Source organism: Ceratotherium simum, chromosome 7 (assembly GCF_057802395.1).
Source record: "Ceratotherium simum simum isolate JZ-2026a chromosome 7, ASM5780239v1, whole genome shotgun sequence".
Lineage (NCBI taxonomy): Eukaryota > Metazoa > Chordata > Mammalia > Perissodactyla > Rhinocerotidae > Ceratotherium > Ceratotherium simum.
In genome coordinates, this window is record NC_141906.1 from 8891264 (window position 1) to 8963352 (window position 72089).

A 72089-nucleotide genomic window follows, 5' to 3' on the forward strand; every position below is an offset into this window, starting at 1 on the left:
AAGACTCTCTCTGAGTCTCAATTTTTTTTATTTGAAAAAATGAGAATAACGACCCTTCTCCATTCCACTCCAAAGCATTGGTGCGAAGATGAAATCAGGGAGAATGTCTGGAAGCATTTTGAAAATCTGTAACATGTGACAGAATATTCCTCATTACCAGTGGTCTAATATGTTTACGTCCACATACTTCCCTTTTCCTGGGAGCCTCTGAGAGGGCTGCTATCTCCACCCAAATGGAGGAATTTGAAATCCCCGCATTTGCTTGGCACCTTATAAAGATTTACAAAGCTTGCAAATCAAATCATCACACTTAATTTTTATCACAATTCAGTGAACTATGCATTGTTAGGCCTGTTTGCCGATGAGGACATTGAGCTCAGAGCAGTGAAGTGGTTTGCTTAGAAGTGGTTAGAGGTGTGATGTGAAGCCAAGGCCAGCACTTGTCTCATTGCATTTGGCAACCCCTAGTGAAGGGGAGGTTTGGGGTCACCCAGACCTTTCTATGTTTTTTAAAATAAATCCTTAATACAGGCAACCATAATGTCCATCATTATTGATGAAGTGCGATTTCGACCTTGAAAATCTTCTGGTGATACATCAAGTTTTCATTTATGTTTGTAAACACATCACAAAGAACCATGCTCTGTGAAGAAAAAATAAAAAAATACAATGTAACAAAAGCACAAAAAAATGATGGGGCTATGGTCAAAGGTTAAGGGGAATCTACCATTAAGACGAGTCTACTGTTCCCTGGGTTGAGTGCATCGATTACCTTGAGGAAAGAGATTAGCTTGGGGATACCTCCGGAATAAATATGCCCCTAGATATGAGACAGAAAACAAAGCGAAAATTGAGACACTTTGGCCTCTCCCTGTGTATAACCTTGAGTTTCAGACAGGATTTTGAAACAGAAGGAAGAGAAAGAAAGAAGTATTATTCATAAATATTGCGCATGGTTCTTTCTGTCTAGAGTGGTGGAAGCCAAGGATAAGCAGACCACTCTGCCTCGGAATCATTATGCAAGGTGCAGAAAGCACGAATCACGTGTTTGTTCCTATGTATTGATTATCCACATCTTGCTCTAGAGTTTGAGTTGTGAGTTCGTGGGTATGGAAGGAGTGAATATGCCAAGCTTTTGTCTTGACATCTGGAAAGACACCACGACCCCCAGGGCACACCATCTCCCCTCCATGTCTTCCTTGGCACTCTTGTAGAGAAACTGCTTCCCGTCTCTCCCCACACCTGTGCAACATTCTGCAAGAGAGATCTGAGCATCTCAGGCCCCACTTCAAACTCCTTCAACTACAAGATGACATCTGAACACCTTAATCTTACATCCAAGGCACTGCATAACCAGGTTAATCGTCCTATCCCCCTCCTATCTGCTCCTAAGCACGCTTGATAATCCAACCACACTTTCTCCTCCAAACATACCATGGTAGATACACCTCTATGACCTGCTAATGGTGTGGCCTCTGCCTCTGTGCCTTTTCTCCACTTATAAGGTAGACAAACATCTACTCCACTTTCAAAGTACAGTTCTCTGTCTTCTCTGTATCTTTCTCTGACTTCCCTTCTGACAAGAAGAATTAATTTAATGGATAGGATAATATCATTCTGCCTAACTCTACAATTTTCTGTGCATATTGAATATGACCATGCATTCATTAAGTATTTGTTGAGTTCCTAATATACTTTAGGCCTTGGATATAGTATAGAGAACAAAAGATATGCCTCATGGCATTTACGGTTTAGTGGGAGGAATGTGTTAAAGTTCTAAAAAAACAAAGAAATCTCTAATTGCAAATTGTGATAAATTATATGCAAAAGTGTTCAGGAGACTTTAAGTGATATATTTACATAAGGAATGATTGTGAATATCTGTTGATGTGCAGGATTTGCTGCCCAAATGAGAGATTCTATATACACGAAGTCCTCCTTTATTTGCTCTGATAACATTCTATATCTATTTCTATTTATATCCTTCTTCTCCTCTAAACCATGAGCTTCTCAAAAGCAGAGACCATACTTAATTCATTTTTGTATCCCATAGTGCAGTAATACTTAACTTAACAGATACTGCATGAAGTAATGATGGGCAAATAGCTCTTGAAAAAATGTTTTAGTATGATAGATTTGAGCTTAGCTGATTGGCACTTCTATATACTAAATCCCACTTGTTCTCTATGTGTACTTATTAACTCTTGGTAGTGCTAACACTAAAATACTTACCGAGTTCTTTCCTCCCTGGGGGTCTCTGAACATACCACTTCCTCTTTCTGAAACTCTCTTCCCGTCATGCTCTGCCAGGCTAACACATACTCACCTTGAGGTCTCATGTGATGCGTCAAATCCTTGAGAAAATTTTCTTCAGCCCTTAGACTAGGTCATGTTCCCCGTCTGAACTTCTCAAAGCACCTATCCTTCTCTTTCATAGCGTCTATCACAATTGTAATTGACTTTTCTGTTCATTTGTTTACTGTCTGTCACCCGCACTGCATCAAGAGTTCTATGAAGGCAGGATCCATTTAGTCCTTTTCTCCACTGTATTCCTAGTACCTGCCACATAATACATTCTCAATAAATATTTATTACTTGACAAACTGCCTCACTTACTGAAAGAAAGAATGGTTCTTTATCTCAAAAGCACTGTTGTGAATCCCAAGATGTAGCCTCCAGGTTCCCCTCTGCCCTGATTCGTTGGGTAGACTGTGGCCAGTCACTTCACTTTTCTAGCTGCAGCTTCCCCATCGATAAAATGAAGGGGGCTGAACATGCATTTTCATCCTTTCCAGTGCCAGGGCTCTAAAAGATGTTAAACTAGTGAAAGTTGAATGTGACCTGTTATCAGAGCTTCGACTCGTGTTTTTCACACAAGTATTCCAACCCACTGTAGGGTGTTAATTTGGTAAACAGTTTTAGGGAATTCCGAAATCCAGAGGTCTTCCAGAAGAGTCAAGAAGAAAGGAGCATCATGGAAAGAAGGCCATCAGGATGAACGAAGCCTCCAGTAGTGTCCATCCTGTCAACTATCAAGATGGGTAGCTAACTAAAAAAAAAAAAAGGCAATAGGAACGTAGGCAGAAAGTAAACATTTAGTCCTATATTTAATGTGATTCTGAGAATAATTATAGTACTTCTTCAAGGTGACGAGGAACTCAGGAATTTGTCAGTGAGAATAAAGTCAGAAAATTTCAGAGCTTCAGAGCTGGGAGGATCTTTAGAAACCATCGAGGCTAACCATTTCCTTTATTTTCCAGATGGGGAAGCTACAGCTCAGAGGGCTGACATGACTTGCATTGGATTATATAAAGGGGCAGTGGCAGGTTTAGGGTTTGAACCCAAACAATACTGCTTTTTTCTGCTGTCTTGTTGCAACTGGAATTGAGACAGTTAACATGCCTTTAGACTAATGGTGACACACTAATGTTCACTCTGCATTCACGGAGATAGACGTGTACCTCCATACCCCCTTTTTTTTAATCTCGAGAAGCAGTTCAATAGACTCTGATGAGATCTGTCAGAAAGATGGCTTTCATCTGTGACATTTATTCTCATGCACACTTTTGTTGGCTTTGTGCAGAAGAACTTCATTTGGATTCATAAACCTGTTCATAAATGTGTATAATTCTACCTTTGCCTTGACTTTATAAAATAAAAACATTCTCCCAAAGCTGTTGCATTAAATTCTATGGCTTCAGAAAACTGTCAAATGCTCTTGAAGATCATAAGAATATCTTCATTGGCAGCCCAGAGATTAACAAAAAAAAAAAAAACTGGAGAGGAGTAAGACTCGTGTTCTCTGGGGAGAATATCTTATCTGCTTTGCTTGGTTTTGTATTTTACAATACTGAAAGTACCATGAAAAATATAATAAAAAGCTATCTATGAATTCCCAGAATAAACAAATATTGATATTTTCTCATATTTGCTTCAGATCTTCTTTCAAATCAAAAAAAGACAAATTTGGAATTTCTTTTATGCTTTTCCCAAGTCCATTCTCTTCCCTCCTCTCCAGGTGCACCACCATGAAAACTTTTGTGTGTATGCTTCCAATCCATGTCTTTACCTTCTGACTACACAGTATATAGTTTCTTATATTTTTATAAATATATGTATTATATTTTACGTAGATAGCATCCTATAGTCCCTTTTGTTCTGCACTGGTTTTGTGTCACATAAAATTTACAAAATTTAAGTGGAAAAATAATTTAGGTAACCAACCTGAGTAATTTAGTTACTGTAAAAATATAAATGTCTCAAGATAGTTTCCAAAATGGCCCATTTGATGAATCTGACATTGAAGTTATACTTGAAGAGTTAATGCTTTACACATACTTAGCATTATGGGGACAGAGGAGAGGGAGGTAACATCTGTGAAACACTAATGTGCAGGATATCATGCTAAACACTTTACATGTTATTTGATTTAATCACAAAACTAGCTACAAATTAAGTGTTGTGGTGATATATCATAGATGAAAAAACTGAGCCTCAGAGAAATTAAGTAACTTCCCAAAGTCACACAGCGATTTAGAGGCTGCGGACTGTAGTGTTGAAGAGCACAGTGTCTGAGGCCAGACGCCTTGTGTTTGCCTTCTAACCTGACTCCATTAACTGGATGACCTTGGAAAAGTTACTTAACTTCTCTGGGCCTAAGTTCCCTCATTTATAAAATGAAGTTAACTATAGTATCTACCACAGAGGGTTATAGTGAAGATTAAATGAGTTAATATATATATAAAACCCTGAGAACAGTGCCTGGCATTTCCTAAGCTCTATATAAATGATTCCTGTCATTACTATTATTGGATCCCTCATTCACTTTCTCCTCTAAAATAAAATCAAAGGTAAATAACACCTAAACAAACAAATAGAGAAAAACAGACTCTATATGAAAATGAGGTAGGAGGAGAAATACAGAAATTGAGCCAAAAAGTGTGTCTCTAACGTTCTTGAGAACGCGACAGGGTGCGCCCGGGTCCTTTCACGTCTAGTTGTTGACTGTGCGTTAACGCATCGGGAAAAGCACCCCTCACATTCTCAGAAATGCAGGGATCTATCGACTGCATATCGAGCCAAGTAATAAAACATGTCTTCAAACGTGGTTTAACAAAACTGGAGAGGTTTCTTCATTTTGCTTGCTCTTGGTGACAGTGGACCGTTTCATTCAGTAAAAGCTGCAGAATTTGGAGCAGGGACAGGGTAATACATCCAGATTAGGCAGCTTTTAGGGGTCTGGCTACATTCAGGGCAAAGCTCGGAGAAGCTTGAGCCTTTTAAGGGACTGAATAGTGTATAGTAACCTTCACAAAGTATTTTTGACGGTTGCTGAATGAAAATTCAGGTTTGAGGTCTTGCATGAGGATGGAGAGAAAAAAAAGCAACCCTGCTAATTATATCACTACGGTAAGAATTAAATCTCAAGAGCTACTATTTGTGGTTAAAACGGAGGGAGGCAGTATGTAGATGAAGCAAAAAAATGGAAGGAGAAAATGTATAGGTCATTAGAAACCCAGAGCAGAAACACAAAGAGAAATACGGAGGAGAACTGGAGAACGCGCTCAAGCGGTTCGGCCCGCCCATCTCCCCTGCGCAGAGATGTAGGCGCTGGAGAGAGTTGACGCTGATCTCCCCCCACGGCCTGGACACCCTGCAGCGGGGGGACCTCTGAGGCTGAGCAAACCTTCCTCATCTGAAACTAAAAAAAAAAAAATTGACATGGGAACACCTTGAACACTGCCGAACTTGCAACTTTGGGCATTTTGGGGATTAAGAAAAATCCTTTCTTGGGGAGATTAGTGAGGACCCTGTGTCCAAGAGCCTCTTCTCTCCGTCACATCTGTGTGGCCCAACTGGGCATGCTGCAGACGCCTCTGGGAGGGGACTGGACTTGAGGGTCCAGGAGAGCAGGGACTGGGTCTGTTTTCTCACCACTGTATCCCCAGTGACTCCCATAGTGTCGGGGCTTCATAAACACTTACTGAGTGAATAAGTGAATTAATAAAGGAACCCCAGAAAAGCCAATTGCCGGTAGTACTCTCTGTAGACAAACACAGGAATAATAAACTACAGATAGTAACTTAAATATCCATCATAGTTATAGAGGTTAAAGGTGTGTTCATGTGACTTCGCATTTCCCAAAAACATGCACGCAAGCAGAAAGATAAAGGGAAAAGGGTGAGAAGATGAAGTGTTCGTAAATAAGATATTGGATAAATAAACAGTTTAAATATAGCTCATGTTATGTAATAGAATATCAGACTGTAGGATTCTATTATTCAAATAGGAAAATACACGTGCTATACTGTTAAATGGAAAAAGTGGTCTGCAACAGCAATCAAGTATGACTTCAAATTTGCAAATTACAAGGTATAGGATGTGAGTTTTCTGTGTGGTTTTCATAAAAAAGATTCTAGATGTGTTAACCGTGCTTGTCTCTGGATAGCAAGATTGTTGATTACCTTTATTTTCACTGTTTTTAATACCAGTCTTTACCTAATGAAGCTCCCCTCCTTTCCCTCATACTACATTTATAATCATAGGAGTAGTAAAGCCATTTAAAAGTAAAAATAAATTACTCTCTTGCTGTGGCCAGAGAGTCTGTGTTCTTGTTGTAACTCTGCCTGGGGAATCTGTAGGAAGTTAATTACACCCTCTTAGACCTGGTCCCCTTACTTGAAAACTAGAAATACTAGTATTGATATGTGGCCTTTCAACTTTACAAGGCAGATGTGTGGACAAAATGCGGTAATGCATGGAAAAGCATTTTGCAAATTGCAAAATACTAGATACGTATAACAATCCAGATGGGGGTGGGCACTGGCATGAGGAAGGAAGTGAGGAAAAAGGGAGGATGAAGAGGGGAAGGGGAAGATGCATAATTGAGATAAGAGAAAATGAGTGTGGCCAGTGGTAATATTTGGAGACATCCTTGGAACAGTTTTCTTACAGGAACTGTAAACTTTTCTGTTATGGAATTGGGGACATTATATGGTGTTAGATTCAAGACATTTTCATTGCTGCCATCAAGTTATGCAAAGATGGCATGTGAGCTTCCTCAAGGACTGGGCTGGATCTCTGGCCATTGTTTCTCTATGCAGAGGACTGCCGGACGAGAAAAGATATTCTCTCACCTCCCTCCCCCCGCCCCAGACACACTCTGAGGTTATGTGAGTGGTGGGTATGGAGTAATGGTTGAAGAAATAAATATTCTTTAATTAATTCCTTAAATAAAAACCTGGTTAAAAAGAAAATAAAAACAAAAGTACAGCTAATCATAACAACTTCTTTCCAAATCCATAATATCCTCTGTGTCCTCTTGATCAAGCCAGCTTCCCTTATTGATCTTCAGGGTCCTCATTTGTTCAATAAGGGGTGTCAACTAAATCATTGCAGAAGTCCCTTTGAGCAGTCAAGTTATATGAGTCTCAGAGTCCAGTGCTGTAGAGTTGTGGTCTCTCCCTTCTACACATCTCTGTGAAGTAGGGAATCTGAGCTACGTGATCACCTTTCCAGTGACACAGACATTCAATTGGCTGCCTTGATAAATCTTGCTCACTGCTCGCTGGTTTGGCTACCACATTATACTATAATGTCATTCTCTATTTTACCTTGGGAAAATTATTTAACTTTTCTGAGCCTCAGTTTCTTCATTTGCAATCTGAGACTAAAAAGACTACCTACTCTGGAGGGTCATTGTGGAGTGACATGAGAAATGATTAGGGCAGTGCTCAGCATAAGGTAGGTGTGTGCAATCAAAATTAGATAGTATCATTGACCTGACAAGCTTTGAGTTTTTTCCTAAATTTTTCTTTAAGCTTAGCAGAAGTTGTGAGAATACTGTCACTGAAAGATAGAGTTTGACTGAGAGATCTACTTCTTGATATAAAACTCTCTCTATGAAACCACATCCCGCACAATCTAAAGAACGCCATTTTCTTCCATTACATCTCAGGTGTCTAAAAAGGCTGTTATCCTTGAGCCTAGATTTGGCATCTTTGGAGCACACACACGCTAAATTCACGTGAAAGCCACAAACTAAATGAAATAAACCCAAATTAATGTATTGTTTTTTTGCAAAAGGATAAATAGAGCATTTTATTAACACTTTTTTTTGCAGCAACAAAATGATAGTCCACATCTTTTCATTCAACACAGCAAAAGCTATGATCACATTACATCACTCTGAGACACAAAGCAAAAGATACTTTTATTTCCTTAAGGTCAGGAATGGTCTGCATTTTTAAAACAAACTTTATGTTTGTATTTGCAGTAGCAGGGCCTCCAGTCACTAGCACGATACAATGAAGAGATCAAATATCCAGAAGAGACAATGAAATACACCAATAATATTTTGAGTTGAATTGGGAAACGCATTATTATCATTTTAGAACATTATAAAGAGGTCTGATGTTTACTTTTTTAAAAGAAAAAAAATCATTCCAACCACTCAAACAGCTACCACAAGCAAAAAGATGTTAATATACAGACAGGAGATTTTATGCATTGCACTTATTGCTTGGTACACAAATGTTGCAATTCCTTTTGAGTTATATTAAGAAATGACAAGCAAAATGCCTTTGCCCTATCTAAAATTCTATGACTCTAGGAAAGTAGAAATTGCAATCCCCTAACCCAACATTAGGTGTATGCTATTTTTGGTTTCTTGTGAAGACTGTTTATTGTGTTTCTGTGTATGGATATGTATAAGATATACAGATATATATAGATATAATTTTAATATCATTTAGTGTCCTCTATATTTAAGACAAATATCTTTTAAATGGGACTTTAAATAATAAAATTGTCTACTTACAATATCTCTATTAAGTTTATCTTTTCATATTATATATAGCTCTGTGGCACAAGTTTCATATAGTATTTAATTATTAAGGAAGAAGGATCACTAAATCATTTTCTATTTCTTTTGTTGTTAATATTGCATTTTAAGGGCTATATCTCCACAGTAAATTTCTTATTAGATTCTTTACAGTGTGTGCATCTTTTTTTGTCTAATGCAAGTTACAACCAGTACAAAGTTGTAATAAAAAATACATTGAAGTCTATTTCTTTTTTATATTTTTTGCAAAAAAGTTATGTGATATGCTACATGAAAAGTCAGATTTTATTGAAATGTGAAGTGTTTTATACTGTTAGGTACATGAATGGAAGAACGTGAAGCATACCCCTCCCTTTACAAGTTGTCTTTCACATATATAAGTGTTTGTGTCCAAGCATTTCATATAAAACACAGCAAGATATTCCTTTTGAGAACCAACAAAATATTCCACATTATGTAATAACAATAATTATTTAGTACACCTTGCTAGTTGCTAGCCTACAATATTCTTCTCCAATTGAGAGATATCCCAACTCCATGGTTTACACTCAATAAATGTTGCCAACAACTAATGCAGCCAACATGTTTTTTTAACAGGACTTCTGCATGATATCTTGCAATACAGTGTAACAAATATATAAGTGCATTTTGCATGATCAAGTAGCTTTGGCTTCCTAACCTTTGTAGGATGGGATGTGCCAACTGTTTTAGTTGTGCTTTGTTAAATGGTGATGAGTTTGAGTTCAGATGAATCCAATGAGTAACTACTCGCTTCTACAATTTTGACCAGTCAACCATTAAATCACAAACGCAAGAATGGATGACCTGAATGGAAATGATGGGATTTCACAACTTCTACAGATTGCACTTGATGGTAACTTCGTGAGCTTGTTTTGATTTCATTTTTACAGCAAGACTTGCTTGGTTGATATGTTTACATCACATTTTTTTAAATTTTTGTGCAATCACAATTAATTTAATCACAAACACTAAAAATAAATCCAGCAATTAGCTTTGTTATGAATAATCATCTCGGTCCTTATAGGTGTATGAGTCTTGTACTTCTTCTTGTACAAATTCCTCTTTCTTTTCCCAACCATTGGGCCAACCTCCATTGGCCTGTGTTGTGGCACCATAAGACTTGGTGGTGCCATAATTTATATAATTTTGAGTAATGTCCCCTGTTTCCTCATCGAGCTCATCTTCGTGGATAAATCCACATTTTTCTTCACTTGTCTCCTCAGGGTCTGCCCAGGGTTGCTTCTCTCCTGAGGCAAATATTGCATAAAATATAACTCCACCGTAGTGGACTAGGGCAGCGATCAGGAAGACATACTGCCACTCTTCACGTGACTGCAGTGACAAAAAGTGGCATTGTGAGAATAAACTCCCCATGTTTGAAAAGCCTAACATCTTCTCTGAATGCCCCACCATCGAGCTTTTCATAAAGCATTATCTTCAGGGGAAACCCCTGTTCTGATTATACAAAGCAAACACTGTGGTAGATACTTTCTCCAGTACTATGACTTTCATTATTTAAAAATTTTTAAATTTTAAGTCCTGAACCAAGACTCCAAATATATCTATGGTATGCTAATTTTTAAAATATTCATAATCTCACATTCAATTTCCAATGATTTACTTATTTTTTTCTCACACTTCTTTTATTTATTTCTTTTTGGTAAATCATAATTTTTATGGACAAACAGCTAATAATAATATTCTTCCATCATTAACCACAGAGAAGTCTGACCTGAAGTTTATAAATCGGGCTCAGAAGACTTCTGCTTGCCTATTCCAGTAAGCTGGGAGCAAAAGGGTTTGTTGTTCTTTTGCCACACCAGGGATATCAGGAATATTAAAAGGTGTTGGAAAGAATATCGCTTATTGTTTGGAGAAGAGGGCTCCCTCAGAGTTCTTAGAGACGTTCTTCTGAGCCTCAATTATCTCCCCTACTCAGAGATATGGTGACTGGACCACAAAGAGAACGCCAAAGAGAACATACTAATGCTTTTCCCAACCATGAGAGAAAATCTTCTACAACTGATCATCTCTTTTGCTCCATCTTACCTTATTTTTTGTCATTGCACCAACAATGATAGGGCAAACCATTCCTGACAACGTGCCAACACCATTTGAAATGCCCATTAAGATACTGGCATATCTTGGAGCAATATCCAAGTGGTTAACGTTGAAACCTGAAATACACGCGTAAGCTTTGACTCAGAGAATCCTAAACCTCTTAGAAGTAGGTGACTGTAGAATCTCCTCTCCCACACTCACCTCCCTCCTTAAAAGATGCTAAGTACACAGCATGTGCTTAATAACTACTTTTTGATAACTCAGCTCAGGGCTATAATGGGAATGGAATGAGGCATGATTTCTTATCCAACCCTTAATATGTGATGATCACTCCACAGAGAGAAGGAGATGTTCTCTTAACAAACAGACAAACAAAAGTAAGAGTAAGCAGGGAAAACCGAGGAGTAAAAACTCTAAATAATGATTTCTAAATGTTCTATTATTTTTATTTTCTAGTAGAAATATGCTGAGTAAACTTTCTCAACAATCAGAATATTAAAGAGGAAAGTAGAATATATATCTTTTTTATCACCAGAAAAAAATCAAGATGTTACAAGTACAAACAAAAAATATATATATCTTACCAGAAATAGCAAATCCGCTGAATCCCACCGCAAGAACCAGGAACGAGATAGCTACTCCTCTAGTATGAGAATAGCCGACCACCAGAAGCAGTGTTGCTTCCATGCCAAAACCTTCAGAAACAAACACATGGAAATACTTCAGAAATTTGCATTAATTTTTCCAATGAGCCAAAACTGCTAAAAATGCTCATGCTTCCTGCTTATTTGACCCAGGAAACCACCGCAGAAAGTCTATCTTAAAAATAATAACAACAGTAATAATTTATGCACAGAGACTACTGAAGCCTTCCTTGTGTTTTAACAAAAACGTTGAAAACAACCTTAAGTTTCAATGGTGAGAAGATTCAAGTTAGTAATGCAGCTATTTAAAATTAGGAGTCATGAAAATTTGAAGTAGCATGGGAAAATGATTATAAATGAAGAATGGAGGCACAAATTTAACTTCATATTTGATATGCAGAGAACAAGTTACTCATGCATGTAGATCAGAACTTCGTGAACTAAAAACATGTCCTTAACATCACTTACATACTTACCACCACAATTCATGATCTTTCTTACTGTAGTAGTTGAAAGAATTTGCTTGCTTCTTAGAAAATCTGCAATCTGCCCTCCAATAGGCACAATAATTGTCATCACTAGGTGTGGCACAGCAGACAGCATGCCAACCTGATGAAAAACAAGGGGGAAGTACACATGACCTTAAGGAATGTGAGCAATTTAATGGTCTTGGTTTTTTGAGTGCGTCATAAACTCTTTACAGACAAAGGAGGGAAAAAATACTGTCTCCAAATGACCACTTACTCATTCCTAGAATAAGCAATAACTTCCACAGAATAAACGAGAAAAGCTAAGTAAATTTACTTTGATCCCTTTTTTCTCTTCTAGAAGAGAATACTTTTTTTCTGTGTTATGAGTCAGTAAATTTTGAGTTTATGAATAAATTATCATGAATCTTAACGCAGAGTGATTCACATTTATGTGCCTATTTTATATTCTTAAATATGTTTGCCAAAATTCATCATTAGCAAGAAAGGGGGAGACAAAGACAGAGATGGAGGCAAAGACAGAGAGAGCCAGAGAGAGGAGAAATACATTTGACAGACCTTGAAGGGGCTCTCCTTTAAAATTCATTTTTTAATTCATAATAAGGCTAAAACCCTCAATTGCATTTTAAATATCTATCTCATATTAGTTTTGTATTTAGGTTCTACAGATTAAAAGCCCAGAAAATGCAGATCACTTCTTCAGTTTCAGGCATTTTCTATGTCAATTATCAATATTTGGTCACATCATCATAAGTGGTGTATAGCTTCTGTACTAATTTCATGCTAAGTGGCCCAATGCAAAACCTAAGCTGCCAGCATTAATTCAACACACACTTTTTGATCAATAATTATGTGCAAAGTACTGTTCTCTGGGCATTATGGGGGCAGAAAGAATGAATAAAATGCATTTTAATTGTGTATTACCACATACATGGACATAGTAAATTTTGAATATAAACATACAAGGAAGTTTTTACTAAGTATACTTTGAAGCACAAGTCCTGGCGAATGGTAAGTACTAGAGAAATGTTTATTTGTGTATAAATATGTCTTTCCAATTAGATTATTAAAGTTTGTAGACAAAGATTCTGTTTTATTTTACAATAGTGTATAGTGTGCTGTTAGCACCATGGACTTGGGTTGTTGTAATGATTAATCGAGATAGCAAATGACTCTAAAATAGCTTAAATGTCCAAGCTATTTAATTCTCTCTTTCACTCCCAGTGGAATCTTTTTATATTATTATTCCCATGGTGTTGATGAGGAAATTGTGACTCAGAAGGGTTAAGTGATTGTCAGAACCAGGTTTTGAGCCAGATTCTACCTGAGTCCAAAAACTGAGCTCAGCTTCATAGAAACCCCAGGTCAGCAGACGTGGCCCACTCTCCTCTTTGCTTCTCTGGGTCACAGTCTGCATTTCTCTCTCCCCATCTGTTCCATATTCTGTTCAGAGACTGGCAGTCTACCACTCAGTGAAGAGCAGCCATTCAACACTACTCTCCTCCCCATTAAATGTGAAGCTCAAAAGGAATGAGTGTCTCCTGTCACTTGGCTGGCTCTGTAATCTGAACTCCCAAAGCTGGTTAATCCAAGCACTGGCCCTCCCTTGCTATGCCATTTTTAAGGGGCTAAAAAATGTTATATATGAGCATAGCCTGAGATAGATAGATAGATAGATAGATAGATAGATAGATAGATAGATAGATAGACAGATAGATAGACAGATAGATAGATAATGAAGATTAAGCCATTATACTTTGTGGTTTTGTCTGTAGGACACTCGACTTAACTAAGGTTGGAGAGAGCCATCCTTCATGTAAATATTTTAGTTCATTTAAATTTTGCTGCACTTCTGTATGATGGGGTTATACCATTATTTATAGGGTAGAAAGTTGAGGCTGACAATTGTTCCAAAACTGGCCCAGGGTTATGCGTCCACAGTTTCTTGTAGAGCTTGGACTCAGAGCCATGTCAGCCTGGACCCAAAGCCCATGCTCTATTCCCTCCATCACTTCCTTTACACATTTTTCAGGTAAGTCAGAGATTTATTTTTTTTTTACCAGTATAATCAAAATCTTCAGGCCAATCTGTGTGTGTAGAATTTATCCAAAATTTTAGTTAAAAATATAATAAGTGAATCAAATCAACCCATCTGGTTATTATATTTAGTTTTTGCAAAATATCCTTGCTTTTACTGAAGAATTTTCAATTAATTGGAGCTACAGGGTCAGAATGATCGCACAGTTTCATTAACATCAGTTGGCTCTTCATTCTCCCCCATGAGACCTGACTTTATTAATAGCCTCTCCGTGTCATACTTGTCCTAGATTATGAAAATGGACTCACACCTCCAGCAGCCTTTGTTGAGAAGTATAACACCTCTCAGAGCTCCCAAAGGCTACCCCGCAATGTTCGATCAGCTCCAGAGAGAAGAGCCCTGTCTACAGCAGCCGTTCTTCTCAGGGACGGAGGAAACAGTTTCCTTAGAAACAGGGACTACAAAAGAGCTCTCACAATAGCTACTCCTAAACTCAGGTTTTCTGCAGTTCCAGGCCTCAGACAGTCTTTCAAATAGAGACATGATATGAATAGCGGGCCCAGCTGGACTTACGTAAGGACATGAAGAGAAATGGCAAGGCCATGGCCAGCACAGACAAGTGTATTCAGGACTCAGCAAGGTGCTTGGCATAGAGATGGCATTCAACAATTACTTGCTAAATGCTTAAACAAATATATGGTTTACCTGAATTTGAAAGGCGTAGTAAAGGGACTTGAAACCATAAATCAGAGGATCTGGGCTTAAACTTCATTCTGTCCTTTATTACAGGCTTGGCCTTAGGGAATTTAAATACCTTCCCTAGTTTCTGTTTCCCCATCAGTTCAATAGAAATGATGATAGTTATCCAGCTGGTCAACCAAACAAGGTTGTTCATGCATATGCAAGGACCTTGTAAATTTAAAACCCTTATATAAATATGAAGTATTTTATGTACATTTTATCCTTATAGGAAATCTCAAAATGGTTATATTTTTATAGCTATGAATAAATGTTTGTAGCATTTAGCATGCTGTGCTGTAACTGGTAACTTATTGTTTTTGTCTACACCACCAGATTGTGAACTCTTGAGGATAGGAACCACGTTTTTATTTCTGAATCTAACACAAAGCTTCATGTATCATGTTCAACAAATGCATGCTAAATGAATATATTGGATAAACAACATACAAGAATGTTTTTAGATATTTTTTGCTGTCCTCAAATCTTTTAGCCAGATGGATTTCTGAGAGCAGTGAAGAAGAGTTAGATTGGTAATTATATAAATGCAAGTCCATTTCAATAAAATACTTGATCATTCACTGTTACATTGTCTCTGACCTGAGATGTACACAAAGTTATGTTTATTTACAGGGAAAAGGTTACACTGCTGGCTACCCAACTGAGATGTAAGTTGCATGAGGGCAGAGACTAAGTTTGTTCTGTCTGTAGTCCCAGCAATAAAGAGGAGTTTCTAGCAGAAGCTGAATGCAGCAGACACTCAAAGACCTTCTTAGTCTTTGTTTCCCAGAAGTTATTTGTTGAATGAATAAATGAATAACTCACGAAATTTAGAAGATAAACTCTCGGCAAAGGAACTTAATATTCACTTAAATACAAAAATAATGCACTAGTTGAATAAGGATAATTTTTACCCACCTTGCTGATTTCAAATCCAAAGACTTCCTCAAAATATGCTGGCTGACTAATAAGCAATAAATAAAAAGTCCAGCTTCTGCAGAAGTTTGCAACAATTATTGCATAGACTGGCATAGATGTAAAAAATTTCCTCCATGGAGTCTTGAATTTCTGAAATTCAAAAAAAAGCCATTCTGACCATTGTAAATATTTTCTAACTTAAGTGGGAATAATAGGTGCCATAGATAAAAATTTCTAGTGACAGTGTTATAGATGGATTCAAAAAGTGCAGATTTTTTCCTTAAAAAATTCAATGTGTTCTTGGAAAATGGTACCACATGAATGTACTTATTTCATAGAAAATAAAAATGGTCAAATACAAGAATCTATATTATAGTATTATATTTGTATAATAAATAACTTCAGAATATTATTAGAAGTAAATAACCTTTTCCCGCTAGGAAGGTGTTTCTTTTATTCATACCAGGATCATCTCCACTAAGAACTTTATTCTTCAAGTCACAAAACACTTCCTCAAACGTAAAAGTATCTAATTTTATACCTTAAAAAATTGTTGGGGGCTGTAGGAGTTACGGTATTCTGATAACATTCTGCTTATTAAACTAGCCGTTTACTTCACAGGTGTGTTTAGTTTATAAAAATTCAGCAAGCTGTTTGCTTATTATTTGTGCATTTTTCTGTATGTGTGTTATATTTAATTAATTGTTTTTGAGAAAAAAGAAAGACTTAAGAGACATTACAGTCAGCCACAATGTGTGATACTTAATTGGATCCAGACTCAAAGCATATAGCCACAAAAGACATGAATACAGACTAAGTATTAGAATTTGGACTGGGTATTAGAAATTGGAATATGATCTGGATATTACATAATGTTAGGAAATTATTTTAATTGTGTTACATATGATGATAGTACTTGGATTGTGAAGGAGAATATTCTTATTTTTCTAGAGATACATGTGAAGTATTTATAGATAAAGTGTTATGATACCTCACTTACTTTGATATCATTCAGCAAAAAGAAAAATGAAATAAATAAGGCAAGATGTTAACAACTGCTGTGTCTATGCAGTGGATACATGTGTGTTCCTGTGACTATTCTTGCTGCTTTTGCTGTATATTGAATTTGTTCACAATAAAAAGTTTCCAATAACTAAAGTACAAGTTCTGTTCCCACCTGATCTCATTTTTAAAAATTTACTTTGAAGCTACAGGAAGGTATACAATGTCAGTGAGAAGTAAAGTATTGTGTTTAGAAAAGCAGTAAGGTATAGAAAATAGGGAGTTTGAGATTATCTAGGCTGTTTTATCAACCTGCGGCTGTTCTTTTTGGGGGTCATTTCCAGAAACTGGTTTTCACTTAGACTAAATTTCTGATTGTTTTCAAGTTTATGCCTGATCTAGACACACAATCTCTCAAGAACTGGTAAATAAAATAAGTATATTTAACTAACGAAGATATAGGCTGATCTGATTATTTTTGGCTAGAAATTGATGCTAAGTTCTAACCTCTCCATAGGTCAGTCATATTCAGCTTCTGCTGGCAGTGGCTACAGCTGGTGGGCATCAGCGCACACTGCCAACACCCACCCCATCCCCACACCACCAGTTGTTTCTTGAGTAGCCACCATTAGAAAGAAAGTATCAGTCCATTTACAGAAGGAAACAGGAAGGGGAAAGTTCTAATGTCGGTCTATTCAGTTTCTGGAACAACTATAATGTAAGCATTTTTTTTTTTTTTTAAGTATGGAAGTTTAACTTCTGAATGATAACCAGCGTGGGATTTTTCTTATTGATTAAAGGCCAGGAAACACTCGGCAACAATGGGTGACAGATCTTTTCACCTAGGACGAGATGGCAAAGACAGGCCTTCTCTAACAAATGAAGTAGAGAATCAGAGCTGGAATAAAATACAGTTAGAATGGAAGGAGCAGCCTTGAAAACAAAGAGGAGAAGCTTAATGTATAAAGGGCATTGATTCCTTAGCCAGTGTGTGGTACCGCCAACTCTTAGCATAAGGAAATTGAGTTACTGATTTTGTACTGAATTACTGAAACTGTCTGAATACATTACTTCTGCTTACCAGGTTCTTTTTCTTTTTTATGGTATCAGATGGCTACTTATTAATGACTATTTGTGATATGTTAATGTCATATGGACTAAAATATCTGCATTTTTGACATAGAAATGCATTTCTCTTTCCATAGGCAAATCCTGTCTGAGAAATCAAATCAGAATCAGAAAAAGGCTTCACAACATTGTCTTTATAATACTTGATCTGCATGATAATAATCTCAAAAAATGGTAACATTTTATCAATTGTATTGAGAATATTTGTCAGCTATCTATTATTGGCATTCTAATGCTTTAGTATTTCCTAAACCACATATAACTAAATATGCATGTATAAAATTTAAATTTGGAATATTCAATAAACAAAAAATAGCCCTTTTATGATGGTATTAGGGCATTTGGCATTTCCTGTAATCTAAAATTAACAAATATTGGCTGAATTTATTTAAATTATAGGCCATATAGAACTGTTCTTAAAAACTTGCTTAGGTTTACAGTCATAGCTGTAATCTAGGTAAAATCTGAAGATGCTTAAGATAAATAAAAAAAAGAAATTATAGATGAAGGAAGTAGCAATCATTTCTAAGTCAGTCAGGGAATATGGATGGAGTAAATGAAACAATAATGATTGATACCAAGTTAGTTTTGCTGAATAGGGAATTGCAAAATAGTTTGGTTGGTCGAAGGGAGGTGAGATGGAGAATAAGAATAGGAATATACACCATAATAAAGTTCTTACTTCCATTGCACCTAAAAGATTTGCACTCTCTCCAATGCTTTCTTCTATGTACCTACGTTCTTCATCTGTAATAGTAGGATGCTTTGCAGGACTCTCGTAAGACACCAAAAGCCAAAACATGTACCAGATCATTCCAAAGCTTCCTGCAAGCAAGAGTTCAAAAGAAGGACATCAAAGAAAACCATCATAAATCCTTCCATTTAACATCATTTGCTGGAATAAAACTACAATAATCATGTGACAGACACATTCTATAGCAGGTGAATTCAAGATTATATTTCTCCAACTGACTTTAGCCAGCTCTTCCTGTCTTTTGCCACTAGACTTCCAGCTTCCTGAATGCTGGTCCTGTAGTATTATCTCTTCATCACTATTAAATAATGCCGATACACAAGAAACTCACAATAAATAATTATCGAATGGTGTGGTTTGGAACATATTCATACACCCAACAACATTTACTGAGCAACTACTGTCCCAGGCACTCTGCTAAATGAGAGAATTATGATGAACAAGATAAAATTCCTATCCTCAAAGAACTTTGCTGGGGGTGAATCCTTTTATTACTTGCCTGCCTTGAATATATAAGAGTAGTCTGTGTTTCTAGAGAAAAGAAATGCTCATTTTCCTCTCCTGTTGGCACTTCCAGATCTAGTAAACAGGCTATTAAATAAAACCTGGAAGATTATTTTAGCCTAAGTGGCTATTGTACATGAAAACATGGGCTTCTGTTATTAATGCAGTAACATCTAACACCTGATGTGACTGTATACCATATTATTTTCAGCATATACTATTGCCTATTGATCATTCTTTGGGTAGATGAAAGTTATAAATTCCCATGCAAAAAACTGTTTGCATGTCCTTTTTCATCCCCCTCTTTGTTTAGCACTTTCATCACTAAAGTATGCCCCTATTGTGCAATATAAATCTGGAAGCATTAATAGTAGAAAGAATTTCAAGTGATTTATTCTGGTTTCTCAGCAACTGGTCATTTCACTTTTGCCTCCTACTGTTTCTTTTTCCCTTGGGTAACAATCTAAATGCCCCTGATCTCTATAATACTTTTTCTTTTGCCTGTTCAATCTCTAAGTATTCCTTAATCCCACAGCTTCTGATGTGCCATGCTCCCTGTAATTACTGACCATGACAGCAAACACTCTTTCGGGTCAGATAGTGTGTGAAAATTCAGCACAGTGTAGTGATTATGGCATGGGGCTCACCCAGATTCAAATCCTGGCTGTGTCATTCATTAAGACACATGATCCGATCAGTAACTGAAGGCCTCTAAACCTCCACTATCAAATGAGATAATAATGTCTTTTTTAGAAGATTGTGGCAAAGAAAAGTTAAAGGAGATAATGCATAAAACAATCATCACAGTGGATGGCACAAAATAAGCACTCAATAACTGAGAGCTCTTGTAATTATCATTACCGTTAACTGAACGCATCCAAAGCAGCTCAGATTATATGCGTCTTTTTATTTTTTTTTATTTTTTTTCACTTTTATTTTTGTTTATTGCAGTAACATTGGTTTATAACATTGTAAAAATTTCAGGTGTACTGTCTTTTTTAACTTAAGCCATTACATAAGTCTTATCTCATTAATTTTTAAAATATCAATATTGAATGTGTGGCTCAAAGACCCAATTTTTCCTACAAACTGCAAGTAGGCAAGTGCTATGATCTATTTTCAGATTATCTAATATTTAAACTTTGTACCATTCAATGATAAATATTAAATCAGATATAGCTCGAAATAATGAGACTGGCTTTCATGAGTGCTCTGTGGAAATTGGTATTCTTACTTTAAAGTCATCTTATATCTTCAACTAAGTATGGACTATGGCACACATTAGAGGATTTAACGGGTGGCCATCCCAATTTGTACTATACACCCTACAAACAAGTGCTTTAAACTTCTTTGAATTATGGACTGTTTTGAAAATCTAATGAAAGATATGGATTAAAATCTGATAAAAAGATCTCCCCAGAAAAAAAATGTACAAATGCGTGTCTGGCTTACTCTTTAGGGCATTCATGAATCCCAAACCCATCCATGGCCTTTGATCCAAGATAAAAGCCCTGCTATAAAGTACACTTAATAACATTCTGCAAACAGATTTTGCTCCAATGAGAACATTTCAAAATGGGAATGGATCGTGGCAAATTTGGAAGAAGCCAGATACTGTTTTGTTCTACCGCATGGCTTCATAAATCTTTCAGATTCTCATGCCCATGCCCAAAGGTGGTATTGATCAGTGAGAACATGAGCTGAAATCCATCTCTCTCATATTTCTCCTTTCCTCTTTATTAAGAAATGGTCTCTTAGAGAGGACTTTAGGGCTAATTCCAAGTGGTAAGCTTTCAGCTTCTGGTTAGAAAGTGAACAGAAAGGGAGTTTGAACTTAGGGTTTCTTGTCATTTTTTATTTCCACTTAGGGGCTTAATCTCCTTTAACTGAGGAATGAGGATTAAATGTGCTGCTGCTGCAGCTGACTGCTAAGATTCACCACGAAATCAGGTTGTCGCATCAGCACTGCTCTCACCTCCAGCTTTCTACCCGCCTTCAGTCTGGAGGAGGCAGGGTCAGGGAAATGACCAGGAAAGGAGGCGCCAAGAAGAGAAGTGGGTGCTGCCTGGCTCTTTCCTCTTACTCAGCTCTGAATCAAACGCTAATTTGATTTTTTTCTTCATAATCAAGGACAATATATGTCATATATCACAAGGTTTGCATCAGCAATGTGGTTGCTTTCTAAAACAATAAATTACAATGTGGGGGAAATCATTGAGATAGAACATTTTCCTTGATCTTCTTGGAATATATGGAAAGGATTCTTTTTAGTGTGTGTGAGGAAGATCAGCCCTGAGCTAACATCCATGCTAATCCTCCTCTTTTTGCTGAGGAAGACTGGCTCTGAGCTAACATCTATTGGCAATCCTCCTCCTTTTTTCCCCCAAAGCCCCAGTAGATAGTGGTATGTCATAGCTGCACATCCTTCTAGTTGCTGTATGTGGGACGCGGCCTCAGCATGGCCAGAGAAGCAGTGTGCTGGTGCGCACCCGGGACCGAACCGGGGCCACCAGCAGCGGAGCGCACGCACTTAACCGCTAAGCCACGGGCCGGCCCAGGGAAAGGATTCTTAATGAAAAAACAAATAAATGAGTAAAGACAGAAGTATATTCAGTGATCTATTTCACTGTTTTAGTTTATGCACACTTCTTTTAACTCTATTGTGTGGAAATGCAACATACCATAGACATAGAATACGGAAGACCAGCCGGTATACTGTACGAGAATGCCAGCTAATGGCATCGCAATCACCGCTCCTGCGTAGGAACCTGAAGTAGAGGGAGAACGGGGGGAAGGTAAGGGAAGTCAATAGAAATTCTTGACTTCATCTCATTTTCCTTGGTTGGCTCACAACTTGCACACTCAGGTGCATGTGTACTCACACCCATACACCTCTAAACACATACATATGCCACGTGCTGAGCCAGGAATACAGGAAAACACAAGTGGATATAACCTACTTACCCAAGACACAACAGAGGGTTAAAAATAATACAAGACAATAATAAAAAATAAATTGAAAAGACTATAATAAAAATCATTCATGAATATATTTGAAAGCCTAGATGAAACGGATGAATTAGAAAAATACAAAACACAAGAAGAAATAGAGGATTTAAGGAGACTAATAAGAATGAAAGAAATTGAAATGGCAGTCAAAAACCTTCCCTCATGTACACACACAGACACACACACCCCAGATGGTTGTACAGGTGAGCTTTACCAACTTTCAGTTCTTATCCAAGTTGTTCCTGAACTTTTACCGACCATAACTATATCTGCGCACAGGACTCACCACAGAAGGAGGTGGTTGCCAATCTACTCCTCTCGAGAGGAGGGGCCCATTTGCTCCAGATCCCATGACAAGCTGGGTAGGTGACGCCCTGTGATAGGGGAAGACATGTATCACTGTTTAGGATCCAGGATCATTGGAAAAGAAGCACATTCCCTTCTCTGATGCTGTTTCCTTAGGATGGGCACAAGGAATTAGGGAAAGCTGCTACCCTTGGGTTTTTGCTGATTCCCTGAAATTCCATTTTAAGAACTTTCAGCTCAGACCAGGTAAGACATGACCTCTTTTTAGTAAACTGTTCAAATTCTCCCTACCCTTCAAGTCTTCCTTCTGCTTCAATTTTCTTGTGATTAAGGCAAAGGAAAAGACTCTATATTACTCAGTTCATCTGCAATGCTGAACAGTTTGAGAAATTTGGGAGGCTTTTTTGTGAGGCATTAAACTCAGTGGTTGCCAAAAATAGGGAATCCATACAAAGGAAGGTAAAGCTTAAATCCTTGAAGCTCACACTTCCTAAAAGTCATGTCTAGAACTTAACACCTTTAAAATAATTATCCTTTTTCTGTTATTTTGATTCTATCATTTTCCTTTCTTTTTGGAGAGAGAGGAGACTATTTTCAGTGACTTAATACTTTATCTGATTTATCTACTCCCACCATACTCCATGGAAAGAGAAGAGGCAACAGGTAGGCCAATCTTAACTTTTTAAATGATATTCTTTCAACGGCTACAGGTTGATGGAGCAAAAGTCAATCACTAGAGTCAGACGGCCAAAGAATATACTCAATGAAATATTTTACTGAAAACTCAAACCATGATTCAAGGCCAACAGAGACTTTGTATAAAACTCACAAAAAGTATTAATTCAGGGTTAGCAACAGCGAAGGACGGACTCAAAAATTCTTATCACAACACATTAGCAAAAGTGCCTGTTCTTTTTTTTTTTTTTTGAGTCAAATAGTCACTAAACATTTCTTTATTTCCACCCGATTCTAGCGAAAAAGAGGTAAGCAGTCACAGTTGTAGTTTAGCATCATTCAAAACAAAATATCTGATTGCCTGACTTTCTCAATTTTTTTAACACTATGAAACACAACCTAGTAAAATATATTTGTTTGTAGATCAAGACAAAGATAATCTGTTGGTTCTTGTTAACATGCCAACCTTAAGATGATGTCATCCTGCAGTGCCATACCTCAACAAGTCCCTGCAATATCCTAACAAAGATGACACACCCATAATGCACTCTGGCTGCTGATGGGATTAGCATATTCAGGGTGGAGGTAAGAAGGATGGCAGCTCCAAAAACCCTGAAAAAGAAAAGGAGATAATAGATCTAAATTTCTCAGGTCAAGCTAATTACAAGCAATTTTAAGGTAGATTGTTTTTTCTAAAAAAATAAAATATGTTCTGGACTTGATTGACTAGCCACTGCTAATAAACACTTGGGCTACCTTGAAATGCTACATTATTTGAAGCACAAGAAATAAAAGAAGGATCCAATAAACCTGGTTAAACTTACTTGTATTTATTTTCTTCATAGATCTAATTACAAATTGCAACTATTTAATGAATCATTGTATATGTTTTTGGTCTATATCTCAGTCTATAATGTAAGATGCGTAAGGGCAAGAACTGGTTTTTTGGATACACTGTTACATCCCCGATACATAGCACAGTGCCTGACACTTAGGAGGTTCTTATTGAAGAGTTGTTGGAAAAATGATAAATGCTTGAATGGAGTTGTGTCTCCCATTATATAACTATTTGCAACTTCTCCAGAAGCTGCATATACATAAAAATTTTATGAACGGAATCATATTTTAAATGCCGCAAGAAATCTCATGATGAGATCCCACAGCACATGTTTTTATAATAGAAATAACTATTACTTAATATATCTGTCTCAGGTTTTCTTTCTTTTTGTGTGTGGGGGTGGGTGCAGGGATTCTGTTTGAGGTCACCTCTGGCTGCATGCATATATAAAACGATTCAAGAAAGAATTGCTGAAAATATGGCACAAACACCTTTATCCATCTGCAAATAAAAATTCCATTCCATCGTTAAAAAAAATATTCCATCATGTTCATACTAAGCAAGAGAAATATCCCTTTAACTGGGTAACTTTAGAAATATTCTCTTGCAGAGAAGTTTTGGGACACACTGTCTCTAGTGAGCTAAGCTGTGTGTTCTGTGCAAGTTTTCTTAAGTCGAACATTGAGTCTTGAATTCAGTCAAGATGGTTGCCTCCTAGAAGCTCTAATTCTTCCATGGGGCACCATTAAATGTAACTGTTAAAGACCTGAGTTTCTGAAAGGGGCCTTGATCATTATTAATCTGCTGCTGAAATCTGAGAAACGACCTTACTAAGGTCTGAAGTGGATCAGCTCTTTTTCTATGAATCATAGGTTGGGTCAAATATTTTTGTTTACTTGATGCAATCTAACATCCGCCTGTCCTCAGTGGCTTCTCTCCGCTGCGGTAAATAGTCTCTCAGGAGGTGAATGTTCTGTTCCATTCTTCCTCCGTGCTGTTTAGTGAATAGGCATCTTTGGGTTTGAGTCAACGTATAACATTTCTTAAATGTTTGGCACAAAATAGAAGCTTTCTATTTCTAGAAATGATTACTTCCATTAAAATGCCACACACTCAGTGATATTACACTTCACCAAATATGGATTTATTTTTCAGAAAATAAATGCAAAAATCCGATAATCTGTCTTTATAAGAATCCAAAATTGTTATAAAAATTGATTTCAAATGTATTTTAATTCTTGATTATTACTTTTATCTTGAAAGAATTTTTACCCCTCTTAAGACTGAAATCTAAATGTTCTTGTATGCAAGAACCGGAACACGTTGGAGGTTTCCCTCAGGGCTGGGAGGACACAGGAGGGACCATGTGGGGTACATTTCCTGGGCCGAGCCATATATGGTGCGTGTTGCCAAAGTCCAGTGAGGCGAACACATCTTTCCACTGTTCTGGGAGTGTGCGTGTTGGACCTGTGCAACAGACAGGATGACGGCAGAAAGGGCAAGTGACACAGGAGCTTGGGTCCTATGGTAGGCTGTCTGGGTACTGGCACTTGTGTTGACTGCATCTTTCTGTAGATCCACTCACTTTGCTTATTATCCTGGATGATAATGAGACTGAGACTGCTTAAGGCTTTAAGGATAACAAGAACCAGAGCTACATAATGCTACAGGAGTTTGGAAAGTGTTTATATAAGTTATGCATCCACCCTATTCAGCCCCTTGGAATAATTCCTTCAAATTGTCCCCTATGAACCCGCTGCACCAGAATTCCCTGGAGTGCTTATTAAAAATGCGGATTTCTCACTCTAGACTTTCCAAATCAGAGTGTGCTGGGAGTGAAGCCTGGAAACTTGTGTTTTAATAAGAAGTGCAAGTGATAACTTTGCATGCTAAGGTTTGCAAAAAAATACTGTAAGGTTTTTATCCAGGTGTGTCTAATATGTGTGTCTTTTTTAATAATTTTTTTGAAGCTATGATGCATGAGGTTTATTTTCTATGACTATAACTGTCAATTATCACTTTCTTCCTTTTTGAAGGGTTTTTAAATACTGTTATCTCTAGTTAAGCTGGAGAGAGATGAATTTTACTCACTCTTTAGTTCAGAGTTGCTCAACCTCCTCGCTATCGATATTTCAGGATGAACGATTCCTTGTTGCGGGCACTGTCCTCTGTGTTATGTGATGATTAGCAGCACCACCCGGCTTTTACGCACCAGATGCCAGTAGCATACGCCCCCAAGTTGTAACAACCAAAAATGTCTCCGGCAATTGCAAAATGTCCCCTGGGGGACAAAGTCAACTTTGTAAACTGAATCATTTATGCACTATTGGTTGAGTGCCCACTACAGTGAGATCTAAATTTAATAAGTGCTTATCCAAATTTCTAGACACCATGCTCACACTTCACATACCATAAAATCCACAACCGCCTGACAACCCAATGACTCGAGTATTACTAATACACCCATTTTATAGGTGAAGAAACTAAACCTGAGATAAGTGAAATCACTTGCACAAGTTGTTAACTAGTTCTAAATAGAGGAGCTCTGTTTCAAATCTACTCTGTCTGATTCCAAGTCCAGTGGGTTTTGCCACTAGGATTTACATCTGATTATGCACATACTATGTAGTTAATAATGTGTTTCAGGATTCTAAATATAAATTTAAATAATAGTCTTCACAAAGCTACTTGAAATCACCCTACTATTCCTGAAATAGAATGTCAATAGATCACTTTCGATGTTTCCTTTCCACTCTTGCCCTGAACAGTGTTTCTAATTATATAATCTTGTGACATTTCTAAATGCTTCCTACTTTTAAGTTTCTTAATTCCTTTAACCAAACCTTTTTTATTATTAGTGGTCATTGCATCATAAAAATGCAATTACTTTTTTCTCACTATTTAAGAATAGAATCCATCAAACTTTTCAGAACCTCATCTTCTTTTTTAATTTTATGTAATTATTATACAAATCAATATCCATGTAATTAGAATTCTGATCATCATAATTCTGGCCCAATATGGGAAGCCTTTACACTTTTTTTTTTTTTACTGTACTACACACAGCCAAAATTGGAGCAGCCACCTCATTCAACATTCATTTGTGCATTCACACTCCAAATCTTCGTGAGACTATATTTAGGGCAGGGTACTGTGCCGAGGAGAAGGGAGCTAAAACCTACAAAGTGCTTACTACACTTTCTCCACCTACATTAATTCATTTAATCCTCTGAGTTACACTTTCCTCTCATTTTACAAATAGGAAAATGGAGACAGAAAGACTGTGCGAGAAAAAAGCAAGCAGTAGAGCTGAGATTTGGAGCCAGGGCTCTCTGACCTGAACACCTGTGCTCTTTCATCTATACAATGCTACCAGGCACTCAGAGGAAGACCGGGATGGCCCCTAGTGTAGTAGGAGAGAGAAAGAGAGAGACAAGCAGCCAAGAGGCAATTTACGCCAAAGACCATAACAGGGGTGCAAATGGAAAGCAAAGGAGGGAAAAATCCATTCTAGCTGGGTGACCAGGAAGCAAACCCTTCATAGGGAAACTTTCAAGTTGGGCCTTGGAAGATGAATATAAAAAAGAAGGAAGAAATTCCAAAAAGAGGAAATGGATCAGCAAAGGTTCAAAAAACAGAAGAGATTACATTATATATCAGAAACTAGGGCTGGACATGGTGGTACAGGTGAGCAGGAGAAGTAAGAACATTGGGAGTGAGATGATGAACCAGGAAGGTGTGAGGAGGGTTTGAGGAAATGCAGAGTGGACAAGGAAGGGCAGGACAGAGGCCATAAGTCCACGACATCTTGGAGATGATGGAGTTTAGGGCGATCATAGAGGATAATCGATGATTATGCCCCTAAAGGGAAGTAAATATGCAGCTTACTAGAATGTAGGATGAGGGATCTGCGAGGCCAGGAAGACAGAAGGTGATCAGGATCCATGTAACGTCAGGCAAGATGATGGCTTGCAGAGGACCGAGGAGCCAAAGGCACTAACGGTGGTACAGAAAAAAAGGTGGGCGGGGGGGGCGACATAAATATGGTACAGAAATCTTTGAAAGACTCTATCTTTGTCACTTAATAACTACATGACTGGCAAGTTAACCTCTCTAGGCTTCTGATTCCTTGTCCATAAAAAGGGCAGTGCTGTGTGATGTCAAGAGCATGCTTTCTGGGCCAGATGGCGTAGGCTCAAAGTTCGCTTCTGTCACTTGTTAGTTGAGTGATGTTAAGCCGTTTATTTTAATATCTAAGCCTCATTCCTCATCTACAAAATGAGGATATTAACAGAACCTATGAGTTATAACACATAAAGCACCCAGAAGAATGTCTGGCACACCCTAAGCATTTAAGCGGTGTTAGGACTTGTATAATGAAGAAATAAATGTATTACATTTCATAGGATTTCTGTGAGGCTAAGTGAAATAATGCACCTAAAGGCTTGGTCTGGTGTCTGGCACATAAAAATAAATCCACAAATGTGAGTCAGTCAAAAAGAAACAAAACTAGCCAATGATTATTGAATCGCTAGTGTGTGCCAGTCACTGTTCTAGACTCTCATTTGAAACTAACAGCAACAACATTAGAAAGCTACTACTGCTATCCTTACGTCATAGATAGAATAACCAACTCCCAGCGAGTTTAAATAATTTGCTAAGGTCACATAGACATTGAGGGGACAACTATGGTTTATATTGACTCAGTCTGGTTGTGGATCCTAGGTACTTAACCACTAAGCGCTACTGTACTTTCATAGCAGCATGACTAAGACCAGCACTAACAGTGCCAGCAGCAGCAGATAAAAGAACAAAAACTTTGAAAGACAAAAACACTATTGAAAGATGGATGGTCACAGCAGTGTGGGGTGAGAGCAGGACTGCCCCCATCCCTCCTACATTCTGAAGTAAGCAGTTAAATGGAGAGGCCCATTCAGGGAGGGTTTTGTCTTTTTACGCACAAAGTTTAGGTTTCAAAAAAGAAATGGAAGAAATAGTAGAACCAAATACGCAAAAGTGCCAGAATATAAAATGGATTACTGCAGTGATTTCCAGACTTTATCATGCATGATAATCACCTTAGGGGGCTTGTTCAAACATAGACTGCTGATTGGGGAGGTTAGTGGGGTGACTGGGGGTCTGCATTTCTAACAAGTTCCCGAATGAGGCTGATTTTACTTTTCCTGACTTGAGAACCGTTGGTTTGGCAGTACCATGCTAGATATTCCTCCTACACATCACAAAACGGACAGATCTAGGGCGGGGGGAGTGGTCCTAGAAGGAACAGAGCTACACAGGGTTTACCTCTTATTACGGCGGAGCGGCAAGGGTAGAATGGAAACACCTGCTAAAAGGGACAAAATCTTTGACAAAACACAAACGGTAATGAGATCATTTGATCAAGGCCCGAAGTGAAGCTCTCTGGCCTGGTTTTGACTGTCCTCACTGATCAACTTGACTGAGCAGGTGCCATATTTTTCTTGGGGACAGATCAACAGCATGACACAATATTAGTTAGGAATACACTATCTGTGGTTACACTGTATGAATTCAAATTCCAACTCTAATTTCTTACTAGGCATGACCCTGGGCAAGTTGTGGTGACTTAAATTCTCTAAGCCTCACTTTCTCCAACTGTAAAACGGAGGCAAGTTTTCACACATCAAAGGATTTTCATGAAGATTAAATGAATCGATTATGAAAGTGGACAGTGTCCGGTTCATAGTAAATGGATTATAAATATCAGCTATCGTTATACAGAAATTTTCTAACATTCAATAGGGTTTTCAGAGAATTGTTATTCTTTTGTCCTTTCTTCCAGAATGTTTTTGCCCTGATTAAATATGCTATTTCTGTGATGATGGATTCAGAGGTGTTCCATGTCATCCTGAAATTCTAGCAGCTTAAAGTGCATGAAGACATAGAGGGGGAATTCTATCCCCATTCTGAATTCATGGAATTAAACAAAAAGCATCAGCCTCTTGATCTGTGCCTGAATAGTCCAACTAAAATATCTGACAGGAAACAAAAAATAAAATTGACAGCCTTCTGTAAACCAATTATACCTGTTTTGTTATCTCCCCACCCTTACTCTAAATACCTACCCACCACACACACACACACACACACACACACACACACACATCCCTCTCTTTTCCAGCTAATCTCCTCTCTCAGACGTTCCTCAAGCACCATAGAGCACTTTTACAAGACGTAACCCAGGAGATCAGGTGTTCCCCCATCCCCTGCCTTATTTGTGTCTCTTGGAGAATACAGTCCAGGTCTTTACTGCACTTCTTCAAACCCCGTGATGCTAGCAGGATGTTTTGTGTACGGCAGGCTCTTAAGAGATGACCACGCAGTTACTTTTCATAAAGACTTTGAATAGAGGGCAAGGGTGACTTTCCTTCCTGAGGTATACGTAGGTGACAACAGATCTTTCTTCTTTGAACCTTCATTATCCTGATATCCTTGTCAATCAATTAACTGTTCGTATGTTTTTGAGCTTTTGATGGGGACAAACTGCTATTCTGGGAATCCTAATAATCCTAGGAAGCTGAGTGATGGTCATAGAATACCTGTAGGATGGCAGCTATGGACTAGAATTTACAGTACTCCTGTGGATAAATCCTCACTTGAGATAGTGGCTGAGTTCAAGTACATGGCCCAGTCTGGCCTCATCCTTAAGCTTCCAAACAACACAGCAGAATCTCCTGAAACCAATTGCCATTACACTTGCTGTTCATCACAGCATCTTCATGAGCCTCCGAAACCACTGTCTCTGAACCTCTACTTTTAAAATTAAATTAGGTGGTAATGCCTCAGGTGATATATAGTCCTCTTAAAGAATCTCACTGTTTATCAATACTTAACACAGTTGTGTATATTGTATTATGATTGGCAGTCATCATTCTTGTTTAGCCTGATGTTACAAAAACAAACATAAGCACTGAATATATTTTTGATATCTCCATAGACAGAAGGAAATAGATTATATACCAAGAAACATTTCATAATCATGTGAGTTTCATTATCTGGAGCACTGGTCTCAACTGTGACACGTAATTGCATTTCACATCACTGCTGCCCTGAAAACAATACCTGCCATGATGTGTTTTTCAAGTTTATCTTCTGATCAAAAGACTTGTCTAAAAGTTGAAATTATGAAAATAAATAAATCTTTTCAATTATTCTATAGCCATGCTCTTTCCTATTGACTGATCTTAGCACTAAATAATACAGTGATTTTTTTTTTTAAACACACACAGTAAAGCTATTCAATAGGAGAAATGTGCTTAGAAAAGAAGCACATCATCTGAAATCAGACATACCAGGGTTCATAGCCCAGCTCTTCCTCCTACCAGCTAGTGATCTTTGGGAAAATAACTCGGCTCTTCTGTGTTCAGTTCTCTCACAGGTAAAAAGTATGAGAATGTTTGCCCGATAGAGTCACTATGAGGAAGGAAGATGATGTACTATATAAAAAGGTTAGTAATACATAAATTTATTATTCTATTCAATTCTAATTTCATCTGCCTTTCGAAATGGAGAACTAAGGCAATTATGAAGACAATTTAGGATTCATATCCTCTCTCTTCCCATCTCCAATACAAATGTACTATTTAGGGAAAGGTGGAAATTTTATCCCTGAAGGATCTACTTCAAATGGATTGAAAAGCCCTCCTGATATTCACTCACTCCTCTCCACTTCACATGGGTGGAGTGTCTCTTCTCTGTTTCCACTTAGTTGAGATGGCTTTCCATTTTTCCCCATTTTAATCTAAAAGCTAGATTTCTAGACTCTTGTTAACTGCAGGAAGGAGAAGGCTGTTGTCCACTCCATCATATATAATTAAGTGACCACATGTTACGGCTTGACTTTAGTAGGCCTAAAGAGAACATTTGTGCTGTTTCTTCGCTTCATTTTCACAACCTTTTTGTCTTTTGAAATTCCAGTGTGGACTTTTTCACGTGCATTTTCACTGTTTCTCCATAGGCTAAATGTTAAATTTTATAACATATCAAATAAGAATGTAGTTTATCTGAGAATGTTTTAATGAATTGGCGACTATAGAATAGAAATTTAAGACTCTATTCAATACAATTAACCAATTACACATTTGTAAAATTAATCTGACTTCTGATTTATATTCTGAGTTTTTGTTTTATTTTAGTTTTTGCTTTATAATCCATTTCAATTAGGAAACTCACTCAAGTTCTGATCACCACTTCTTCCAAGTAAAGGTGAATAATGTGTGAGAAAATAAAGAAATACTATATGCAAAAAGACATTTTCTAGAAATAAACAAATTTCCCCAAGTAAATATTTGCCCATTTTTTTTTACTTTCTGAATTGTCAATCTAGGGTGTCTGTAATATCAGGCAGTGTTTATATCAGTATATTCATGTTTATATCAGTACTATTTGTAAAAGTAAACCACCAATGAAAATTCCAGCAAATTACACAAATTTTTTCAGCAACAAAATACATTATTGCTTTTACTGAACAAATCATCAGACTATATAGTTACTAATTAGATAAATATTGATGAACTTGAAGTTCCAAATAGTAAGTTGAATCTCAGATAGAATGATATTTCATTTTGCTTAAAGTCCTTCTCCTTATAATTGGCATCTAAAGAGCTACCTTAAAAACCCACTCCTGGTCTGACTATAAGTCAGAGATGGGCCATCAGTAATTGGGCTGAGAAAAAATAAAAGCAAAAAAGTGTGCAAACTAAATGTAAAAAGTCTTAATTTTTCTATGCCTTAAGAACAGAATTAGAAACTGATGGGTACTCTTGATTTCTCAAAGAACATCATTATAATATCTGTGACAGAAAATAAGGGCCATTTGCTTATTAAGATTGCTTTTCAAAATGATAAACCACATGAAAGCTACTTAAAATTGTTGTTTTCCTCATGATTTCCTCCACAGCAAATGACATACTAAAATGAATTCAATATGCTTATTTTCAAGTTAAAATCTAATTTCTACTTGTTTTTCCACTGCTTGTTACACACACACACACACACACATACACACACTTCTTTCCTCCTTTTTGTCTTATAGTCTGAAATGATTATATTATCTTACAGAGAATCACTTTAAGAATACTGGTGTGTGTGTGTGTGTGTGTGTGTGTGGTAGGAGGTTCTATATTACTAAACAGATTGCCAAAACTGAGAGGCATATAGTATCCCTGATATAGAAATGTTTGGAAAAACAAATGCAGTTGCTGAACGCCTGCCTCACCCCGCCTCAAGATTAACATCCGGTGTGGGCCCGAGTGACTTAGCTGTGAGATTCCCAGTCATGCTCTTTTTCTATGACCCACAGCCACAAACACCCTCACTTGTCAAGCCCACTCCACAAGGATTTACCTGGAAGAGGTGACAGAAACACTGGTGACTTGTCACTTCTACAGATGATACCCACTTTCCCTGAATCAATCAATCAGTTTCCATTTGGGCAGTGGCTCGTCACCTAAGAGGGAACCAGTGTTCCTCACCTTGGGTGCAGCACTAATCCCCTCCTAGAGGGTCTGTAGGAAGAGACTGGTTCAGGCTGGTTAATCTGTTTAATCTGATCAAGTCTGGGCTCAGGCACCTCCATTTGTCACATCTGATGCCCCCACTCCCATATTAAAAAAGGAATACACAGGCAAAAGCTAGCCCTCTGGGTCCCTTGGTACATTATTAAGTTGTAAAAATGACTTCATCACTCATGACAGAGAAATGAGACAGCCCCAACAGTGGCATATGGCAGCGGGAGAATCATTCTACCAGCTGCCCACCTGACTCTCTCCTCCCTCAAAATCATGTCCCTCCCCTCCAGAGGCTGCCCCTGCATTGCATAGTAGGACGTGGCAGCCTCGGGGGAAGCCAGAGCTAGCAAGGGGTGAGAGGAGAGGAGGGGAGAAAGAGAGAGAAGCTGGTGTCAGCACACCACGTGCAAGCCCTTGGGGACCCCTCCCCCTCACGATCCATCTATTCATCCTGTGGAAAGGGTATTTTCTTTTGTCACAAAAAGGAAAGCCTCTTCTGCATTGCCCTAGATACCTACCCTATAGGGCCCACAATGGGAAGGCAGCTAGATGTTTGATAGGCTGCTAGAGGGGTGAGATAGAGATAGTCACCTCTGGCCCTAAAAGACTGGATGCTATAAACGGTTTTTCCGTCATAGCAGGATGGTGGTCCCTTGCAGCAGGCTTTATGTTCATAGCCCGAATTCTTTTCTCATACAAAAGGAATTTGCAAATGTTTCTTACTGGAAGGGTTAAGGAACCCCTGCTTGCAATGGATGTTGCAATGGATAGGTAAGTAGAGAGAAAAAAAAGATGACAGATGATTGATAGATAGATAGATAGATAGATAGATAGATAGATAGATAGATAGATAGACAGATAGATGATAGAGTATATTTGTGTGTGTGTCTGTGTGGTGATGAGACTTAAGAATTCACTTCCAATGCTTATTCCAATAAATAAAGCACATCCTCATTGTTTTATTTCTGGGAAGAAAAAAGACAGAATAGCGCCGGTAAAATCATTTCTTCCTGGGCTTAAAATATGAAGTTGTTGTGTTTAAAATATCTATGTACCTCTCTTTCTGAAAATCATTCTCACAAGAGGATTTTTCAAAATCAGGCAAGCCAGGATATTTACCTAAAGTATATCAAATTTCATTTTTATAAATGCAAATATACATTAGTAACAGTTTTAAAATCCATGCATTTGAATTTGTTTTGTTGAATTGTTTTGCATTGAATTTTTAAGTATAAATTACTCTCTCTTTTATATGAGTAGTATGAATTGAATAGTTTCAATCAAAATCCCAAGGAAGAGACCTTCTCCTTTGCAGACAAAAGATCTAAACCAGACCCAGTCATGCTCAAACCTCTGCAATCTTCCAGGAGCCCAAACTGCCAAAGAAAAAGTTCTCAATACTATGTTTTCTTCTACAGAAAATCACACTCTTCATTTAAGTCATTATCAAGTTTGGATTTTGCCTTTTGCAGAGAAGGGAACAGAATCACTCATGCTGTGGCCAAATATTTTGGGAGGCAGTACACACACAAAAATACAGTATGTTTCTCCTGCCACAAAAATCTAAGGATCCCTTGGGCCTGCGAAAGGCTTCTCTCTCTAATTCATGGACTTCTGTCCCAGATTTGGAGCATGATATGTTGTAGGCACTCACTCCTAGAGCAGATGGCTCAGCCTGCTGCTGAAAGTGAACTTTGGATGAAGTGCATAAGACCAGGCAGAGATGTTCAGTTTCACTGGAGAGAGAACCTGTGGTCACGTCTTACAGGACACCTGAGTTTTAGTCACAGTCTCTTTGTGACCTTGGGCAAGTCACCACCTCCCTGATTCTCTGTTTCCTTTCCTGGTCTGTAAAAAGGGAGGATTGGATTAGACGAGCCCTGTCCAGCTCTAACATAGGTTCTTCCTGTTACAGGGGGTTCATTCTATGCTACAGACACATGTGACTCTCAGTCTCTTATTCAAAGAAAGAACTATTTTTCTTTAGCAAAAATCAAGTTAGAAACCCAAGAAATACCTGAAAAGACAAAATGTTGCACTAGGAACTCAACCCTCTTTAAATAAAGGGTAGGGTAGGGGGATGTAAATGGTAACTTGCAGCAGAGAAATCTAACCTCAAGCTCAAACATATTTCTCTAAGAGTGTTTACAATACCTGGCTAGAATTCAAAGATTGCATGCACTGAATTACCAGCACTCTCTATACGCTGGGCTAAAAATATTTTTTAAGACAGCTCTTTAAAAGCCTTCAAATGAGACTTATGGCAATAGCAGTGAACAATAATTTTAATTGTGAATAATGTGTATGGGAAAATAATTTTAAAGGCAGAAATCTGACATGTGAAAAGAGGCATTTTTTATCACAACGGAAATCATCCTTTTGCACTACTAATACTGAAGGCAAATTTAAACACAAGTAATGCCGAATGGTCATAGGAGTTTTTTCTTTCCATTTTTTTTCTGAATTTAAGATTTTATTAATAAGAAATGATAACAGCCAACAATTATTGAGTGCCAGTCACTTCTAAGAACTCTACACACACTCTTATTTAGCTGTTGTGACAGCCATATTAGGCAGGCACTTGGATTATTCCCCTTTTATAGAAATATAAACTGAGGCTCAGAGAGGCAAAATAATGTTTATGTCATTCACTTATTAAGTAGCACATTCAGGTGTCTGAACCCACACAGCTTTGCTGCAGAGTCTCTATCTTAACCACTGTGCCATCCTGCCTTTTTTAAAAAGCCCAAAAAGCTTTGTTGTGATGTTCACATTATTTCTTCAACAAGCCTCTACCCTGGGCCAGGCACTCTTTGAGATGCTAGGGATACAGCAGCGATAACAACGTGGACAAAAGCCGCCTGCAGTTCTGGAGCGAGCATTTCACTGGAGAAAGGCAGACACTCAACAAACAGGTAAACAAGTAAAATATTGGTACGACAGGTTGCAATAAGTGCCATGTAAAAAATTAAAGCAGGATTGGGAAATCAGGAGGACAGGAGCACAATAGGGAAAATGTTTCAGCAGGGTTTAAGTAAAATTGCCACCTAGACAGAGGCAGGAATAGTCTTTGTGAATACAATGTCATCACTAACATAATGTTGACCGAACTTCCTTTGGTAAATCTGACCTTCTTTGGTTATGCCCTTTGCAAAAATTCTGTTGTTTCTCCATTAAATACTTGCCCAGGCTCCTCATCACTCTCTAAACTCGAGGTAAAAATAGACCTTAGCAATTTCAGATTTGTAAATATCTGGATTACTGTAAGCCCCATGTCCTGTATTGTTTAAAGCCCCCAACACCTTTTTATCACCTTATTACACCTTATTCAATACGTTCTTATATGAAAACATTACAGGTTTTGTGAGGAGTCTTCCTTTGATTCCACCCTGAAGCCCTCCATGGAGGTGACTAAATTCCCCAGCCCAGGAGTTGCAATAGCCCTTTAAGGAAAGACAAAGGAAAAAAGGATACAACAGCTCTCCTCAGGACTGAGTTTCCTCCCCCAACCCCTCCCTTCAATGAGCAGGAAAGCAAGAATATTTAGACTTTGACCAGAAAAAGGACCAAGATTCTGTATTCTGACCGAGAGTGGGGCTGTTTTTGCTTAATCCATAAAATGGAAAAGCCCAACCCTTGCTGTTTGTTTTTCACTGAGAAATTTGGCAGGAGGTGTAGCCAGGACCCCTTCTCTCCTGAGGCTCTTTCCTCACCCCTTAGGTCCTCTACTCAGTTCCGCCCAGAACAGTGGTGGCAGGCACTTTCCAAAGTGAGTGTCCCCAGGACCAACCCAAGGGAGATCTTGTTCTGAACTGAATGATCTATGGAGAGAGGCTTATTCGAATGGGCATACAATACTTGTAGGTGGAAAACTGGTCTTGCTGTGTTGCTTTTACTGTTTTTGAAAAAGGATCATAATAGGAAATATACATCTTTCAAATCAATTCTAAAAATCTCTCAGATTTTGTGTTAAAAAAGCCTTCTAAGATAAAATTCTATGTAGCATGTATAGGACTAATTGGACATTCACCAACATGTTAATAATAGATGTCTCTGGGTAATTAAATTATTTATAATTTTTATTACCCTTTTTTTAATATATTTTTCTTATTTAGTATTTAATACTTTTATAATCAGAAAAGGGCATGTCATAAATTTTCAAAACCTGTTTTCACAGGTGGCTTCAACAGTATTTGTAATGTTTTGTTATATTTTAAAACATGAAGCGAATATGTCAAAATCCTAAGATGTGATAAGAGAGTTAGTCTATAATCTTTTATTTGTTCATATCTTTTACCATAAATTTTAACTTAATTTTCTCTGCCTTGTAGCACAAAAAACATTGTATGTGAAAATATTAAGTCTCTCTACCTTGAAAACCCATTTAAAGGTAAGGTGAATTTGGATCCAAGTAAGAGTTCTAAAATTCAGAAATTTTTCCTTTGAGGAAAAGCTACCAAATAAATTAGAACCTGAGTCAGTATCAGTCTTCTCTTTACTAAACATGACACAAATGATAGCAATGAGCTTTGCTTTTTTTTTTTTAAACCAGGAAAACCTGTTTACTGACCTCTCAGTGCTACAGAGAGGGAAGGCTGGGGCATCCCTGGTGGTTTTTGCTGGCAGGAAAATGTTACCATTTTAACATTTGGCAAGCTGAAGGTTTTGACTGCGAAGAAAAGTTAAAGGCACAGCATTATAATTTCATTTCACATTATATTGAGTTTCTTGTATCATTTGTGGTTTTTGGTGAATTTTTGGATGTTTTCTGCCTGAATTTTTACAATATTTTATATATGTATATTTGGAGTATCTTTCTGGGAAGTTTATTTTGTTTTAGAAAATATTTTTTGGGAACAAAAAGATTCAAGACACTATGCATTAGGGACATGCAAGTCAAAACTGTAACTGTTCATTACTAGTAATATTTAAGGGAATATTTCCTTTACATTTTTCTGCCTAATATCAATTTTTTCTTTGATTTATTCCATCTGTAAAATTGGGTTCTCTACACAATTAATGATTTTCATTTTAAACTGATTCCTTTTTTAAAAGAATACTTTGCCTCCTGTTGGGTCAGAGTGCTAACCATAGTGGTGTCAGAGTAGAGATGATGTTCAAAAGGCACTATCCCTCACCTACTGCACTCTCCTCTTGATATTTTGAAGGACTGTCCAAAAAACCCTCACCCTAGAATCGTTAAGCCTAAAACACATTTCCAAGAATTCCTCCCTGGGCCTTGGCGACGACTGAGAAACCTTGGGCGGGAATGGGATCGTCGGTGACAGAAGTCCCCAGAAGGGGCGTGGGAGATTTCGCCGAGACACGAGGAGGGACCAGTTTACAAAACCGGGGAGGAGATCAAGACTAGAGAGGTGCCCAGTTCTAGATCTCTTCCTGCAAAAATTTGACTTTTAGGGGGAAGGGAAGGGGTGAAGTCGTAGGTACAAGGTCTGAAGGAAGACCCGAAGTCTTTATTTGGGGTCTCTTTGCAGCAATATCTGGAAGGCGAGCGCATATGTTCTTTCTCAGCTTAACAAAGACTTAAGGAGCATTTACCTTCATTTTTCATAGTGCACACTTAAGCAAATGAGCTGCCTCTCACCCGCCGGGGGTGGCCAGGCTGTGCTCCTTGACACCCCCACCCCATCCGTCCTTATGCTCATACTTCCTTATGCAGCGCCTCTGCAGGTGGCGCTGGGGACACTTCTGGGGGCTGGCGCTAGGACCTCGGCTGCAGCCACCGCAGCAGGGCTGGAGGCAGGCCGCTGGACGCAGCTGAGCGCCCTCCCCACCCCCGCTCCTGCTCAGCAGAGCTCATTAACAGGTGGAATCGCACCCCAGGCGCCTGAAATCCCGCCTGCCTCCATAGAAACAAATCCTTCAGACCCAGAGCACCATCTGGGCGGGCTCCCGGGCCGGGCTTTCGACGCGCCCTGCCTGGAGGTCAGCGCCACAGGGAGCCGGGGGCCCCGCGGGACGCGCAGGCGAGAGCGCAACACGGGCCGCCCCACCCTCGGTGCACCCGGCGCCCTGTCCCTGCCCGGCCGGTCCCCGGCCTCAGCTCCCACCTGGCTGTACCGCACGTCGACCATTTCACGAAAAGTGGGTTCAGCCCGCGCAGAGAGGGCGCGGCCGCCCCAGAGCCCAAACCCTGGGAGGACTCGCCCAGGAGTCCCGCCGCTGCCCCAGCTCCGCTGCCCCTTCTGAGGGTCCAAACCCACGACCTGTTACCTGTTGGCTGCCAGCCGAGACGCGATGTAGCCGCCCGGAATCTGGGTGATGATGTAGCCCCAAAAGAAGGACCCGTGGATCATCCCCACGGTTTCCGGGTCCCAGTTGAATTTGGCTTTCTACGGGAGGAGGAGGAAAACGGGGGGAGAAAGACAGCAGTCAGTGCTTGGGCCGAAGACGCACGTGCAGGAGTTCTCGGGCCAAAGAGCCTTCAACCCCCGGGCGACTCCCCGCATTCCGGAGTGGGGCCGCTTAATTGTCGTTCCCTAACGGAATTGAAGCTATACCTTCTTACAGAAAATTGAAAAACAGTGCCCATTTGAAGTGTATTGTGACTAATAGCGAATCTGGGCGCCCTGGCTTTGCTCCCCGATACTGTCCGGCAGATGGGACCCCCGCGATGAATGCGGCATCGTCAGGGCTCCAGTTTGGGGAATCAGGACCCTCCAGGAAGAGATTCCGTTAGCCGCCTGGCCGGGATCCATTGAGCCGACGCCGGGACGAGGGTGCGGAGGTCGGAAGAGCTGGGGGCAAAAGACGGTCCCTGCAAAATGGCAGTGGGCATGGGCCGAAAGATGTGGAGTAGCCGGGGGAATCTGGGGGAGTCGGTGGAGAGGGCGGCGTTGCTCAGGGGTGGTTCTGAGAGCCGGTGAGGGGTGTGTCTGAAGGGCGAGGCCTAACTCCGCCCTCGCCAGCCTGGGCGGCCCCACAAGGTGAGCCTGGAAGGAAACTGGGGCGAAACGTCTACATCGCAGACGTGCGAGAGCGCGAATCCGCCTGGGGAACTGGAGATCCCTTTTCCCCCTTCGAATAAAATTTTGAAACCAAAATTTTGAAGCCTGAACTTTGCAGGTTCTCCGGAAACCTCCAGGGCCCCGTGGCACTCACGGCTTCCCATCCACCGCCGGTTCCCTGATTTTTCCTCCCAACCCTTGCTTGGCCTGGCTTATGGTCACTCAGCTCCCGAAACGCAAGTCCGGACCCACGGGTTTCTGTGACCTTGACGTTGACCCTCCTCCCCCCTGGGCATCTCCCCACACACAGCCCACAGACTGCGGGACTGGACTCCCCGTGACCCCGAAACTCCTGCGCTGCGGGTCCTCTCCCGGCCAGTTAGGTGGTCCACCCCTAAAGGCCCCTGGGCGGAAACTGCCCATATGCGCACAGTTGATTTGACTTGTTTTCTATTTTGTTTCATTTTGATTATTAAGAATATTTGGCGGGAATTGGAGGAAGTCTGGGGGGTGGGCATTATAACTCATATGCTACTCTACTCCTCCGAGTAAAAAAAACCTATTTCCATTTAGATTTAGCGGACATTATTAGGCACCAACTCCTTGTATGAAGTCACTCTTCACAAATACCTAGTGAGCTAGGGGCTATTTTCCACTTTGCAGGTGAGAAAGGAAGACCCAGGGAGCAGAAGCGACTTGCTCCAGGAGCGAAAAGGGAGGCGATGCTACGACCGCGGCGCATTCTAGAAGGTCAGTGCGGAAGGGGCAGAGGGAGCATCCTCACCCAGGCCTTCCTCATCCCCAGGGGAAATGTGCTCAAACAGGCGACGTGGCTCTGCGGAACCACGGCCAGCGAGCGGGCGCCCACCTCCTTGACGACCTTGCCCCCGCGGTGGATGGTGCTGTTGTTGACCATGTCCACGATGGCCACGCCCAGGTTGCAGCGGATGCCGAAGGAGATGCAGAAGCCCAGGCCGCTCATGATGGCGATGATGTAGCGACGCGGCAGGCCGAAGCACGTGCAGTCGCACATGGGCGCCTTCTTCTCGGGTACCTCCAGGGGCTTCCCATCCTCCGTCAGCTCGATGGTCTCCCCGGTCTCTTGCTTCTTTTCCAGCACCCTGCGCAGCAGAGCCGGGGCAGGCAAGGACGCCGCGGGTTAGGCACCCCCGACGCCCGCCTGTTCCCAATTCCCGGGTCAGGCCTGGGGGGAGGGGCGCTGACCTCTCCCCCTCCCTCGGGGTTCAGGGTGCTAGGGACCCCTGGCTCAGCCCATTCTCCCCCTCCAGGCTCTCCAGCCTTCGGCCAGTGCCCCTCCCCGCGGCGGCCTCTCTTCAACTTGAATACCTTGTGGCCTACGGCGTGCAGTCCCCATTCCCTCGGGATCCTCCCGCTGCGCCCAGGCTCATCTGCACCGCTTGGGCCTAACTTTCCTGCAGGTCTGCAGTGTGCGAGGGAAGGGGTTACCCGAGCAGGCCTCCTCAGCACCTGTGTAGACGCCTCCCACCTGCAGGGCTTTGCCCCGGCGACAGGCGGTTTCATCCAGCCGCCCAGCCTCCCGCGGGCCCTCCGGTGCCGGCGGGCCCAGCCGCAGCCCTGCCCCGCGGCCCCTTCCTTCCTCCCGGGGAGGGGACGCCGCGATCCCACCCCGCAGCAGAGCGCGGGTCCCGGGGACTAAGGCCTCCGGAGTCCGGCGACCGCGCGGAGAGGGTCTGCGAACGCCCTCTGAGGGGGTCACACACTCGACCTCCCCTCCTCCAGCCCCGGGCGCCGGTGCGACGTTTACTCTCCGGTTACACCTCTCACTTTTTCCCTCCTTGTTACTCGAGTTTGAAACAAAGGCCTCCGCAACATATGGCCGACACCTAAGCTTCCTACCGCCAGAACATGAATAATTAATTATTCACGATCTTGCGTCATTACTATCTCGGTTACAAACACTGAAAAATGTCATGGGCCCATTTCCAAAGACATAAAATGCAACTCCCAGATATACAAACGCGCCCCCAAATCAACTCTGATAAGATGCTCCACACCAGGGTAGAAGATCTCACATTTGGTTTTAGTTTTGTATTTTAATTTGCATAGTATTTCACAAGATTCCACCCATCTGATTCAATTCCTTTTAGGTTTTTGTCCTTGGCGGAAGGGAGAAGGGAGGAGGGGAGAGCGGAGAGGTAGAATGGTTTTACTAAAAGCTGGTAGTGTTGTTCTAGTCCACAATATATCCGTGAAATTTCTATGAAAGGAGAAGGTGAGCGGTAACATCACCGTGGACCCTTGAGATGCAGACTTTCGATATTTAAACAAAGAACCTCTCCGTTTACAATTTGCAGATGTTTTCCAGTCCACCATGTAATTTATTTTTATGTGTGCCCTTTTAAATGATATATCCACACGCAGTTGTTTTCATTCTCACCGTAAAGCAAATGAAATTTTAAGATCCATTCCAAAAATGCACAGCTCGGGAGATGGCTGTCAAGCAATTTGAGGTTACCAGAAAAAAATGTCAGACTTCCAAATTCTGCAAAATAGCACCTGGGGAATAGGTCATAAAGGTATTTGCGGCTATGTTAATGCTTATTCCTAAAGCCCAATCCCAGCGTCAGAAAACATGGCAACCGATTTATTCTGGGAGAGAAAAATTCAACTGTTGCGATTTATTTTTTTTGTAAATATTGGCCCGTATGCTCATATATGCAAAGTTGAACTCTGCACCTGAACTCCCCACCTGATGGCAGCTGGGCTGGGCAAGAACAGCTTTTTCCAGGGCAGCCGCGGGACTGCAGGGCCCTTGCGGTATGTACTGCCGCATAGGTGCATGATCGTGCCTACACGAAGCCCACCAGAACCGCAGAGATCTGGAAAAGGGGGAGGCGCATTGGTCATTTTCTTTACATTTTTGCAGGCTTCAATTCCCGAATGGGAAAATTAGCGGTCTCTTGCAATCGTTTATCCTTTTGTTTCTGCCCTCTCTTCTTGATTTTGCTCATGTTATTAAGAAAAGGTGTATTCATGTAATGTTCTTGAAAGGATTTAAAGTTGTGAAATCTACGGCATTATTAGTACAGTGACTACAGGGAGGATAAAAATATTTAAATCATTTCTAGTACTTTCAAAGTCATTTTGCTGGTTATTTATGGTTTTTCTTATAAGCAGTGTGACATTTCCCATGCAAGAAATAGACTTCTAGGAGAGGTCAAATAGCTAAAAATACATATACATGGTTTCAGGTTCAGAGAGAGAAATTGCTTCAACATCAATTATTGATATATTTTGATTCTTCTTCCTTCGGTACAGAGGAAGATTTCACTGGGGGATTCTCTACTCTAGTGGTTTTGAAGCTGAGATCTAAATTTCTTTTTGCCGTTATTCTTTGGAATTTCTTGGTTAATTTTTTTAAAGGATTGTATTTTTTTATTCATTTGTCTGCATCAAAGGGATTTAATTTGGTGTCACTATAAGCACCAAAAGAAAGGTTCTTTGAACAGGTGCTGGTCATTTCTCAATTGTAAGGAAGATAAATCCTGGGTAAGAAAGGATGAGAATCTGCAGGTACCAAAACCAAAGTCACACACACACATACACAAAGAGGACAGGTTCATTTAGTACAACATTCCTGAATCAATAAGCAGGTTTCCAGAGCAGCCCCACTCCAGCAAAGAGCAACAAAAAAAGACTTTCTGGTCATATTACAATCTCTCTAAGCAACCAGGGTTCACGGAAATAGCCCTGCAGATTTTTTCATGCTGAGCCCCAGGCAAACATGGGTTTGCTTTCTCTTACCTGTAGATCTGGCCAAGGGATTTGCCGGCAAAATTCTTTAGCCCCTCTTTTCCTGGGGTCAAAATCCTTTGTTTTACCGACTCCATTCTGGCAAAGACTGGTGTCAGCCCTTGCCAGATTTGAATAGTGATCACTATGAAAGGCGAGAGTTGCGCATATTGCCTTAATCGCTTAAGGTAGTTGTGGGCTTTTTCTTCTCAGCAGAGTGGTATTGGTGTGCCTCCAGCCAGAGTGTGAGTGAGAGAGGGGAGGGAGAGTGAGAACAAGAATACAACAGAATAGCTGCATGCAACCCACGGGTTTCCTCATAGGAGAGTTGGTAGACACAATCAGAAAGTCTCATTGGAAGGGGAGGATCCGGTGGCGAAGGGCGCACGCCGTGCCATGGTATTCGGGCGGGTGCAGATGAGTCCTTGTCCTGGAAGTCAGTCCACTGAAAATGTAAATTCTCGGTTTTGAAAGCCTTGTTGCTGTCAAATCTTCTGGCTTTTAAACGGAGGGGCAGAAATATCACAGAACGTTTGCGTAAGGGCAAAGTCAAAAGAATAGTACTTTTTAAAATGGTGTCTTTGCTGTAAGGAACAGACTGGCTGCCAAAACTCACGGGAGCATCTTAGGTCTCAGGTGAGCAATGCTGCTGTCAGTTTTTCCTCCTTGCCTGTGATCCCCTCCCATCACGCCGGCGCAAGTCTGCTCTGCAGTAGAGTCGAATTAAGATGGAGAAAGCTTGCTGCTCTTTGAGGACGTGAGTAAATAGCAGATACACTGCTCTGATTTGGGCAGCGTCAGGAAAGATTTTTTTCAGCACGGCTGACAGCGCCCATCTGGGCGCGTCTCGGCAGATTGGTTCAGCACCACGGACAGAGTAAGTTTCAGGAAAAGGGGACGCTTCTTTGAGCTGGCCAGGTTTCCAACTTTCTAGGGGAGCTGGGCGGATCGCCCTGATCAAGGACCATCCTGGAGATCTTCAGGAATGGATGCTATGGAAACCAAATGGGAAGATGTCATCATCGTCAGAGTTTGTAGGGAGAGTGGTGCATTTAGCTCTGCAAGGAAAGAAGACTTTATTAAAAATTGACAAGTTACTTCTAGTTTCATACGTTTTGCCCAGCACGCTGATGCCAGCTCTGACAGTGTCGCAGGGAAGGATGATTACAACATATTTCACTTATGTTTGTGGTATTCTGGGGCACCTGGGGCCCCTTGGATATAAAATATATGTACACAAAACGCATAATTATATTGTTGATGTGTTTTGTTTTAATCCCCGATGAAAAGAAGAAAGAAAGACAGAGAGAGAAAGAGAGAGAGAGAGAGAGGAAGGGAGGAAGGAAGGGAGGGAGGGAGGGAGGAAGGAAGGAAGGGAGGGAGGGAGGGAGGGAGGGAGGAAGGAAGGAGGGAAGGAAGGAAGGAAGGAAGGAAGGAGGACAGGAGAGAGGAGAGAAAGAGAGAAAAGAATAGCTGTAAGCTCAGTGCCCTTGGCAAAATAAAAGACAGATAGTTTAATATAAATTCCTTGGAATTTTATGATTCTTCGCCTGACTACTTTACATCACACTACTGAAATATCAATATACTGATGAAATTTGTGCTATAACTTGTGCTTGTCAACAAATTACCACTGATCATATTTTCAAGATTTGTTTTAAATTACTTATATTCCTTTAAAATGTGATTTTTTCCTTTGTACTATCTTCTCCTAAAGCAGAATTATATAGAAGACATTCGTGTAAGACTTCTGTTTTCACATATATAGGTATAGCATCAGTGAATCTATTCCATTAATCAAAGCAAGAAAACTATGCTATCTTAATGTTAATTATTAATGCATTTGACATGAATCACAAACCTTTTAGATGCAATTCAGGGAAATGATTACGAAACAGATTGCCCTTGAACCACATTCTCAAGGTCAAATCCTTGGATTTTACTTAAGCCAACAGGGGGAGTAAATTTTTCTTGAGGATCCTGGGATCAAATCTCAGAAGTATGGATCTAAATACAGAATCATGTAAGAATGTTCCCTGAATTGGCCAAACAATACAATGTATACTCTGAAGGGATAGCTGAAAAAATTATCAAAAGGAGCTAAAACTATCGGCCATTGTTTAATTTGATAGTTATTATGTCATATTTCATTATAAATTATGATAAAGAAAATGACACTGGAGGTGTCTTTCTCTTATTTAGATAAATAAGTATTAAAATGTGTATCTCCTATAAAACACTGAACCAGATTTTTCTAAAACTCTAGTATGCCGCAAAATAATTTCTATCCCCAAAGGTGATCAAGTACGAAGAGGAGAAAAAAAACACATAAAATGACCCCCTTCCAAACAAAAGTTTCAAGTTAGTCAGGACTTGACTCATTTGGGTACTTTTGAAAATATCTATGTTTTTCAACTCTTTAGTAACCATATTCATTAAATTCAATTCATTTAGGGATATCCATGATTTTTAAATTCTAAAAAGTTATACAAAAAATAAAAGTTAAATAAGTAACTGTGAAGCTGGGTTGATGACATAAAAATCATTCTCCTAAGCACTCCTGCTTAAGTGCCACCCCAAATAACTAGAGACCTAAACCACCAGGAAACCTGACTGCGAAGTCTGCACTGTATGTATCTGAAGGGGCACACAAGCAGTACAAATCCAACACGACAGCGTTGTTTCTGGAGTAAAACCATCACATTCACCTTTGTTGAAATAAACATCATCTGGCTCTCTCTTCCATTCTCTTGATAACAAGGTGAGTGCTTGAATCAGAATTACTGCTACTATTGATTAATTCATGCTAAAAATATTCATTTAGTGCCAAGAATTACGCTAGATTCTGGGAATCTCACAAGCTACGTGAGAAATAGACACATAAATACAATTACGAATAATTACGGGTGAAATTGGACAAGTTAAATAACCCAGCCTGGAAGTAAAAGTGTACAGAAAGAATTTCAGGAGGTGCTGTTTCCTTGTCTGTCTTGATACTTTAAGAGAAACTTAGCCCGATGAAGATGGTGGCAGCCCAGTGGAATTGGGGGGGAGGGATGATGTTACTGGGAGAGCATCTCAGCCAGAGGGGACATCTTGGGCAAAGTCATAAACAAGGGAAAAATGTTGTATGTGGAAAATTACAAGAATTGTTACTAGGCCACCTGAGACCAAAGAACGCCATTTAGGCTGTTCTTAAATTAATAGCTACTCCCAATATAAGAGACATGTATTCAGACACTATTTACTAATCCAACAGATTTTCTTCATGTGAAGTCCCAAAATCCAAACACCAAACACGTACTTTTGTGACCTAGTTCACCAGATTTATCTTTAGGCAAGGAACTATTAGTAGTTATATATACGGTGTTAATTTAGTGATACTGAAAAAGCCTTCCTTTCTCTGGACACCCTCCCTTGCCCCCAATATCTTCCATCCAATTTTAGCAGTGCCTTAAAATGAATTATTAGACGACTCTTCCTATAGGAGAAGAATTGCCCCCCTTCCCAAGCAGTCTTAAAAATAAAAGGAGAAGGTTTCATTTAACATATTTTTAATGTATGTAGCATATTACAATTTATGAATGACTTTCATTTACATGATCTCATTTATCCTTATAGTTATTCTTCAAACTAAGCCCATTTTATTGAGGAGGAAAATGACATTTAATGAATTGCCTGAAGACATGCAACCAGTGATGAAGCAGCAAGGGTTAGAGTAGTTGCTCACAATTTAATATCTTGTTAAAAAGACAGATTCTGATTCAAGAGGTCTAGAGTGGAGCCCAAGATTCAGCAATTCTAACAATTTCTAGGACCACTTTGCCCATGGTTCACTCTTTGAATATCAGTGGTGTAAAGTATGAAATGTGAAATCAGCTGACCTGGATCTAGGTCCTGATTCTGCTGATTATCATCCCTGTGATTGAATCAATCACTTTAATAACTTCAGTTTCCTTACTTGCACAACTGAAAGCTTATAGTAAGTGATCTCTATTATCTCTTCCACTTGTAAAATTTTATGACGTTTTCATTAATTTATTCACTGATGTAAAACCACTTTGTCTCTGTTTACTCTACCCTAAGATTATTTCACTGTATCTGAGCTAAATGGTTAAAAATGAACTGAAAAAAATGCCAGTAAAATAGAGATGTGCTCCGTTCTGAAAGTTCTATCTTCTTGTATAGTTAAAGAAGAGTAAATTTGTTGCTTATGTTTTACTATGAGTAGCTATGAGTTTTATATGCAGTAGTTTAAATAATTGTCTTCACAGTAGTCTTTGAAATTTGCATAAGATGCTACCCAGTAGCAATGTGATAGGTTTGCATTTGTTTATATCCTTGTGTGAGGAAATGCTTTTGAGAGATCATTTAAATGTCTTGCAAATGTTGCCCTCTGGTGGAAGGATATGTTATTATTTTAGAAGCAAGTGTAGTCCTTAATTATGTAATTGAAACTACTGTATTCTTCGCACTTTCTTTTTTTTTCCTTTGTACTTGTTAAATTAATGACTACACCTAAAAATATGAAGTCTTATTGTAGGCAATACATTTGCAATTGCCTGCCCAGGTAATAAATGTCTTTAGAAATAAGTTGATTGAGAATCTCTCAGTTAACCAAAGAGTTACTATAAGGAAACTTAACTCCATCAAGATTTAGAAATGGTATGGTAATCACATAGGGAAAAATGGGTTAAAATTTTTAATTCCAATAGAATAAATTGTGATAATTTTATAAATATTTTAAAATAGTAATATAAGTTTGATAAGTTTCCTTCTTTATTACCAAAAAAAATATTTAAAGGCATCATATTTAATGCTACTCATAAATCATTGCTAGGGTGTTTTCAAGGCAAATTTATTTCAAAAAAATACTTCAAAGTGTATAATTTTGAGGTTATTTTAAATGCAACATTTTCTATTTATTATTTCAACAAATATTCACTCAACAGATAATTTGCACCTCTTGTGGGTTAGGCCCTTTTCTGGGATATAGTAAACCAACGAACTCGGGACAGTTTTATAGCTTTTTATAGCAGATGTAGAGTGCACATTCTTAAAAAGAAAAGTACTTTGAAGGTTTTTCACAGTATCACTTTATTTGATTCTGAATTCCTAAATCAACGTTCACTCTAATAATTACACACTTCTTCTTTGAGGCTATACAAATAAGCTCGAGGATTCATCTGTGACTTTTTTCTTATCAAGGGTTTTTAAGTGGACTGTTTTTAGTTCAGCTTTATTTGACTTGACTTTGCAGTGTTAGCCTCAGAGACATTTCCAAGAAATTGTGATTATACAATTTCTTGAGCCAGAGACAGAAGAAATAATTTAGTTTGTCTTCCTCACATCTGTGTACACAACCCAATTCTCTGCACTGCTATATTTAATGGCCTAGTATAAAATATCTTTTGATTTCTCTGTGACCTGTCTGATTAAAAACCTGGAAGTTGGGGCCGGCCCCGTGGCTTAGTGGTTAAGTGTGCCCCTCTGCTACTGGTGGCCCGGGGTTCGGATCCTGGGTGCGCACACTGATGCACCGCTTGTCTGGCCATGCTGAGGCAGCATCCCACATACAGCAACTAGAAGGATGTGCAACTATGACATACAACTATCTCCTGGGACTTTGGGAAGAAAAAGGAAAAAAAAGGAGGAGGATTGGCAATAGATGTTAGCTCAGGGCCAGTCTTCCTCAGCAAAAAGAGGAAGATTGGCATGGATGTTAGCTCAGGACTGATCTTCCTCACAAAAAAAAAAAAAAAACCTGGAAGCAAGAAGTTTTAAATAAAGTCCATTGTAATCTTAAATATATATTTTAACTACCAAAAATGCATGTACGGTATACAACCATGTGTGCAGTGTGTTCTTTTTGTGTGTGTCTTACTCTGTATAATTTGCCATGAGAAAGATTTATATATCTTATTCCAGTTCTTTCTTTCCATACTCAAGAAAAAAAAATCCTTATTCACTACATGCCATTGTGCCTTGGGAAACCTCAAGTTTTAAAGTGAATGGAGAGCAAATACTGTTCCTCTAATGCCAGAAAAGCATTTCTAATTCTGAATCCTGCACTATATACGTAGAGTAATGTGATAAATTACAGAAGGACTTTAATAGTATTAGCTTCTTTAAACCCTCAGAAAATATTTTCTTAAAGTAAAAAGTATGATTGTACAAGGGAATATTGGAAAAAATTAAGAACAGAAAAGAGATGCATCTTGTAAAGAGAATAAAAGAAATATATACTTCAATATGAAGGAGACCAAGGCAGAGAGCACCATGACTTAAGGTATTTTACAGATAAATAAATAGTTTCAATGACAAGTACTATGTAATATTCTTCGAGTCTGATGAAATATTACCTAATGGAAACGTCTCTCTCACTCTGGGTCCTATCGGGGTCCTGTTCAGCTTGCCTCCTCCTGGGTTACTGAGCCCTTCCTTTGGGTACCATGTTTGTCATTCCAGATTGTGGGATATTATCTTCCTTGAAGGAAAGCATCTAACATTATTGAACTCTCCCATTTGGCTGCAAACACCTGGAGATTTTCTATTTAACTTCTTCACACTATTTTCTAAGTTACTTAAGCTATTAGAGGCAGAAGGTGAGGGATTTCACTTCCAGAATATTTAGAGTGACATTTTCAAAAGTAAAGATCTGGATACATAGTTTGGTAATAGGACAGAATATTTAAAATACCGAATATTTCACTGCTGTAAGCATACTCTAATCATGATTTTGGAGAAGTAAAATCAATAACAATAACAACAAAAATATAATGAAATACAGCGGAATCTATAAATATTTTCTAACTGCTTCCCTCTAGTGGTGAAAAAAGAAAAAGATTTCTTTGAGTTACAAAGGCTAACCTAAAGCAGGTTGATTTAAATTATTCTAAAATCAGTGGATAAACATGTTTCAAATAATATTCATATAATATGCGTGGATTTTTCCCTAGCACAGGCAATGAAAGGGCATTGATAAATCATAATTTAAAATTGTACCAGAATTTACACAATTTTTTTGTGCCTCCCTGTGGGATTATAATAGTGGTAAAGACACCATTATACTGTGGTGAGAACCATGGTGGGTAAATTTTATTGTGTAAAATGGAGAGGCTGTGGTCATTCACTGAGACTCTTTGGATACTCAGTGTCAACACCTCAGTCATTTATTGTGAAGAAACAGAGTCAGAGATCTGATCAAACCACACCTGGAACCTGCTATATAACTAGACTGATTTTCCAAATTTTTGACCGAATGAATCTCATTTAATTAATATTTAAGCCAGTTTGAGTTGGAGTTTCTATTACTTGCAACTGACAGATTCTTGATATAGCACCTTAAAAGTATTTTATGGATGGATAAATGGATGAATGGAACAAAGGAGAGACGGACCCAAGGTTTAGAAAATAATTTAAAGCACTGACAGGAGTGAAGGGTCATGTAAGAGTAATCATAGAACAAAATACTAGAAAAGCAGAATAGAGTAAGACAAAAGAAGCCTTAAATTTCAAGCTAATTCGGGCTGGCCCCGTGGCTTAGCGGTTAAGTGCTCGCGCTCCGCTGCTGGTGGCCCGGGTTCGGATCCTGGGCGCGCACCGACACACCACTTCTCCGGCTATGCTGAGACCACGTCCCACATACAGCAACTAGAAGGATGTGCAGCTGTGACATACAACTATCTACTGGGGCTTTGGGGGGAAAAAAAAAATAAATAAAATCTTTAAACAAAAAAAAAAATTTCAAGCTAAATCAATTAAATTTCAATTTAACATTTCTAAGTTACGACAATGTTCCAGGTCTTTTGCTGGATACCAGGGAAATAGAGATAAATAAGACAGAGGTCTTGCTCTCAGAGGGCTCAGATTTTAATCTAGAAATTTAGATTTTTCTTATGGATGATTGGTAAAAAAATTTCTTAATTATGAGCAAAGAAATGATTTGATCAAGCACAGTAACATTCTTAAAAGTTTAATCAGACAATAATGTGACAAATTTGTGGAGAGAAGATGGAGGTAGGGGTCTCAGTTCAGGAGACAATAGTCTATTGCCATGGTCTGTGTGTCAGCTGATAAAATATTTTAAAAATTAATCTTCTTTGCCATATGATGATCAGGCTTTCAACTCATTCAGAGATACACAGATAGTACATAAGAATTAGGACAATTGCTTATATCAATTCGAAAATTATTGATTCAAATGACATTAGGAGATTGGTTCTGTGGGATAATTTAATTTCTAGGAAGGATATTTCATTTATCCTTAGCCTACTTTCCTGTTTCATCATTGTATAGCTCCAGACATTTAAAAAGAAAAAATAAGCACATTGGTTTAGTGAGTGGACAAGAGGAAATGCAGTGGCAAATGGCATCACTCTTCCTACCCTTGGGCCCCAGGTAGATGTTCACCGTCTAAAACATCCTACTCAGGACAGCTGGCCGTGGATCTGATGCGACTGACTCCTCTTAGATGAAGTTGACTTGGAAGCAAATGGACCTCCATTTTCTGGCCATTGTATTTTTCTATTGGGAATGCCTACAAGGTTGAAATGGGTCTTGAAAAAATATCAGAATATGCAAAATTGGTACCATAGCAGGCCCACAATTTGAATAGAGCTCAGATTTCTTATAGTGCTTTCCATCCCGGAGGCTGCATCATCAGAGGAGGTGGGTGGGGAGAGTAATTTTCAACAGCTCAGTACTTCATATTCTAGGGAGGCGACACTTTGGTAATGACAAAAATTAAAGCACTTTTCTATCTTAGCAAGTAAGATGATACAAAAATGTCTCTAATCCATTACATACTTTATATTTAATTTAGCTTTTATTTTTTCAAAGTGATATATGTACTTAGATTTAAAAGTTAAATCATTTTTTTAAAGCAGGAATCCTTTGACCTATTTCATCTACTGACAATTCTTGCTACTAGGTGGCACTACTTTTGAGAAGATTAGATGTGTGTGTGTGTGTGTGTGCATGTCTTAAAGGATGAAGGAGTTTTTCGGGCATAGAATAAGCACTATATGTGTCAGCTATTATAATCATTATACTACAGTTGGCTGATTTTTAATTTTTGACATGTTTATTGACATCCTCCTATGAAAGATGAGGAATTAATTTTAATTCTGATTCCCCTTCTCTCTCTCTTTCTCACATGCACACACACACATACACACACACACAAGCTTACTATCCCTCATCCTCTGACTGATTTTATTTAAATAAAAATGGGATGTTTATATAGCAACCATCATAATACCGTTAAACAACTCTCCCACGGTCACACAATTCAGTGGCAGAGTTAGAACTGCAACTCAAGCAATTCTCCTCGTATTTCTCATAGCCAAACTGGAAGGTGACTTTGCTTTTGTTTCCTTTCTTAAATAGCATTCTTTTCCCTAGGGTCATAATTGCAGCCTTCTATTTGTTGATGTTATTTTCTTATGTTCCTGTTATTGACCCATCTCAAAACATTCCGAGAGAACTGTAAAATTCCCTTGATATAATCAAAGTCATCAGGTACACCATCAATTCCATGTTTTTCCTGGATGCCTTTCTCCTGGAGCTCTCTGCCCCTCTACTTCAGTGTCAACTAGATGCTCTCCAATTCTCTTATACAGATGCCAACCTGGAGTCCTCTGTCACCCCCATTCTGGCAGGTCCTTCCACCTCTATTTTGTGTCACCTTCTTGTTTTCTGGATCCCATGTCTTTCCTGGATTATATACTCTTGCAGTTTCCTAAAACAGAGGCCTATTTATTTATTAATAAAAAAGTCTTATTATTTGAAAATCTGCCTATCCAAAAATTGAATTTTTTTCTGCCTTCACACTTGATTGATGGTTGTGCGTCTATGAATTCTAAGCTTGGTAATTCTCCCTGATAATTTTGATGACATTGCCCCACTGCTTTCTATCTTCTAGTGTTTCTATTGGACAGACCGATACCATTCTGATTCCTGAAGCATTATGTTTGCTTTTAAAACATTGTTCTCTGGAAACTTTATGGTACTCTATGTCTAGTGTTATGGAAATTTATGACACATATTAATAAGGGACCTTTTTTGCAGTCTTCGTCTTGTCCCTCAGAGGCAAACTTTTTTATGTCCTGCAAGTCTGGAAATGTTCTTGTTCAATATTCTTCATAATTTCTTCTCCTCCAATTTCTCTATTCTTTCTGGAAACCCCGTTATTTGGATATTAGCCATCCTGAGTTGACCCTTATTGTTTAGAATCTTTTTCTCTCCAACTGTTTATTTATTTACTTTTTTTCATAGATTTCCTTCTTTTTTCTTCCAACCTATCAATTAATTTTTAAAGCTTTTGCTGCTATATTTTTGACTTTTAAGAGCCCTTTATTCTCAGAATCTTCCTTTTTTCCAATAGCATCTTATTCTTGTTTTAAGGAGGCGCTATTTTCTCCCTCTGAAAATATTGTTTTTATCTGTTTTAGTTTTCCTCTGGTCCCTATTTCTAAGTTCCTCTTTTTCGGTTTGTTTTAGAGTCTTTTGTCAAACATCTAGTAGTCCTCGCCGTCCATTTGTATTCGACAGTTAAGGCTCTGTGGGGATGAGGTTCTCCCACTAAGATTAATCAAACAAGAACTCCTCCTTCAGCTGTGGGCCCCAGAATAAAGTCTTTTTTCTTGAGTTGATGAGCTTCTCTGTAGAGGAGTCCTCCAATCTCTTCCCTGGAGAAGATTATACATCTGGCAAGCAACATTCTAGAAGCTGAGTAGAGAAAGGAGCTGAGGATAGAGTCTTGCTATTGAGGATGCAAACTGTCGTTTTTCCTCCTGACTGCAGTCAGGCCTCTCACTCCAGACTTCAGCTATGCCTGCTGTCCTGAGGCCTGGGTCTACATGATTCACCCTCCAGAGATGAATGTCCGTGTTCTGCCATGATAGGTGAGGTCTATTTGCCTGGCTCTATAAGCTGGGGTAGGTCAAAGTCCTCTTTACGTAGAATTGCAGCAAACCATCTGTTTTTAGCCCCAGGCCCACAACCCTGCTTCCAGAGTTACCTGCTCCTTTCAACTCACAAGCTTCTCTAGGGTCCGTGCACGAATCAGAGTGCTCCTTGGGGGCTTCCCGCTGAAAGGCATTTAGATTTCATCCTCCCCACTCTCTAGGTCACCTTCCCTTGTCCATCAGCTTTCCATCTCCTAAATTCTTGTTGACATCTTCTAAATATTGTGGCCTCATGCCCTATTCTCTCTATCTTTGAAGGTTTACAGCTTTTAAAAAACTGCTTTCTTATCATTTTAGTGAGGTCTCAGGAGAAAGTGGACATAAACCATATATTCAATAATCCAGATTTAATTGGAAATCTGTGCCCATTTTATATTTAAAACAAAACTCAATTGAAAGCTTATGTCCACACAAAAACCTGCACATGGATGTTTTTAGTAGCTTTATTCATAATTGCTAAAACTTGGAAGCAACCAAGAAGCAACTGTCCTTCCGTGAATAAATGGACAAATAAACTGTGGTCCATCCAGACAGTAGAATATTATTCAGCACTAAAAAGAAATGAGCTATCCAGCCATGAAAAGACACGGAGGCACCTTAAATGCATGTGATTAAGTGACAGAAGCCAGTCTGAAAAGGCTGCAGACTGTATGATTCCAATTACATACCATTCTGGAAAAGGCAAAACTATGGAGACAATAAAAACATCAGTGGTTGCCAGGGGTGTTGGGGGTTGCTGGTGGGGAGGGATGAGTATGTGGAGCACAGAGGATTTTTAGAGCAGTGAAAATGTTTCCTCTCTGGTGAAGCCTACCTCTCCATCTTCCTCTCAACTGTTCTCATTCCTGCTCTGTACACACCATCAACACAGGCCAAGGGTGTTCTTGTGTCAGGCCTTTTCATTGGCTCACTATCATATTATCTTTTTTAAAATTTTCTTCATTCTAGATCATATCGTTACCTAAAAATATCTTATTTTTCTGCTTACTATCTGTTTTAGTTTCCTGTTGCTCCCATAACAAATGAACACAAGCTTAGTGGCTTGAAACACAATTTTATTATCTTGGAGTTCTATAGGTTAAAAGTCTGACACGGGTCTCACTGAGCTAAAATCAAGGTGTAGGCGGGGCTGCATTCTTCTCTACGCTCTGGGAGAGAATCCATTCCTTGCCTTTTCCAGCTTCTAGAAGCTTCCTGCATTCCTTGGTTTGTAGCCTCCAGTCACCGATCAAATCATTCAGACATCTGTTTCCTCTATCTCATCTCCTTCTCTGACTTTGCTGCCTCCCTCTTTCATTCATAAGGACCCTTATGATTACATGGGGCTCACCTGGATCACCACTTACCACATTGCAAGATCCTTAACTTAATCACATCTGCAAAATCCCCTTTGCCACATAAGACATATTCACAGGTGCTGTGGATTTTGATGAGAACATCTTTGTCTATTCTGTCTACCACAGTGTTTGTACGTTCTTTGTTTTTTCTGTATTGTATCTTTCCAAGCCAACTAGAGAAAACTCCTAAACGGCAGAAACTGTACCTATCTTATTCTCAATTCTATTCCCAACACCTGGAATACTCCCTGCTGTAAAAAAGGTGCTCAATAGGTTTTGTTGTTGTTGTTGCTTTTTTAAAGAAATGATATTTATTTTCAGTCAATAATATATCCCTTTTTCTGTGTAAGAGCCCATGGAAGACCAGTTAAGACCACTCAGTGGTGTTTCCTACCCACTCAGTGGCCTGAGCAGTGGGAGCCGCAGACCATTCCTCGGTGGCAGGCTGAGTGCTCCAGTCTCAGTAGGGAACTGCTGGATAGGCACAGAGGGCACTTATGCACCTTCAGACCAGTCTGCAACCTCGGATTGAGGAGCAGTAAACTCAGGAGCTGGGCTGTCCATTCACTCTGAAATTCCTCCTTGGTCACAGCCTTTTCAGCAGAGGCTGGCTCTTCCTTTTCCATCTCTTCAGGATCTCTGTAGAAAGGCACGACCTCTCACAGGTGCTCACATGGTAACACACATGCACAGAACTTCCTGAGGCAGCATCCACCACCTCAGACCCATTGTTGTTGCACAGGATGCCACATCCACATAGCGCAGAAGATATCTATGGTACATGGAACAATGGTAGGCAGGTCAACATAGGACAGCTCTGTAAGAGGCTAGGGGTCAGCTCTGGGATCAGTAACCACCAGAAGACACGACTCCTGGATCCGGATAGTGAAGGTTCCAGAAGCAAAGCAGCCAGCACTAAGAGTGGCGCCAGTAGCAGGAGCAACTTCAGCCCAGCCGCCTGGCCAGTATTCCTGGAGGATGTGACACTGATTTTCAATCGTGTGACAATGATTGAACAATGGCACAAGCCATCAGCAGAAGCTTCTCCCAGGTCCTCTTCAGATTTATGATGTAGAAGCCATCACTTATTTCCTTTCATAGATGGATGGTTATTTGAAAGTCAACATTGGCTACCTAAGTGGGTTTCTGCGGCAAGAAATTTGAGGACATCCTCCTCCTTCATTTGCAAGATACCAAGGGCTCCAGACTTTGTGAAAGTTTTCCTTTAAGTTATGATGAGAACTCAGGACACTGCTGATGGATCCTTGTTTGGGTAGCACAAAAAGGCTCAACGGATATTTTTGAACAAATGAGTAATTGGGGTTTGGACTTAGAGTTGTTTTCTGAGGAATGTGAGTGGATTTGGCCCCTCTCTCTTATGACATTTGGCTCCTAAATGGATCTTCATGGTTCTCAGTCTCTCCCAGCCTCCAGTCCATTCCTCACACGCCTGTGGGATTCATGTCCCTGAAGCAACACTCAGGTCATTCCACTTGTTTTAGCAAAATCTTTCCGAACCTCAATCTCTTTAAAGAATAATTTCCCAGCTCCTCCTGACATTTGCTCCTTGGTCAACAACCGGTCGGAACCTACCGTTCCAAATTGATTTCCCACTTTTCCTCCTTAGTGTTCTACACACTCTAACAACGTGGAACACTCGATTACTCACAAATCCCCATCATCTGCTCCTCTGCCTTCATGCTGTCTGTCACTCTTACCCCTAATACCCTCTCCCCTGCCCTCCATTCACCAGGGCCCAGCGTCACTCATCATTCAAGACCCAGATCAAAGGCATGCTCTTTAATGATGTCCCTTCCTTTATCCCCCACCGGAAATTGAGATCCAGCCCTATCATTGGCAGAAATGTACAACATTGAAGAAGGTAAGTAAACTTCATCATGCCTCAGTTTCTTTATCTGCTAGATAGAAAGAGTTATATCTACATTTTGCAGATTAAATTAAATAATGCATGTAAGCCACCTCTCACAGTGCCTGGCACATAAGTACTTAATATATGAGAGCAAAGATTATGATGAAGATGATTAATATTATTATTAATCTATACTTCTTATTTGACACTTGTCACTTTCTACCTTGCAGTCTTTGAAAATAGAGTCTGTATTTGCATCATGTGCATTTTTCATAATTCTTGCCAAAATATCTGACAAACAGTACAAACAGTGAATAAAGTTGAATAAATAAATCCTCCTAAACTTTGTTACTAAGCTCCCCTTGTGGCAAAACGTATTGTATTAGTTTCCTAGGGCTGCCATAACAAATTACCACATATTGGAGAATGAACACAAGTTTACAGTTTAGGAGGCTAGAAGTCCAAACTCTGGGTGTCAGCAGGGCTAGTTCCTTCTGTGAGGGGGAAATTGCCCCATGTCTCTCTCTTAGCCTCTAGTGGTTGGTGGTGATTCTCTTTGCTTCTATTTCATTCGTCTGTAGATGCATCAATCAAATCTCTGCCTCTAGCTTCACATTGCTTTCTTCTTTGTGTCTCTGTGTCATCTCTCCTTACAAGGAAATTGGTCATTGGATTCAGGCCCACCCTAAATCCATAATGATTTAATCTCAAGGCCCAAATAAGGTCACATTCTGAGGTAGACATGAATTTTGTGGAGACACTATTTAACCCATTGCAAGTATGTACAAGGCTCCCTCCCACTTATAACAGATTGTGATTAAGAATATAAATTCTAGCTAGATTTCATGGGTCCAGGTCCTGTCCCACCCTTACAGGAGGTGTAGCTTTGGTTACGTGACTTCGCTATACCCTGTTCCAGTCTCTGCATAGGTGAAATGAAGATTATAGTAATAATATCTACCTTAAAGAGTTTCTGTGTGGATTAAAAGAGATAAATCTTATAAAGGGCTTAGTATAGCCTGGTTATCAGTCAGTCAATAAATCTTGGTCCCTTCTTTTATCTATTTTTTCTTTTTCTAGGGCAGGTCTCTGCCTGGAGATCTCACCACCCCTCCCACTTTTACCTGACTCATTCCTTCTAGACATTTCTGTCTCAGCTGAGGTGCCACTTCCTTGGGGAGGCATATTCTGACATCTCAATAGACTCTGATAGTCCTCAGTCCATTTTTTCAGTCCTATCACAACTGCATAATGATTGATTAATTATTACAATCAAATGATAATTGAATGCACTTTAGTAATTAACATTTACTATCTGGCTCCCAGTGGAGGTATCAGCTCCATGGGAACAAGAACTGTGTTTAGTCTGATGTGGATTCAGACTGCCTGGGATTGAATTGGCCCCTTCACTCTTCCTCCGTGGGTGAATTCCTGAATCTGCTCAAGTCCGGGTTTCCTCATATGAAATGGCTATAATAACATTACTCACCTCCAGCAATTGTCGTGAGGATTAAATGAGATCCTGTATGTAATACTCAGAGCTCACAGTGCCTGGCACATCCTAAAGTTCTTACAAATTGCTAATCAATATTGCTTATAATTGCTGATGCTGAACATTTTTTTCAGCTCCTGATATCTATTTGCTTAAGTGAGTGAATGAATGCTGAATGAACGAGCCAGGTTACTGGCCAAATCTAGGAATACAATCTGTGCCACAGAATAGTGTGGTAACTCAATAGGTTCTAGTGACCTTGTCTTCATTAAGGATTTCCTCTAACCACAGGAGGTAGAAAGCCCAAGGGAAGAGCTGCCTGACACCACTGCCCCCAAATAATTTCCTCTATTAGAGACTTCACAATCCCATTAGAACCAGAATTAAAAAAAAAGAAAAAAGGTTCAGAGAATCCAATTTGTTTCTAGCCGCAGGGTGGTCTTTTGGAGACAGAGCAAGGCTTCTGAGAGGGCAGTGGGAAGCTCAGGCCAGGGCGAGTCTGACTCCTCAGCAGATGAAGTGTGGCTGGAGGCACCAATGCTGCAGCCAGAGGAGGGAGAGAAAGCCATCAGCACTCTGCAGCCTCTAACGTGCTTCTCGACAGTCTAGGGACAAAACAACGCTGCGTGAACATAAAACGGCAGCTACAAAATTTAAAAGAAAATTATTCGCTACCTAAGAATAAATTGGTGTTCTGGGGATAAATATGCCCAGTGAAGAGCATGTAACATTTCTTTCTTCCTTGCCCATACAGCAGGAGAGACAAGTTTGCGGCACAGCTTTGCCATCAGACTGACCTGGTTTAAAACCCTAGTGGAAATGTCACTTTCTTTTTAAAGTGAATCACGAATCACACAGGTTTTCATTCTACTTCGGGGGGCTGATGGTTTGATGGCTGAAGTCATTTATGCTTCCTTAAACAGAGGGAGCTGACACAATGATAATTTTTACTGAGACACATAATTTTAGAACTTAAAGATTATTTAGTCCAAAGCCCTTAGTTCACAAATGATAAAACTGAGGAGCAGAGAGGTTAGGCGACTTGCCCAGGGTCACACTGCAATTTGGTATTTTGGATTCAGAATTCAAAACTAGGTCTACCCCACCGTTTGCAGAGACCTCTCCTCCCGTCCCCCTTGGCTCGCCTGCTAGGGGAAGCTGTTCCGTTTAAGGTCCAGATACAGCATCATGCGACTCCTGGACCAGGAGGGCTCTGAGGATTTATTTCATCTGCTTGCTGAGTTTCAAGGTCACAGTTCTATTATCCCCACAGGTCAGAGTCCCTCCTTGGATTCCATTTGTATCGTGACCCAGGAAAGAAGCTGGACTCTTGCTCTCTTAGTAACAGACTATGTTTAATAACTGGGAAGGATGTGTGAGTATAAACAAAAATGGCTTCACTTATAAACAAACAAAAAATATATATAAAAGTTGTTATGTATATATTTTAAGGAGGCCTTCTTTTGCTCCACAAAGTGGATTTGACCCTCTCGTCTCCTCTGTTTTGACTTTCTCCCTTCATGTGGCTGTACAGAGCTTGGTACAATTTCAAAAACTAAATCGAGGGGAAGGTACCATTTGTCATTTAGATCACAAGCTCCAGACGCATGTTCCATCTCAGAGGTCTGTACCGGGGCGCAGTTATAATAAAACTTATAAACACTTGTAATAAAACTTATAATAAAGGAGTCCTTTTGTTCATCTTTGGAATCCTTACGTATAAAGTCTCCTTAGCGAACACACAAAGGAGGAGAAACATGACTGACGGCAAAATCTAGACATTTTTGGATTCCTCCATGTATTTCCATCATAATTCAATTCATTCATTTATTCAAAAAATATTTATGAAGCATATGCTATGTACCAGACTCTATTCCCGATACTAGGGATAAAGGGGTGAACAAGACGGATCAGTCCCCATCCTGATGGAGTTTTGTTCTCGTTGGAAAGACAAAACACAGCAATATGTAATCCCAATTTCTGGAAACATTACATATCATTGACCATTTATCGAGGTCTAGGTACCATTTGAAATGCTTTATAAAGTGTATTTCTTTTAATCTTTATTGTAACTCTATGAAGTAGGTGTGTAACATTATATAAGATGATATAATATTTCATAGTATAATAATGCAGTATGTTGCAGATGAGAAAAGTACAAAAACCCAAGGTCACACAGTTCTTCAGTGTCTGAGGTAGGACCTAAACTCAGATTCATCTGAAGCAAGGTGCACATATATGCACTTATGCTGTTCATCCTTTCATTCACTATTATTATTAAGTAATTACAGTCTCTCGGGTGCTATGCTAAATACTAAAATTACAAAGATAAATAAGACTGTCTTTACCATCTAGAAACATCCAGTTGGTAGAGGAGACAGACATAAAAATAAACTCCTGCATGAAGTGTAATGGGAACACGGGCAGACAACTGCGGAAGGGGCAGTGAACTAGAGAGAAAGTTCTCTTCTATCTAGATGGTGACGTAAGTCTCAGGAGGAAATGGCACTTGAGTGGCATCCGTCACCGTGTAGAATTCCCTTCCACTTCTTGGTGCCATCGCATTGAGTAAGGTGGCTACGGACTCAGTGGTAGAAGCAGACTGGGAGGGAGACAAATCACCAATGTTCTAGGTCAGACTGTGTTCCTAATTCACAATGTGTGAAAAACAGCTGAAATTTCTGATATTCTCTTTTTTCATAAATGTAATGGAGTTAACGGTACCTGCCCCATCCCTATGGTGGAGGCGCTTGTGAGCTCTAATTAGGATAAGAAGAGAGGGATGACTTTATAAAAGATAATGTCTGATGAAAATGTGAAGCAGCATGTATATTAACGTTAATAACTATGATCAAGCCATTCCTCACTTTCTACCCTTCTCTTTTATAGGTTAAACTATCTGAAGTCCATCGTGCGTCTTCACACCGCTTGGTGGCAGCCCTTTCTACTCAACCTGCTTGGGGCCTCCCCCACCGCTCTTGCGTTGTGTCACCAGTATATGGAGTTTGGCATCATTCCCATAGAATCTTCTGGTTCTGCTTCCACTTGTCATGTTATTCCTATATTCATTCGTTACTTCTTTCTTTCTTTCATTTTGTTTCCAGCAAATTATGTGTTTTTGTTTGATTCTTCCTTTTTAAATTTAAAAACAGCTTTAAAAAATTGTTCTTGTTCATTTGAAAATTTCAAACAGTAAAACAAGAACAAGAAATTTTAAATTCATCTAAAATCCTATCACCCAGATATAACTTTCATTTATGTTCTGGGAAATGTGTCTCTATATTGGCAGTTCTCAGAGTTACGCGCACCAGAATTACCTAGGAAGCTTGGCAATAATGCAGATTCCCCCAGGTCTCAATACCCAAGCAATCGTGACTTAGTAAATCCAGGGTGGGTCGAGGATTCTAGATTTAAAATATCAGGAGACTTTTAAAAATCTGAGGCACTTCTGATGCTGATGATCTGCAGATGGCATCTGGATAAAAAAAGAAACAACAGCTAGAACATGACAGCTGCAGAAGACTCTCGGCGTCAATATAGAAAAAGGTACACAAATTCACACCTATCCTTCTGGCAGGCGTGGCTGGTTGACTCCTCCAGTGCCACATCCAATTCATTTCTGCCTTGTGGCCTTCCCCTATAAGGTTCTCCCAATAGGGCCTGCCTCCACCGCAGTTACAGTTGGCCACGTGACCCAGTTTTGGACAATGAGGGCTTCTGGGAAATCTAATCTGTTTTCTCACAGAGCAGAAAGGTACAAGAGGCAAACTGACTGCCACTGCCCCCTCAGCCTTTGAAGTAGACACTTACAGTTGTGACTGTTCATTATCTTTTGAATTGCCTGATACAGAAGTCAGGATCTTGTAACTGGACAGGCATACAATCTAAGCCCCATCTTCAGACACCTTCGTGAGAATGATCTGAAAGTGAGTGCCGTTGGGAAACAGGATCTGATGGAGTTTCCTTTTGCTAACATGGATGGTTGATGATTGAAGTATCAAATTCCGTTGATGCCAACGGAATTTGGCATCATCGGTGGCAATGGTGGCCGTCTCCTAGTGGTGGTGAGGGAGGGTGCCCTACGTACCCTGGTTTGCCCAGGGCTTTCACAGTTTGCCACAAAGTCTTGTGTCCTCAGGAAACTGCTCAGACCCAGGCAAACCTGGGCAGTTGGTTACCTGATGGCTAGGATGACGTTCTTGATGCAGGTTTAGTAGTAAATTCAAGTTTCAGTGAAACCAAGGTCCTGAAATTTAGTGCTAAGCAATGACAGTGGCTGAAGTTTCTGGTGTGTTTTGCAGTCAGATTATGGGATTTTTCTCCTGGAATCTCAACTGATGGTCTTTTCCTCCACACTTCCAATGGTTTCACGAGCTGCTGAATATACTATAAATTATTTTTAAGCTTAAACTAGCAAGAGTGAATTTATTGTTTTCAGCTAAGATCCCTGACTAATACACCTTCTTTCTGCTTCAAATACCACCACAACACCTAGAGATGTAGTAGCCATCTTGTAATATGAAATGAAAATGAGGATAAAAACCAACAATTAAGGATTACAGCATGGAAAGAAAGAATGAGCTTGCCTTCTTGCTGGTATGATTAAAACAACCAGTAAGTCCTGGAACTGCCTATCTATAAGATTTCTTGTACCTGAGATAATACATGTCTGGTTTTAAGTCATTGTACCCCAGTTAAGTAGCTATCTTAACTGATATCGGCTCATGATAATCATGCTATTATGTAACGTGCTTTTTTCCTCACTCAGTAGTGTGTGACTTCATATTTCCCTGCCAATCATATGAATTGACAGCATCTATGATGATAGGAACCCTAATTTTCCCTGGATGCCCCATCCTCTTTTCCCACAAAGCCTTATTCATCTCTGTTCTGAACTGTTTTCTAATATTTTTTTGTGCTTCTGTCTTATACAAGTTGCTTGGTAAAATTTTAATAAAATATGACAGTAAGAACATTAAGTTATATTTTAATGTATTGATATACACTAGATGTAAAATAGTTTTTAAAAGGAAAAAAAAAACAAGTTATATAAAAGTTGATGGATCATTTCTGCTGCAGCACAGATTTCTGCAGAACTAGGGAATTACTTTATGTCTTTTCGGCTCCTTCAAAACTTTATGTCCTGACTCTGCAGAATTGGTCCTAGAAGAGACAGCTTAGAACATTTTATATCTCTTCCAAACAAGGAATGAGACTGTTTTCAGTTGTGAGAAATTTTACTGTGTCGCTCTGGTCAAGTTATTAAAAGAGGAGAGGCGAAAGAAAGGAAAGGATAGGGAAGGAGGGAAGGAAAGATGGAAGGAAGGAAGGAAGAAGGGAAAGGAGGGAAGGAGTAAGGGAGGGGGAGAGGAAGGAAGGAAAGAAGGAAAGAGTGAGAGAAAGAACAAAGAAACAAAAATAATAAAGGATGTAAGAAAGAAAAGAGTAATCCAAATTGGAGTTCCCGAATGAAAAGCAAGTGATTATGAACACCCACTATCTGACTTGTTTATAAGCTACAACCCCCTTCATCATCTTATTTAAAAACTCTTTCAGTTAATCTTCGTAATTTTTTTCTCTCTTCAATACATTAGTGATTCTGTAAGAAGCAAGGTGACCTCTATCTTCCCAGAAAGAGCATTTTGCCAAGACAAGAAACTGTCAGCAAGCACAGTGCTTCCAGCCCATGTCTCCTTCTCCCTGGAATCTTCCTGCTGCAATGACACAGAAGATGCGGACATCTTGTTGCCACATATCAAGCCCTGCTCTCTCAGGGTCCGCGATACATCAGAGATTCCCCCGAAGGACTTGCTGCTGACCTCCTGGAGCTGTGTCTCCTGGTCTCGGGAACCCGAAGCCACTCTGACACAGCCCCTTGTTGGTATCTTTGCTTCCCCTCAACTTGCCTTCTCTAGCATCCTGCTTCTTGCTTTCACATTGCTCATGAGAACAAAAATTAATCATTTCTGACCCAGTATGTCAACCTATATCACAAATCTTCCAGGGTAGCCTTCACAAATAGTTAGCATTGCAACTGAAATCTCAACTATGTATACTTTTAGCAGATAGCTAATTCATTTCAGTTTTGATCAGGTTTTAAAAAGAAACATTGGCTCCATTGTTACATATTTGGGAACTTACTTCATTCTCTGAGCTTCAACTACTTTACATATCATATGACGTGAAGATAGCAATCCCTATTTTACAAACTGCATTGACCAGTAAAAGAGATAGCATATGTAAAGTGCTTAAGATAGTGCCCAGCACATACTGGAATGCTGATGTCCCCCTTCTGGTCCCCACCTAGCCTAGCTCTGGAGTTTCTAAGAAAGGCCAGGTTTCGACAGAGTAGAGCAGTGGGTCTAGAAGATGCATTCTTAGAAAATGTTGTAACAAATGTGGTAGAAATAAAATACTCAAAGGGTCTGAGCCCAGGGACAAAGGAAGTTTACTGGGATAGGAGGTGATATTCCTTACAACAACCTGCTCTAGCAGAAGGTAATATTGGAACTTTATCACTGATTCTATTCTTCAGAAATTCCTTCAATAAAAATACCTGAAACAGGGGCTGGCCCAGTGGTATAGTGGTTAAGTTTGCCCTCTCCACTTTGGCAGCCCAGGGTTCACGGGTTCAGATCCCAGGCACGGACCTACGCACCGCTCATCAAGCCATGCTGTGGCGGTGTCCCATATCTAAAGTAGACAAAGATGGGCACAGATGTTAGCCCAGGGCCAATCTTCCTCAGCAAAAAGAGGAGGATTGGCAATGGATGTTAGCTCAGGGCTGATCTTCCTCACCAAAAAAAACACACAAAAATACCTGAAAGTGGCCACATAGTGGAAAGTATAGCACAGTAATCAAGAACAAGTCTTACTTAGCCCTGAATCTAAATCCTGTTTCTGGCATTTGTTAGCAATACTTTGATAGGTTTGTTTACTTCTGTGTCTAAATTTCCTCATTTGTTCATTGGGATAATAATATATAAAACACAGGAATAATATAAGGATGATATATGGTGGTTAATGGTAAGGACACAATAAATGATAATTATTTTCCATTCATTTGACAAAAAGTTTTGATGCCCTTAACAAATATTGATGTGTGAAGATATATAGGATGAGCCATGTAATCATCTCCTGAACCATAAGAGTCCTGTTTTCCTTAGCATGAGACGTGTGGAAGAGAGGGTAGACTTTGCTCTTTGCAGCACCAATTTCTTGGTGTTGTCATCATCAAATTGCTACTTTGTGAGAACCACAAATTCTACTATAGAGACCAAATCAGATTTAGATACTTTCCAGTTCTGTAGAACTTGTCATCCATCTACATTGTCTTTAATATTGGTCACATTATTTTGGTAGTTAGGAGTACCAATTTAGGAATCAGAAACACAGATTTGAACCTCAGCTCTGCCAAATATTAGTGAAGAGACCTATGGCTAGATATTTAATGCTCCGTGAGTAGATGGTATAGTAATATCTACTTCACATTTTTTAAAAATTTAGTTAATGCTATTGACATATAATTTATATATGTTACCCATTTTAAGTTGAGGTGGATGAGTTCTGACAAATGAATACTCATGTAACCACAACCATGATCAAGAATAGATGATTTTCTTTACACCTAAATTTTCCCTCATGCCTTTAGCTTGTCAGTCCCATCTCTATACCTACCTAGCCCTACGCAACTACTGATCCATTTTCTGTAACTATGGATAAGTTTTGCGTGCTCTGGAATTTCATATCATTGAAATCACAAAATATGTACTCTGGTATATGACTTCATTCAGTCAGAAAAATATTTTTGATATTTATGCATGTTGTTACAAATATCAGTAATTCATTCCTTTTTATTCTATTCCATTTTACGTATATGCCACAGGTGGCTTATCCATTAATTGTTGATGGACCCTGGAGTTGTTGACAGTTTTTGGTCATTGTGAATAAGGCTGCTATAAGTATTTGAGTATAACTCTTTGAAGTGCGTATATGTTTTTATTTTCTTGGGATTGCTAGGTCATATGGCAAGCATCCATTTAACTTGATAAGAAACTGCCAGTCTGTTTCCAAACAACGGTAATTATATCATTTTATTTTCCAGTAGGAGAGTTTCAGTAACTCCATCCTTGCCAACAGTTGGTAGTGCCAGTTTTTTTTTTTTTAATTTCAGCACAAATAAATTCAGTTTTTAAATTTCCTTTCCAATCTCTATGCCTTTGATTTCTTTTTTATTGCCTTATTACACTGATTAGGACATTCAGCACAATATTGAGTAGAAGCGGTTTCAAGCAAAAACCCTGGCCTTGTTCCAAGATTTCCCCTATTTCTATAGATATTAGGAAATTTAAAGTCAGTGGACAATAATTTAAACATCTGTCATTCCTGCATCTGTTTCTATTGACTAATTTGACTTCTTGTTATGAATCATAGTTTCCCACTTCATTACATGTCAAATAATTTTTTATTATAAGCTGAATTTTGTAAATGTTACACTGTTGAATGTCTGGATTTTTCTTTCTTCCTTTAAAGGAAGTTTTTGAAAAACAGTTCAATTATTATGAATCCATCAGATTCTTTCATGGCTTATTTTTAAGCGTTGTTAAATAGGCTTAAGAGTAGCCTAGGGCTAATTTAAATCTATTCCTAAGGTGTGACCTTTCCAGGCTCTCTACTGATTGTCATAGGTGTTCACCAGTTCTTTCCACTATACAGTAGTCCCCCCTTATCCACGGTTTCACTTTCTGCAGTTTCAGTTACCCATGGTCAATCTCATCCAGAAGCAGATGATCCTCCTCCTGATGTATCATCAGAAGGTCAGTAGTAGCCTAGCTCTACCTCACGGTGCCTAGTCACTCCCCTTACTCCGTCTCTTCATGTAGGCATTGTATCATCTCACATCATCACGAGAAGAAGGGCGAGGACAGTACCATTAGATATTTTGAGAGACCACATTCACATAACTTTTATTACAATATATTCTTATAATTGTTCCATTTTATTATTAATTATTACTGTTAATCTCCTACTGTGCCTAACTTATAAATTGAATTTATCATAAGTATATATGTAAAAATATACCTATCATAGGTATATATGAAAAAAACATAGTAAATATAGGGTTCGGTACTATCTGTGGTTTCAGGCGTCTACTGGGGGGGTCTTGGAACGTAACCCCCATGGGTAAGGGGGGACTACTGCACATAGTCAGAACTCCAAGCTTTCCCATGCCAATGTGAGCTTTGAGAATTGCTCAGCTTATAGCAGTCAGGTAATTATGTGCCTGGTCTCACGCACAGCATAGTGCTGAGCAAAATCATCCAGAGAGTTCCTGTGCAGATTTCTGGAGCTCTTTCTCTACGTAGATCCCTCCTTGCCAGGACTATGACCTGCAAATGTCAGCCTCACCTCCTTGAATGCCAACACCTTACCCCTCCACTCCACAAGCCAGGCCCTTCTTGGGCTTCCTGTCCCTATTACTCAGCCTTGAAAGTGTCTGCAGGCGGAGAGCCAGGGTGCTGGAAGAGTTCTCCTCACTTATTTCCCTTCCCTCAAGGAGCCTAAGCCAGTGAAGTCCAGTTGTTTATAGTCTGAGGGCGAGTCCAGGACCAGCTCCTCTGATATCCAGAAGCAGAAGTGCACTTCACAGCGTCTTAATAACATATGAGTATTAAATTGAAGTTCATATGTGAGTCCTCTAGCACAATGCCATGAATGGTGGTGCTAACAGTTATTGTTCTCCCTCACCTGCCCCTTTTTCAGTTCATAGTAGCGATAAATCAATGTTTAGTAGATCATTTATTCTTATCTATCCCAGTTCCCAACGTCAAGAAAAAGCTCTTCCTTGATGTTTTATGTCCATATCAGAGGTGTCAACCTCGATGTCCATAGGCCGGATATTGCCCGCATATTGGTTTTGTTTGGCCCTGACAATTTTCAAAAGACAAAAATCCAGAGCATATATTTTAGAACTGGGAGATTTCTCTAGAGACATAAAGCACTAAAGATTAGTGCTTTACGGAGGGCTGGAGGAAGGAGAGCAGGGAGATATTGCTAATGGGTGCAAGGTTTGTTTTGGGAAGGAACATATGGTCTAAAATTAGATGATGGTGATGCACATTTGGTGAATACATTAAAAACATTTCATTGCACACTTTAAATAGGTAAATATTATGGTATGTAAGTTATATCTCAGTAAAGCCATGTTTTAAATGGGACATTTCATATAAAATTCTGGATTTTTGGCTTTTCTCTAGTAATTAGAAGACCTGGCCACTGTGAGCCTTAATTCATACCTCAGAGTGATTGTGTAGAGATGGAGAGCAGCTGCCTCCCTCAGGTGGGGTATAAGCTCTCTCCTTTGCTGTAATGCCACCACTATGATTACTTAAACCTTACAATCTTTCATACTCTTAGGCTGCCAGTATGGACATGTAGGACATGTAAGTTACTCATTCCTTCTTTAGAGTGTATTAAAGAAAAAAAATTTCAACATCCCTGAATCATAATTATAATTAATAATCATAATTAGTAATGTTTCTACTTTGTTCTTTTTTTTTTTTTTTTGGTGAGGAAGATCGGCTCTGAGATAACATCTGCCAATCCTCCTATTTTTTTTACTGAGGAAGACTGGCCCTGGGCTAACATCCATGCCCACCTTCCTCTACTTTATATGGGACGCTGCCACAGCATGGCCTGACAAGCGGTGCGTCGGTGTGCACCCAGGATCTGAACCGGCGAACCCTGGGCCACTGCAGCGGAGTGCATGCACTTAACCGCTTACACCACCAGGCCAGCCCCTACCTTGTTCTTTTTTTAAGGATGTGTCATTTTTATATTTCTTAAATAGTCTTTTATCTTCTTAAACAAATTAATCATCATGTTTATTTTAAATTCATTATCCGCTGCTTCCAACACTTCTAGTTCAGAAGGTAGGTGTTCTCTAATATACTGTGGTTTGGGGGGTACCAGTACTCCTCATTTTTATTGTTATAGTGGTTTGTGAACTCCTCTACATGAATCACCTCCTCTCTGAGTTAAAGCCACTGGAGGAAGGTGTGAACATCATCAGAAAAAGTCTTGGGCAACATGGCATCACCAGTGAACACTCCTTTTCTCCCACTCCAACAAACAATTCTTTCTTTAAACCTCCAGGAAAAAGTCACACTGGGAGGAGGCAATTTCCTGAGGCTGTAATCATAGTATTATTTATGTAAGAATTATTATGTAAGCATAATAAAGGCTATATATGACAAACCCACAGCTAATATCATATTCAACAGTGAAATGCTGAAGGTTTTTCCTCTAAGATCAGGAACAAGACAAGGGTGCCCACTCTCACCACTCCTATCCAACATAGTACTGGAAGTGCTAGCCAGAGCAACTATGCAAGAAAAAGAAATAAAAGGCGTTCAAGTCTGACAGGAAGAAGTAAAATAATTTCTGTTTTCAGATGATATGATGTTATATATAGATAATCCTAATGACTGCACCAAAAACTCTCACAAGTAATAAACAAATTCAGTAAAGTTGCAGGATACACAATCAACATGCAAAAACCAGTTGTGTTTCTATACACTAACGATGAACTATCTGCAAAAGAAAATTTAAAAAATTTCATTGACAATAGCATCAAAAAACAATACAATACCTAGAAATAAATCTAACCAAGGAGGCGAAAGATCTGTACCTTGAAAATTACACGACACTGATGAAAGAAATTAAAGAAGACACAAGTAAATGGAAAGATATCCCATGTTCATGGATTGGAAGAATTAATATTGTTAAAACGTCCATACTACCCAAAGCCATCTATAGAATCAATGTAATCCCTATAAAAATTCCAAGGGCATTTTTCACAGAAATAGAAAAAACACTCCTAAAACTTGTATGGAAACACAGAAAACCCCAAAGAGCCAAAGCAATCCTCAGAAAGAAGAACAATGCTGGAGGTTTCACATCACCTGATTTCAAGCTATATTACAAAACAATAATAATCAAAATAGTATGTTATCAGCATAAAAAGGCACATAAACCTATGGAACATGATCAAGAGCCCAGAAATAAACCCATGTGTATATGGTCAACTAATATTTGAGAAGGGAGCCGAGAGTATTCAATGGGGAAAGGATAGTTTCTTCAATAAATGGTCTCAGGAAAACTGG

The 72089-nt window shown here is 39.4% G+C and overlaps 1 protein-coding gene and 1 pseudogene across 1 annotated transcript; both read right to left on the reverse strand.

Moving 5' to 3' along the window:
- Positions 1-8099: 8099 nt before the first annotated feature.
- SLC17A6 (solute carrier family 17 member 6) lies at positions 8100-44354 on the reverse strand. The gene is made up of 15 exons (XM_087433965.1): positions 44269-44354; positions 43214-43343; positions 42902-42957; positions 41898-42356; positions 41351-41603; positions 39749-39867; positions 23626-23740; positions 22434-22521; positions 21820-21906; positions 18563-18705; positions 15751-15900; positions 12045-12177; positions 11509-11619; positions 10913-11040; positions 8100-10195 (listed from the first exon to the last, which is right to left on the reverse strand). Exons 1-15 carry the CDS (start codon positions 44352-44354, stop codon positions 9860-9862), a joined length of 2394 nt encoding a protein of 797 aa, XP_087290091.1. The 3' UTR covers positions 8100-9859.
- A 12576-nt stretch (positions 44355-56930) lies between these two features.
- On the reverse strand, positions 56931-62658 carry LOC147916543 (small ribosomal subunit protein uS2 pseudogene; annotated as a pseudogene).
- Between the last annotated feature and the right edge of the window lie 9431 nt (positions 62659-72089).

Coding starts and splice junctions, on each gene's coding strand:
- SLC17A6 (XM_087433965.1), bottom strand. CDS start 44,354: ATGGAGTCGGTAAAACAAAGGATTTTGACCCCAGGAAAAGAGGGGCTA. Junction 42,958..43,213: donor CCCAGCCCAGCTGCCATCAG/GTGGGGAGTTCA, acceptor ATTGCTTGACAG/CCATCTCCCGAGCTGTGCAT. Junction 39,868..41,350: donor GGGGCAAGGTCGTCAAGGAG/GTGGGCGCCCGC, acceptor CTCCTCCCGTAG/AAAGCCAAATTCAACTGGGA.